The sequence below is a fragment of the Agelaius tricolor genome, unplaced genomic scaffold (genome assembly GCF_023055355.1).
Source record: "Agelaius tricolor isolate 1412-34295 unplaced genomic scaffold, bAgeTri1.0.p SCAF_8, whole genome shotgun sequence".
Lineage (NCBI taxonomy): Eukaryota > Metazoa > Chordata > Aves > Passeriformes > Icteridae > Agelaius > Agelaius tricolor.
In genome coordinates this window covers 20,188,410-20,258,271 of record NW_027269268.1, presented here as the reverse complement: position 1 = coordinate 20,258,271, position 69,862 = coordinate 20,188,410, and the positions used below count along the sequence as shown (strand labels likewise).

General features: G+C 47.0%; 4 protein-coding genes and 1 non-coding gene across 8 annotated transcripts in view; 2 read left to right on the top strand and 3 right to left on the bottom strand.

Moving 5' to 3' along the window:
- The window catches only part of SH3D19 (SH3 domain containing 19), an 82,231-nt gene extending 63,702 nt beyond the window's left edge, over positions 1-18,529 (top strand). For all 3 annotated transcript variants that reach the window (XM_071431869.1, XM_071431870.1, XM_071431871.1), the window contains 12 exons: positions 985-1,097; positions 3,257-3,315; positions 5,352-5,616; positions 6,811-6,879; positions 8,242-8,314; positions 8,630-8,760; positions 11,120-11,178; positions 12,767-12,954; positions 13,222-13,274; positions 13,775-13,961; positions 14,553-14,650; positions 15,915-18,529. In XM_071431869.1, the coding sequence (XP_071287970.1) occupies positions 985-1,097; positions 3,257-3,315; positions 5,352-5,616; positions 6,811-6,879; positions 8,242-8,314; positions 8,630-8,760; positions 11,120-11,178; positions 12,767-12,954; positions 13,222-13,274; positions 13,775-13,961; positions 14,553-14,650; positions 15,915-16,031 (1,412 nt within the window). In that variant the 3' untranslated portion in view covers positions 16,032-18,529. The remainder of the gene's footprint in view (positions 1-984; positions 1,098-3,256; positions 3,316-5,351; positions 5,617-6,810; positions 6,880-8,241; positions 8,315-8,629; positions 8,761-11,119; positions 11,179-12,766; positions 12,955-13,221; positions 13,275-13,774; positions 13,962-14,552; positions 14,651-15,914) is intronic.
- Positions 18,530-20,403: 1,874 nt separating this feature from the next.
- Positions 20,404-24,008, bottom strand: RPS3A (ribosomal protein S3A). The gene is made up of 6 exons (XM_071431872.1): positions 23,849-24,008; positions 23,489-23,592; positions 22,159-22,346; positions 21,826-22,034; positions 21,145-21,254; positions 20,404-20,567 (listed from the first exon to the last, which is right to left on the bottom strand). The coding sequence occupies exons 1-6, from the start codon at positions 23,908-23,910 to the stop codon at positions 20,446-20,448; spliced, it is 795 nt and encodes a 264-aa protein (XP_071287973.1). The 5' UTR covers positions 23,911-24,008; the 3' UTR covers positions 20,404-20,445.
- On the bottom strand, positions 20,836-20,905 carry LOC139592663 (small nucleolar RNA SNORD73). The gene has a single exon (XR_011680083.1). It is a non-coding gene; the product is annotated as a small nucleolar RNA SNORD73 (small nucleolar RNA).
- Positions 24,009-26,515: 2,507 nt separating the features above from the next.
- On the top strand, positions 26,516-26,947 carry LOC139592608 (ribonuclease CL2-like). Its single transcript, XM_071432699.1, has one exon. The coding sequence runs from the start codon at positions 26,516-26,518 to the stop codon at positions 26,945-26,947; it is 432 nt and encodes a 143-aa protein (XP_071288800.1).
- A 5,823-nt stretch (positions 26,948-32,770) lies between these two features.
- PRAG1 (PEAK1 related, kinase-activating pseudokinase 1) lies at positions 32,771-56,009 on the bottom strand. 2 transcript variants are annotated; one of them, XM_071431868.1, is made up of 6 exons: positions 55,878-56,009; positions 52,581-52,973; positions 49,644-51,463; positions 41,379-41,536; positions 37,382-38,115; positions 32,771-34,094 (listed from the first exon to the last, which is right to left on the bottom strand). In XM_071431868.1, exons 2-6 carry the CDS (start codon positions 52,935-52,937, stop codon positions 33,057-33,059), a joined length of 4,107 nt encoding a protein of 1,368 aa, XP_071287969.1. In that variant the 5' UTR covers positions 52,938-52,973; positions 55,878-56,009; the 3' UTR covers positions 32,771-33,056. The 2 variants fall into 2 exon arrangements, with proteins under 2 accessions (XP_071287969.1, XP_071287967.1); XM_071431866.1 differs by lacking the exon at positions 55,878-56,009 and adding an exon at positions 55,470-55,604.
- Positions 56,010-69,862: the final 13,853 nt, after the last annotated feature.

The following is a 69,862-nucleotide window of genomic DNA, read 5'->3' as shown; positions in this document are numbered from 1 at the left end:
CTCCTCCTTTTTTTTTTGTCATTAGTCTATTAATGTCCAGGCTGTCTACACATATTTTAATGTAACTCCAAGTTCAACTGGAAGTCAGAATAGCTTAAGTGTCTGTGTTTTTTTGTATGAAATTAATTTTCTTGTTCGACAAACAGATTGTAAAATAGATTACATGGTTCCAATATATAAAGACAAAATGTTTGGTAAATATGCTGGTAAAACCTGTCCAAGTACTTCCCAAGTTTCAATGGCAGAGACACTGAAAACAAATGTCATATATTTAGAAGGGTTTTCTATTCTTTATTGAGCATGAGGACATCATCACTCTTCCCTAGTAAGATCTGTAGTGTTTCCTCTTCCATGTCTAAACTTGCTTTTCTCCTTAAAGACTACCTGGCAACTTCCATCTCTGTTTTCTGTCATCCTGAATTTTGTAGCAGGCAATAATTTATTTTCTTGCCTTTACCTTTCTCGAGATTCTTCCATCCAAGTCTCCTGATCTTTCAGGGTTGCTTGAAATAACCCTCAGCTGTTTTCCAGCCTGAAGGATATTCCAGGAGCTGACAGCTGAAAAAAAAAAAGTGAGCCAGTTTAGAAATGTGGTGATGGCGTTTCAGGGTATCCAGTAATGAATCTGACATTCCAAGGGGTAGAAACTCTTCTACTCATCTAATATTATATCACCAAATATTGCAGCTGAAACTCTGAAATGACTTGCTGGTGTCCTTAGATTAAAGTGAAGATCCATTTTGCAGCATGGGAAGTACTCCTGAATTCAGCCTCAGAGTTAGGATGTTCCCCTTGCATCCCTTTTCCAAAGCTTCACTGCTCTTTAAGTGGTTCTTCCCTTTGGCTGCTCCAGCTTTGAGGAAGGAAGTTGCATTCACACAAAAAATGTCCCAAACAAAAGTGGATTCCTTTATCTATTGTTGATCCACATGAAGAGGGTATTAATTAGACTTTCATTTGGGATTTTTTGTTTGTTTTTTACAGCTTTAAATGACAACCCACATAGCCCTCCTCCACTTCCTGCTGAAAAGCCTATTGGGAACACATCCAATATCACAGTGGGAAAACTCAGCAGTGGTGACCTAGTGAAAAAAGGGGTAAGTTAGAACTGTTTTCCTGTATTACAGCATTGTCTGCTTTGGTTAAAAGACCTCTTGTGATCCTCAAGCATTGGTAAAGTAAGTTGTTGGAAGGACCAGAAGATGAAAACAACTACTCAAAAATATACGGCTTTTTTCTTTTAATTCTGTTCTCTAATTAATTAGGTAATTTAGACTGCTGTCAGTTTTTGAAAAAGACTCTGGTGATTTTACTAAGCTTTGATCATATCTATCTTCAGTTTTCTGTATTCATCATCTGAAATCATGATTCTGCAAGTGAGTGTCAAAAGCATTGCAAAGTGGCTCAAAGTCCAGTGGGATTTACATAGTGAAATGTTGTCAGTGTTGTGCTTTAGAAATGTATTTTTTACCTTCTTGCACACAATTTCTCTTGGTGTCTGTACTAATTTGCAGGCAGAGAAAATTTTTCTGTAGAAGAATGTAAAAGAATCCAGCTCTTTCTGCTGAGTAGAACTACCTATTTTGGGAAGTAAGGCTCTGCTCCTTGCTCTGGGGCACATACATAGTAATGGTAGGCATTGTAGCTAAATGACATTTGACACAGATTTTCAAAAGGGAGTTAAACTAGAAAATGACAGTAAAATTTACAAATATTGAGTTTTCTGATGACAAGAATGGCAGAGAATCTTGTGAAAGCCACAGGCAGTAAAAGATCAAATCAAATTAAGAGCCCTTACAAGATGGATGCTGCCAACAAATGCCTTTGTAGCTACCTCTGCTATTAAGATAAAGGATATTAAAATATTGTCATTGAAAAGGATGTGCAGAGAGGTTCCACCTTTTCTGAATAATGCTGAAAAAAATAATTTATGAAACAAGACATTAAATGACATTTTATGCAGTGGAACTCCAAAACTTTTACAGTGTCATCCAGATTATTGTGACAGACGTGTAAGCTTCAGCTTCTAAAAAAAGATTGTATTGAATCCACTGGAACATTGAAATTCTATGTTTGGAAAGGTAAGAGCTGTGCTTCTAAAACCAGTATTGTCAGTGGAAGTGATTAAATGGCAACAGCAAAAATTGTTGCCCATAAGCAACAATTGGCAGTTGGCACAGATTTCTTCCTTTTCACACAGAAGAGGAAAATTTTTGATATGAGGATGACATACTCATCTGAAAGTGGCAGGTTGTTTTCTTTCTAATAGGGTCATTTAATCAGAACATGAAATTTGGGAACTCAATCAAGGCTTAGATTTTATCACAAAATATATCTGCGTGTTTTCTAGATGAGAAAAATCACAGAAATTGTTCGAGTTTCAGGCATATTCAAGCAGCTAATTAAGTAAACAAGACTGTTCAGACCTGTCTAGAAGTACTGGTTCAGAAAGGGCTCTTTTGAACCCAGATTCAGCACTCTGGTTTATGATGCTGTTCCAGAAGCAGCTGTGCTTGTTCCCCAGAGCTGGCAGAGCTCTCTGGCACTGGGATGAAAACGAACAGCAGGAGGCAGTAAGGATGGTCACTTGTTAATCCATCGCTGTGGTCCAAGCCCTTCAGACATGGCACATGTCCTCCTCTCTGACTGCTGTATGGGGGTAATCTCTGGCAGGGCAGCATGGGCAGCTGGGAGGAGTGATGCCTTAATCTGCCAAAGCAAGATTCACTGGGATTTGTGTGTTAGATCTCTAGCAAACATATTTTGATGCCTTCTTTAATGGGAGCTAATGTTGTTTGCAAGAGATGCTGTCCTGTGCGAGTTGCATTAATGTCATGTTTTCTGCTTTAAGCCTGTTCAAAGTGTTCCATGTGTCAAAGTTAAATCCAAGTTGATAAAGCAAATCCCTGTGGGCAGCGTAATTGTACAGTTGTATGACTCTCTTGGAATTGGCTCTTAAGTCCTTACTGGCATGTAGTAGGAAAGGAGGGGCTGGGTCATACTTAATGCACAATTGAAGCTGTGTTTCAGGTGGTAAATCAGCTTATTTGCCCTCCATATTTTTCTCCATATTCAACAACACTTTAAAATTGCAGAATCACACCATAATTCTTACTACTTTGCTCACAGACCTTCAGAAATTCTTGTTTTTCATGTCCATATGATATAATTTGATATAAGAATTATATCATTTAAACAGGAATTTTTATTTTCCTTAGGCTTAAAGAAATGTCTTTTTTCTTTTGAATGGTTGTAGGAGTTGGATCACTCAGAACAAGGTGGAGTGCCTCAGCTAGAACCTCTACTACCCCCAAGGTGAGTGTGGTTCTCCAAAAGCCCTTAAAAGTGCTGTTTCTAAATTAATTTGCATAGTTAGTCTCAGTGTAGACACTATTGACTCCAGCCATAGCTCAACAGTCTTGGCTGGGCACACTGCTCACTAATAAATAGGCAGGACCAAGTTGGTAGCTGTTTAATACTTGTTTGTACAGTATGGTATGAGCAGGGAGGTTATAGGAGAGCAGCTGTTTGACTTTTCAGCTAATGTACAGTGGCTGCTGACAGTCATTCCTTTCTGAATCTTTAACCTTTTCACCCACAGCACTTGCACTTGTGGTGGGATTTGGGTGGTGAAGGAATGGAGGTGGCAGATGATGCCACCCTGAAAAGGGCAGATGCTGGACCAGCAGCTTCCCAGAAGCACTGGCTAGTCTATACACTTTGGACCTAAAATGCAGGTGCAGGATCAATGATAACCTGGGGGTTTTTTATTCTTGTGAGCCAAAAAGAAAGAATGTGTGCAAGGGCGAAGGTTGCTGGACCAGCCTTTAATCCATGTCCATCAGTGCCAGAGACACAGTGGATGGAGATCTGGCATTGACTAGCTAGCCCACTGTGGGTATCTCAGTGTTTGCATTCTAAATCTGTGAGTTTAAACACAAGAGTTTGCTCTGTTGTGTTAGGGCAAGAGAATATTTTCTGTTATTGAAATGAGTCTATCAAAAATAATAAGGATTAATTAACAGGAAAGAACATGGATGCAGCACAAGGAAACACCTCATTTACTGGCTTGTTCCTTCCCCACATTCAGTTTAGCATAACATTCCTGTTTCTTATGAGGGTCTCTGGGACTGCAGTAAATATTTTGTCCTTTCACTCTTCTGCTCAAATGGATTTTTAATTTATTTTAAGTAAGCAGTAATTGTTCACTGAATTGCTTGTTAGGGTCTTCTTGTTTAGTTAAGTTGCTTTAAAAATGTGTGAGTTGGTCTGTTTACAGATTTAAAGTAGTTTAACTTGGAATATCCCCTTTTGTCAATATTAAAAATGTTTAGTTTAAGATGAGGCCAAGAAAAGGAAGAGATGGATGATGAAGAGAAGTGGAAAAATTTTTTTGACATTTAAAAATTGTTCCATACTCAAATAGCAACAGAGAACTCTTATCAGGAGCATTAGCAGAGCACTAGTATCTTCTCAAGTGATGGGTGACACTCACAAAATGTGTTAGAATGATACTTCAAAGATCCATCAATGCACACTTTCTGGGGTTGATAATTTTTGCAGACCCATGAGGATTGTACATGAGCAAATAATTACGCTGAATTACATTATATGAAACAAAAAAACAGTTGTAGCAGAAACTTGCAGTAACTGGTTGAAGATATCCCAATAACAATCAAATGATACTGTAATTTTGGAATATTACTGTTAATATTAATTGCTAGTAAATATTACTTCTGTCACTTGCTAGTCTCTGATTTTGGTTTCTAAACTGCTTGTCTGCTAATAGGAGTGTGGGGCCTTTAGCATTGCCAGAGAACTTGAGTGTTTTCACCAGTGTTTTCTTTCTGTGGTAGACATCTGTTGCATAAAAAATGGTAAATTCTGCTGTTGATGGCAGTGTGCAAAGTGGTGTGATATGTCATGAGTTTCATCAGAGTCACTTCAGGTAAGTGACATCCCAAGGAATGAGCTAGTTGATTCCTGAAGACCAGCTTTCACAAAAGGTCTCCAATAGCAGAACTTCATCTTGCAGCAGCTACAAAGAAAGCTCTTTTTGGAGGTGGATTGCTGAAACAAATCCTCCTTATTTAGTGGGCTCCCCAGAAAGCTGGCAGGCTGCTGGTGAGCAGACTTGGAAATAGGTCGTCAAAGGATCTATCTCAGGGCTTGATCATCTGGTCCCAGTCAGGATCTGAAGAGTTCATGTATTCCTGGAAAGCTTCAGACACTACAAACTGTACAGCCCAGGTCATCACAAATCTTGTTTCCTTACTGCACACTCTGTATCTAGGGTGAAGTGGCAGGCTTATTAATATGTATATTTCTCTGATGGTTTGCACAATTTTTAGGCCTGTGGATGGAAAAATTATACCTGCTCGACCTCCCCCACCTAAAAGTGTTCCTGGAAGGCCACCTCCACCAAAATTCTCTGCAGCCAAGACCTCCTCCCAGAAGGATGTTCTTTCGCGATCTAGTTCGGACATCGCTTCTGATAAAAAAAACAACAAGTTCAGGTTGGGACCCAAGAGAGCAAAAAGTGCAGTCTTTAAAAATCCAGATCCAGCATTACCTCCTAGACCTAAACCAGGTCATCCTCTCTACAATAAATACATGGTGAGAGTTGAGATATTCTGTCTGAGTACATTGTTTTTATAAAACAGTGCTGGTTAAAATAGTAGAAAAAAAGGTAGTTAAACCTGCTAAAGTAGGTTACTATTATGTGGCTTTCAAAGTGCATCTATCAGCATAATCTTCCCTAGAAATTGCTAGTAGATAAATAGTAATAAGTCCTGTGAGGCAATATTGGAGAAAGCAATAAATACATGTAAAGTATAGACCTGTGTGGTGTATTTCTGTGTATATATGTAATTATATTATCTTTAATGCATAGCTCTTGGGGCTTGGGGGTTCTTTTTCCAGTCACCAGTTCTGAATTCTCTTTCAGTGAGATTATGCTGAATAATTACATTTTTATATTGGTTCAGCCATACATATCAAAATGCTTAGGGAAATTGGGGAAGCATTGGAACTTATAAAGTAGTTGACCTTGTTTAATCAAGCTTGCAAAGTGTGAGGAATGTAACATTGCAAATCTTATATTTTTCATGCTATTGATGCCATCCCTTTTCATTCTAAAAATGGTTTTGGTATTGCATGTGTTATTAAGGAATTTTAAATACAAATGGATCAACACTGCAAATAAAAACAAAGAAGGTCTTTCCCCAGAAACTTGAAACTGGTCAGTGATAGAGCTGATGGCTGATTGAACTGGTGCTGTTGTCAAAAAAAGCAGCCATGCAGCCATAGCATGAACAGCATCAAAATTCCATCAGCATGAAGTGGAAACTTTCTGTTGCCACCTTTTTAATCTTTCACTTTTGCATTTAGAGTTTTGTGTATGAATTTTTTTCTGTAGGCGATCAGTAGTAATTTCCTGCCCTGAAGTTTTACTGTCAATGGAAAATTTCCTCCCAGGGTGTTTTTCTAGTGCCCTCCATGACAAATGAATATATTTCTGCATCAGAGTCTTTCTGAATATCTTGTAGTGTACAGTGTGATACCAGTTAAGTGTCTAAGACACTTTTAAAGGGGGTGACACCCCCTGAGTTTTTCAGAGTGTCAGTTCATATCATCAGCGGTCTGTTCTGAATGCCTTCCAAAGGAACCTGTCCTCTTCCACTGGACTCCTAATTACCTGTAGTGGGTGGTTTAAATAGTTCCATCATCTGACTATTATCACTTGAAGTGAAAATCTGAGATGCTTAGAAGTGAAAAAAACTTTTCCATTTGCCTCTGTTTCTCTTCAAGCTGCCTGTGCCTCATGGAGTTGCCAAGGAAGATTGTCTTCCCAGGAGCACTGGAGAGCTGTCCTGTAAGGTAAGGTGCTTCTTTCCTGCTGGCTTAAATATTCAATGAACAAGACTCCTGTTGCAGTGAAGTATCAAATGTTTTAGTCTTCAGAGGTTACACTGAGACATGTAATAGTGATTTATTAAATCCTTGTGTTTCTGTAATCAAAACAAAACAACTGCCAAAACAAAACCCAATAATGGTGATTTGCCTCATAGCACAGGGATATTCAGCTTATGGAACAGAGCAAGAGTAATTACTTGGAGTGCCAGAAGGGAGAGGAAACTGGTGAAGTTCCTCCATCTCATAGGAAAATAATCACTCCCTTGGCTGAGTATCTGAGAATTGAGCAAAAGATAAATGAGTACTTTATGAAGTGCTGTACAGGATACATCAGCAAATTGGCTTTGACATACGAACTTCAAACTATGTTCTTCTCTCTGCTTCTACAGATCCTGACTTGGTTTTAGGGCATGACCCTATTAATATTAAATAGCTAATGGAAATTAGAGCAATGAGCAGCCTTTTTGACTATTATCAAAAGCCTATGTAGCTGAAATAGATTTCTATGCAGTATGTTGTTGTTTGTTGTAATTCAGGTCTTATCTTTGTCTATGTTTGGGATTATTGGTGGGGTTTTTTGGGGGTTTTCTGTGGGTTTTTTGGTGGTTTGTTTGTTGGTTGGTTTTTTGGGGTTTTTTGTTTTGTTTTTTGTTTTGTTTTGGTTTGTTTGGGGGTTTTTTTTGTACATAGTGAATTACTTTGAATGTAATTCACACACTGTCATTGCCATCAGTACAGCCTAAAAATTCCTAGTGGGTGGGACAGAGAAGGTGGCTCAGCATTTTGAATATAATTTCTCTTTACGAAGATGCCACAACAAAACTATCAGCTCCTCTCAGTGTTACCTTAGTGTAAGCAAAGGCATAGTGGCTTCCTTCTCCTCTTGGAATGTTTGTTGGCATATTGCTGTTCCTGCTGAGTGTGCTGGGGCAGAGTTGGGTTGGGTGTTCTCTTGAGCAAGGAAGAGTGACTGGTGGCACCAAATATGAAGCACCAGTGCAGAATTTGTCCACAGCCCTTGCAATGAGTTGCTGCTACCAGTGCTGCTGATTTCTGACCCACAGAGATAGCTGAGGCTTCTTCTATACTTGGAAAAGTTGTATGCCTTCCCTTCCTTTCACTGGCTCAAAGGAAGATTTTGGTGAAATGTATTCTTGTTTACACTGGCAAAAGGTATACAGAATTCAGACTAATAGCCATTTCCTTCTGCAATACCAGAACAACTCTATGTCCAAAGTCAGAAAATGAATTCAGGAGTACATAACAGAGAATCTGTTAGTATCTTCCATGATTTATAAACTACTTGGATTTATTTGTTGTTGTCAGGATTCAAACCACCCTCCAAAGGTTTCTGACACAAGTGCACCACATGCTGTAGTCCTGCACGATTTTCCTGCAGGTAAGTAAATGTGAATATTCTGGAAGCATGTTTTACTCTTAAGACTTTCAAATGGATCTTTTCTTAGAAATTAGAGCTTAAAAATCGTGTGGAAGCTCAGTCTGCAAGGTCTGCACATAGAGTTGCTCAAATCAGTGGGTTTAGCTGTGGATGGGTCTGTCTTTCAGTTAAAGCTAATTAATTTATCAGGTAAAATTAAGACTCTTTTAAAACTCATTCTGGTTTTGTCTGTAGTATTTGTGTTAAGAAGGTTTTACTCAGAGAAAATCAGTGAGTGTGACAAGTACTGTTAACTGAAATGATGTTGTCTTACAGAGCATGCTGATGACTTGGACCTTCATTCTGGAGACACTGTTTGTCTTTTGGAGAAAATTGATAGCGAGTGGTACAGAGGAAAATGTGGGAATCGCACAGGGATATTTCCTGCCAACTTTGTTAAAGTGGTTGTATGTAGGCTTTGTATACATTGCTACATAACATCCTGTTGCATTTGTTTGCTGGTTCTATTTTGCTAAGGATCCTGTGTGTTTAACTCCATTATGCATTTAGATAATCTCTTATCCCACTGGCAGCACAGAAGACTCATCAACTTGTTTGTGTGGTATTAGAAAGATGCTTGATTTGGCACAACCAGCTTGTGTTATGGGGAATAATTTGCTGTCAATTTAAAGCCAAGTGAGAAAATCATTTCCCTTACCAGACTCTCTTTGGAAACATGCATAGTTTCTCAGGGTCCTCAAAGCAGATTATTTTTTGACAGCTGCACGTCAGAATCAACACTGGATATTAAGATGGTTGATTTTTGTGCCTCCCTGCAGTTCCCTATCTTCTGTCATTTTCTCATCCCTTGAACTTTGCTGGAATCACCACTTTTTTAGTCATGTAATGAACTAGGTCAGAGTAGCAATTTGAAACCATTTGGGTTTTTTTTTTCTTCCTAGAATACTGTTTTTTCCAACAGGATCAATTTGCCTAAGTGGTTTTCTAAGTGGCTGCACAAATGGTTGTGCTGGCACAGTGCAGGAGATTGTGTTGTTGCAAATGAGCAGCTCAAAGCAATCCTGTTCCTCAATGTGACACTTGACAGTGAGTGGAAGGCAAGAGACAGGTGTTCTTTTGGAGCCCAATGGTAATTCATTTAAAAGGGATACAGTATGGTTCCCTGCAGTCAAATGCTGGGTCAAACCTATTGCAAGCCTGAGTCTGACACTGAAGTCCGTTTTGTGACAGTGGGAAGGGCATTGGGCTGTCCACACCAGCCATGTGGACATGGAGGAATGCCAGAGTGACACCAGGATGCTGGGAAGGTGCATGGCTTGGCACTAAAGACAGGAGGTGTCTGTGGCAGCCCTTCCTGGGCCAGCACAGCTGGCATAGTGAGTCCTGCTGCTGCATGGCCAATACCAAGGATTTGGTGGACATCAGAGAGGGTAGGGTGTCTGTTTAGTTTGTAATGATGGTATTGGAGAAAAATTTTAACATCTGAGAAGTGCTGAAGAATAAAAACTAAATTCATAGTTGTAATGGAACCATGCTCGATTCACTTTCACAAGACAGATTTGTCAGCTAAATTGATTGGCTGCTTCTGCACAGACCAACAGTTCCATTTAAAAGCTCTTGCTTCTACTGATAGCTAATGAAGAAAAGATTTTATGTTAAAGCAGTGGAGTGAGTATTTGAGGTCAAATTCAGCATTGATACAGACAGATACAACTTCATAAAAGCTAGGGAAAATGCATTTCTATTTCAGTTGTAAAAGATGATTATCCTTTGAGGGCAAAAATCTTTTGTTTGAGAATTCGGGTTTTTTTATAAAAGAAAAAAGAGTGCAGTACATGAAGCTAATTTACTTGAGTGAATTCTCAAGAGTGCAGTACGTGAGGCTAATTTACTTGAGTGAATTCTCCTGTTAATTCATGTCAGATTTCATCTTGATACAAGGTCTCCATACAATACACTGCAATGTGTTTTACAATATTGAGCTGGGTAGTAGTTTGGATCTAGACACCTAACAATAATACATAGTTAGGCTTGCAATAGAACCTTCAGAGCACCACAGATATCAGCTCCTTCAGCAAGAGCAATGCAGAGATTATTTGTCATAAAAGGCATTGAGATTTTCTCCAGTGCTTCACACAAGCTATGGAACATAGCTTGATTTAATGGGAGCTGCCTGTATAATAGTGAGCTGTAACCCAAAGGTCCTCACCAGGGCCTCTCAGCTCCTAGTCCTGTACATCTCACAGATCATCCTTCATGTCACACCAAAAATACAGTTGAAATCCTCCTGTGATAAAGGACTTGAATGTTGGGTGTTTGATATACCGGTGTGTTGATTTTAAAGCTGTATTTCTCTAATTCAAGTGAGATTTGTGAGATGTGGTTTCGTTTGGAGAGCAGTTGGCTACCAAAGCACAGAAGGGATAAGTGTAAACAGTAGTTTTGTCTATTGTGCTGTACTGTGCTAGTAAATAATTGAGAGCAATTACCAGTTGAGAATTGGGATCTAAATTCAACAACATGTGGTAGCATCTAGTCACATATTCTGTCAGTCATGCTACAAGTAGAAACAATAAACCAGCTTCATAAAACAAAACATTAAATATTGCTCCTTGTTTGCATAAGATTAAAAAATGAGAAAACAGGCATAAATTTACATTAATGTGATCATATATCAGAGCTTGCCAGGGATCACAGAGTGTCACACATCTAAAAAACAGATTATTTTAACCAGTTTCAAGTTTATTGTGGTTAGTTGCCATGAGCTTGTAATGGAAGATATAATTTATTTTATTGTCTTATTAGATTGATGTTCCAGAAGAAGCCAACAAGAAAAAAATACCCTCTTCATCACGATGTATCAAGTGAGTCAGATGAATCTTATTTGCTTTCTCATGTTGATTTACAAGGAATGAAAAAGAAATATTAACTTTGAAACAGGGGCTCTCTGCACTGAGGTTAATAGGGTTAACAATTTATTCACCAAAATACATTGTAAAAATTAGATTATATGTTTTAAAAATCTGAATGTTTATGATGTTTTATAAAGACTCATATTTAGTTTTAAAAAGCCTAAAACCATCCTTTCACGAAAACTGGTTCCAGAAACCATGAACCAATCTAATTAACTTCAGCAGCACTGTACACCTCTCTTTGCTCCTGACCTTGCTGCTTTCTTCCATTGTCCTCACAAAATGGAACATGCTAGGGCTCCTACTCATGGGAAGGAACAAGATACAAAGGAACAGAACATAGAGGTGCTTTAGGCAGAGGAATCTGTCTGTCCCTAAGGTGTGCGGATGTATGGGTAAAGTTCCCCCCAAATTATCAAATGAATTGCCAGCACTTTCATTTCTGATTTTAAAACAACTTGTACTATTTGTGGGCAAGAAATGATTTTTCATGTTACTCATTTCTCAGTGATGTTTATTGGATTTCGTAATCATTCATTCCAGGAATTAAAGCAAATTCATGCAGAGGCAGGAGCAACTAGTGTCAGTGGGATCATTCAGTTGTTCTTTAGATGAAGTTTGGTTTGTCAGGAACAAAACTTTATTTTAAAAAGTTGCTTCTGAAGCTAAGAAAGAAACAGAAAGTTCTAGCTGTGTCCTGAAAGAAACACCTTTGCAAAGATACTTGGTGGGGGACAGGGGTTGGAATCAAGCTGCTTACTTTGTTTGTGTGCTATGAATATATAGAAAGAATTAAAGCCTCTTACTGCTTTTTTCCAGCATGGCATTTCTGATTAACCAAAAATTTTCTTAGGTTAATTTCATAAATTTAGTTTATTAGGTTCTTAAATAATGAAATCAATTTAAGTCAGGGGGAAAAAGAATTAGGATTTTTTTCAGTGCTGTACCAAAGTATATAAAATTTATCAGATGCATTGAAGTTTCTTTCTTTGATAGATAAGCTTTTTCCCTATAAGATTAAAGGGATGGATTTTACAGAATAAAGTATTTTAAAGTAGATAAAAACTAGCTTCTTCCTATGAAACCTCCATGTATTTGGGACAAATACACAGCACTCACCCCCACCCATGTTTGAGTGCATCTAAATGGGATGCTAGCTCAAAAAATAATCAAACTCTTAACAAAAGTGTATCAGGACACTTGCTTGGATATAGGCAAAGATATGAAATTGGACAGGTGACTGAGAAACAAGGGGGTTTATTGTTGCTTGGAAGGGAAATGGGGTCTTTTGCAAAATACTGTAACAGCCAGCAGTTGGGATGCAGAAATTGCATCTGGCTTCTCCAGACTCTGTACTCATTCTGTTCAGAAAGCAGAGATTAGAACCAGGGCAGGCCCCCAATTTTCCACCTGTCCTATCTTCAGTGCATTTTTAATCATTTTAATTAAAATATCAATCCATATATTGCACACAATGCTGTCTTATTAAGTAGACAGTAATAATAAAGAAGCAAAATAATTTTCTCTTTTGTTTGTGCAGAGGTCCAAGGTGTGTAGCACGATTTGAATACATTGGAGATCAGAAAGATGAGCTCAGTTTTTCAGAAGGTGAAACTATTATCCTGAAAGAATATGTAAATGAAGAGTGGGCCAAAGGAGAGCTCAGAGGCGCGTCTGGAATTTTCCCCTTGAACTTTGTGGAAGTAATTGAAGACCTACCTGGAACAGGTATGAATATGTTTGCAAAAGTCTTCAAGAGCATGGTTTTATACTTAATGCAAATAGGCAGCATATAGGAGAAAATTCCAAAAGGACAGTGATTGCAGAAAAGAGGTAAAAAGAGAGGGAAGACTGATAAAAAACCCGTCAAAATTAACAGTAGGACTTCTTAAGAAGCTGTTCTTAATAATTACTTCAAATAACTAAAATCTCTGTCATTAGTAACATTCTGAATAGACACTGCTTCTGTTCTTAAGTTGTGCTTTACTTACATAGGTACAGAAACAGCACTGAAGAATAAGGTGGAGGTTTTGTCTTCCCTTCCTCAGGTAATAAAACTGTATAGGTGAGGGCCAGACTTTATGTATAGATTTACAGAGACTCTATTATAATGTGGGAGTAACTGCAGAATGTGACACCACTCCCACAACACACAATGCTGCATTGTCACACCTCAGTTCTGACACAAGGCCTAAGCTGATTGAATTCAGAGCTTCTGACAAATTAACATTGGTAAATTTTTATCCTTTGTGCTGAAGGAAATTCTTGTTAGCTCTATTTTAAGTATTGCTGCAGTGATCTAATTTTGAATGTATTAATCCTTTCCCCTGCCACCAGAGATAAAAAGGAATGTGGCTGAGCCTAGATGAAATTCTGTGGTGTTAATTGCTCAAATGGAATTCTGGTCTACATCTGCAGCAGCACTTTTGTATTGGGAGGGTGTCAGGACAGCCATGTGCTGTACAGCTGCTTTCAGCAGCATCCATCAGTTTTTTGGGCTCCATTCACACTTCTAAAATTAATGCAGCTCTTCTGTTAACTTGAACAGAGCAACAGACGCTCACTGGAGTGGTGTGAAGCGCTTCATGATTTTACAGCAGAAACCAAAGATGATCTGTCCTTCAGAAAGGGAGACTACATCCAAATACTGGAACAAGTCGATTTGGAGTGGTATAGAGGAAGATTGAATGGAAAGGAAGGGATTTTCCCAGCAGTTTTTGTTCAGACCTGCTCAGGTACAGTGCTCCTATAGATGGCAATTCATTATTCACTGGGTTGTGCCAGTCATGACAGCTGTGGGAGAACACAACAACATCAACAAGTCACACACCACAGGAGTCTTCAGTATTCTAAAGCTAAACTCAAGTTTTGAACCAACCACTCCAATAATGGCAATATCTCATGTTCTAGTCAGTGACATAGACTCTGGGATGTTTTCCAGTGTGGTTTGGGCACAGGCAAAACAGGGCCACTGAGCCACCTTTAAGGAGTAATTCAGGAGTATTGATGCTGCTTCATCTTAGAGCAAAAAGAGGCAAAGTCAGCATTTATTATGTATCACCATTGGGAAGTTCAAGTTAAGTGAGTTTTAAATTTAGTCTGCTTAGAAGCAGAACTGTGAGCCTGTGTAATACCATAAAATGGACTGGTGGCAGTAGAGTTTTTATTGCAGTAGGACAATGAATTCAGTACAGCAGTAGCAATAACATTTGGACAACCTGTAGCACAATACTGGGGAGGAAATAAGAGAATGACAGGAAACTTCTCCAGAAACAGAGATTTCTTTCACTCCCATGCAAGTAACTTCTTTTGTCCATGTTCTGTAGCCAAGGTAGAGCTGTCACAGCCTGGAGGAGGGAAGAAAGGAAAAGCCAAAGCTCTTTATGATTTTCATGGAGAAAATGAAGATGAGCTTTCCTTCAAAGTAAGTAACTCTCTTCGACCAATTTTCAAGAGGTCTCATGCTCCTAAGGAGTGCTAAAAAATAAGGTTCATCCCCTGTGAATGTGGGCTTTAGACAAGAAGGATGAAGTACATAGATATTAACATACATATTAATATGCATAGATATTAACACAGTTGATAAGTGGTCTCTCTAAAAAATATTTTTTCCCTTATCACTCCTGTTACCTATCAGCAAAAATCTTCATTAAAACACTGGAAGGAGCTCAGTGCAGAATTCCCGACTTCTCTGATTTAGTTACCATGACAAGATAAACAAACCTTATTTTGCAGTACATTCAGTTCCTGATTGGTTGATGGGGAGCCTCTCTCTGGACTAGAAAGAAAACTCTGAGTAGGAGGTAATGGTGAGAGTGCCAATACTACAGCAGCCAGGCCTCTGAGGGAAACCTAGTACAGCAGAATCTTGAACTGGCAACACAATTCAGAGTTGCCATGGGAACAAGGGGAAAAATTAAATACATGCTGGATGCCCAGATCATATTAAGTATGAACAAGAAACAGAGTGCCCTTGATATGCAAAGTCATGATTTAGGTAACCATGTTCTCAAAAGCAAATATCTGAGAAGCAGTAGACTTTCACAGGAGCTGCAACGCAGTATTTTCTCTTCTAAAACCAGCAAAATAGTTTCACCATTAGCAGCCTGCAATGCTGAAAGGATAGATGATCCTTTAAAGCAGAAAAGGGAAATAGAGGTACTGAAAGAAAGGCCAGTACTTCAGATGAAGGGTGTGGCATGGGACACTGAGAACAAGAACCAGGACCAAACACAGGACCTGCAATTTAAATGGCCATACTGAGCTTTTAGATTGCTTTTCCTTTTTTTTTTGGGAAAGTTTCCAAATACTAGAAAATACTGGGATTAAATGAAAAAAAAAAAAAATCTTTCCAGTGTTTTAAGAAAACAAAGCCCAGAAACACACACAAATAAGCACTAAAGCAGGGGCCCCATGAGCCAGCTCTTAACATACCTGGATAGGCAAAGTGAGAAGTTATCCAGCAGTGCTCTTCTGTCCCTCCAAAGGTGGTGATTTCTCAGCATGGACAAGTATTTAGCCTAAGAGAAGCTTCAGCAGATGTAACCAACAGAAGAGACTGGCCACATCTTACCCTCTTCTCTTTGATTGATACTGTTTCTAAAGAGGATCAGCTCTGCATGCATTAACATTGCTCAGTAAAGCTGCACAGTAAGCTGTACTGACTCACAGTGCTCCTTCTCTTACAGGCAGGTGACATGATAACAGAGCTGGAATCTGTAGACGAGGACTGGATGAGTGGAGAGATACTAGGAAAGTCTGGGATATTTCCCAGGAACTTTGTTCAGATTTTAAAAACACCATGAAGTGTTGCCTTCCTACTACTCCCTGCATGTGGGAGAGAATGTTTTCTACCCTAAAGGCACAGCAAAGACATCAACGAGTGTTGATTATCAATGTTTTGCACTACTTTTTCTAGACAGTCATAGTAGTATCTTGAAGTCAGATAAGAAAATTTGAGTCTTTTGTGACAGTGTATGTTATCATGTTTCATGAATGCTCAGAGAGCAAAACAAGCAGGCTTTTTAGCCATTTCCAACTAGGGAAATACTGTGGTGCAACACCATTTTAACTTATATAGCATTCTAGTATGTTTACTCTCTGGTATTATATTTACCATGCACAAAGTCTGCATAACATAAGCTGCTTTGGCCTTCTTTGAACTTCTTAAGATCCAAATTTAAAAATTGTTTTAATATATAATTACAGCACTCAGTATGTAGATGAAGTTTGATATTCAGGTTTCATTACTGCTTGAGTTCCACATTAGCAGTAGAATCCACTTGTTTTATGACTTAGAGGATAAGAAAAATAACTGGTATTTCATAGTAGAAAGGTATCAAATCTAATTCTGGTAAGAGGGGAAATGGAGAAATAAATCCTTGTGTAGTATCCTTCTATTCTCAGCCCAGGCTGCTCATACAGCAAAATCACAAAAGTAAAATTTTTAAGTATTTTGCCTCTTAATGAATTCTGTTTAAATCAGTATGAATCATCTTAGACTTCCTCGCTTTCCCTAAAATACTTTGCAAGTACAGGTTTAGTTTTTTCCTACTGCCCACTGTTCTTTGAGCACCATCATACCCTTCTTTCCCAGCTGAAGTTAGCGACAGACAGTGTCTATGGAGCTCTCTCAGATCCCAGCCATGGAGGAGCTGCACTATTCCAACTATTTGCCCCTCCACTCCCCTCATGGAAGTGGAAAGCCAGTGTTCACCCAGTCTGCATTTTATTTGTCACTCAAGCACTGGAACATACTTCAGTAACACTATTCCTATCCTTAACATGAAGGATATTATAGAGCCTTGGGTTTAGTTTTCAGCAGACATGGGATTAGTTTCCAGTTTGTTGCCACATACCAAATACACTGAGCATCCTTACAAATGGTCTGTGGAGGCCTTAAGGAAAACATGTCTGGCAAGAGGTTACTCCAAACAGCTCTCACCAAGGCACTTGGTACAGAGCAGCAGTGTAGCTGGACTGACCAACTAAGAGGGATGTGATTGAGGTAGTTTCACATTATAGGAACTTCTGGTAGTCAATTCCTTTTTGTAACAGCAAGGAATGGGCATCCAGTCCCAGTGGCAGACTGGAGCTCACCGGGAGCAAGCCTGAGGGCCTCAGCACCATTCACCCAGCAGTCACTGCCAGGCCACAGAACTTGCACAGGACAGACACAGCCCCTCTTTGTGTTCTGCTCTGTTTAAACTACACCAGTACCCCTTCACACAACCGGGGGATGATAATCACACAAAGTTTTAATGAGCTGAGGAGCTGGACTTCTACTTCCAATAGGGACTAACATAAGCAAAATACTGTTATGTGCTGTTCTAGAAGGTTGGAAATGCAACAATGGCTAGAGCTGTTACTCAGCAGCCCCAGCAAGCCTGTCCAGAACTCCTCTGGAATAATCACGTGGCAGTCAACAGCCAAGGACAATCCTTCTCACTCTCCCAAGTTTTCCTGTTAGGAGATTCTAAAGATTCTTGTTTATTCCAAAAAAACAGTTATGTCCTAAAGAAATCCAAGGAATTTCCAGGTCCTTCAAAGACACACCACACCACTGTGGTGGCAGATGAGGCTGAAGTGTATGATGTTTACTTACTGTTTGTCTGGCAGTTTTCTAAGGTTTTGATACAAGTCTCAAAAGTAGAATTGATTTTTTTAATATTTTAATTTCCTTTTTCCCATTTTATAACTGTGTCTTAACCAGTTGTTTTTGTAACTTCACTGAATGTTTAAAGTCAGTGCCTGTTCATTGCCAAGACCACTCTGCTGTATGTAATCTCCTCCTCCCCGTGGGGCAGGGCGGGAGGAGCAGCAAGGCCTTTTACTCAGAGCACCGAGTGCCATCTAAGGGCTGCTCGCGTGGCTGCAGGCAGCTGAAACGGCGTCCGTGTGAACGCTGAAGCAAGGGAGATGCTCGGCTTGTACAGGGCAGGATTCTCCCAAGACAATGCCCAACACCACTGTAAGACTGCATACAGATCACAACAGAAGATTCATTCCTAAGGTGTACAAAAAAGCCGAGACTGAGGTGGAGTGCAAATCTTAACTGCAATGTAGTAGCAAATTCCAGCTGTAACCTTGAAATCCAGCTAGATCTCCAGGCATCAGAATAAAAGCCTCACTTACCAAAATATTTTGTTTGACCCATCCTCTAGAATTATCTTCAGGAAGATATCTTTGTTCTGTGTACAATGAACAGTGTCCTAAATAAACCTTTGTTAAGTCCAGTAAGTTTGTTATGGTACCTCTGTAAATTAAGAATGTATTTAACCAATAAAATTTTTATAATTAAGTCCTGATGGCATTTTAATTGTCTTATGCTGTGGAAAGCAGAGCTTTCCACTTAACAGTTTGAGAGATCTCATTCTGCAAAGTAACACCCCACCCCCAGACAAGTAGTCCAAACCCCTCAGAGAATGTGGATGATTTTAACAGGTTATCCAAGCCTTTGCACTTGGGTATGCCTCACACTCACCACCTACAGAACTATCACATTCTTCTACCTTCTACCACAGGGGATCACACATACTGTGTTTCTCACTGTGAGAACATTGTGAAGATGACACAGGCTGATCCTGCACATAATTTAGGTGTGCTCTGCTGAATGCTGCTTTCATACTCCATGATTTTTCAGCTGGTGTTTGATGAGAGAATACAGAGGATGACTCACAGTATTTTCCTTCCTGCTTTTACCCCACGTGAAATCACATTACAAACCCTACATTACCCAGAATACCTGCATGGCAATGCACTCTTCCTAACAATACATTTAAAAGCATGAAAAATCCCAAGTTCTTATTCTTTCCCCCAGTACTCTTGGACTAACCTTTTGGCAACTGTCCTTAGATATGCAAGTAACAAATAAAAGCTATGGTTTCAAAAACGTGGCTGTCTGGGATTTCTGGAGGCAGGTGACACCTACCTGCCTCAGCAGTACAGATGGAAACAGCAAAGCAGTAAGATTCCTTCCCCCGTTCCAGGGTTCTGAGTGTTGAGCACTCACTGCTCTTCCTTCCAGTACACAAAGTAGAAAAACCAGAACATATTAAAACTGTAACTTGGAACCACAAGACAAAGTCACATCACCTGCAGCGTTCTGAAGTAAGTTCAAAAGCATTCTTATTTTGCCTAGGAAAATGTGAAAATCCCTGGCAGGGAACAGTGCAGCCTTCATGGGTAGCAGAGCCCCTCTCCTTTTCTCCAGTAGCTTTGCTGGAACAGTAACATTTTCACTATTTTCCTTTATTTCTTGTCCTAAGCTCTGTGACAACCAATTGCAAGAGCCACTAATCTCAGTGAATTCCAGCTTTTGCTCTCAGGTTTTAAATCACTAACTTACCAACAATTTAACAGGACTAAGCTTAGGTTTGTTGGCCTAAACACATTGATAGTGCACAAAACTCCTTGTAGCCAGAAAAAACCAGTCTTTCACTTACAAGCCAACATAAGTTGAACAAGAATCAAAAATGCTGTTAGATAATGGAAAACAAAATTACTCAGCAAAACATTTAAGTGCTTTGTTTTCAGAACACACACCATTGCCTCTTTACAGAATCTTTTCCCCTGAAGTTCCACAGGTTTTCCATTACAGTCATCCCTCAGTTCTGACAGGTTAAAATCCAACACTCAAGTTCACTGCTCAAGCACATACTGGATTTCTGTAATGCTCAATTAACACTGCTTCCATCATCATAGTTACAACCTTAACACCTTCAAACACCTTCTGACCACCACAGACCACACCTATCCCAGGAGTGGCTGTATTAAATTACCAAGAAATTTAAACATATGCACATTACTCTGAAGCAAGTAATCTGGATAAAACTGTAAGACTTCCCAATAGTACCAAATTCTGACACAGGTTTCCCAGTGCAATTTCTGCCTTCCCTGTACTCTGTAAAGCACCTCTCACCAATACAACCTCTTCACACATACACAAGGTTTTTTTGGTGAGGACTAAAATTACTGGTTAAAACCAACATAAAGAATCCACAGAAAGGACAACCCACCTTCTTCCACCCATCTCTACAACACAACTGGAGAAGTACATGAGTACTTCTTTTAATTTTTTTTTAAACCAAGGCCATAGGTTTACCTCATTAAAAGCTCATCCACACATCCAGTACCAATATTGTCCAGGAGCAATACAGGCAACCAACCAAGCATTAGTTCTGTATATTAAAACCTTTTATTTTCCACCAATTTTTAGTTTCACACAGACTCTTGCACGGGCGGCTCATATCCATCAGCTCGCTCTACCTTGGTGCCAGCCTCATCCCCAGAGGGCTTTCCAGCACCACCACCTTCACCATGCAGCTCCATCAGCTTGCCCACTAAAAAGAAGCAGTGACAGAAACAGTGAGAGATGGACCTGTTTGAACAGTTCTAAATTACTCCATTACTCAACACACACAAATGAAACCGCCAGAACATTTTCTGTCGCTAGGACTAAGTCCATTGCAGACAGCTCATGCACAGAGATGCTGCTGCAGTGACAGACAGACACATCAAGCAGTGAAATAAGGCTATGTAATGAAACTGCAAATGACATCTTTTCCTAAAAGGATCTGGACTCAAGCACCTACTGCTGCATTACACGGGAATGTCAGAAATTGGGGAAATGGAATCATTCCACATCATCTGGGACCGAAACATTTTGTCATCATTCATTCCCAAAGCAAAGCTTCTAGAGATTCAGCAGCACTTCCAGGTGAGACTGCAAGAAGCTCCAAACTGGATGCTCACTGCTTGGCTTTCTATCCTGGAAACCACACATGGGGACAAGGACACCCCCTCCCTTCTACAACTACTACAGCTCATTGAAGCAGTAATATCTTTATTCAAAAGCAAACACATGTAAATTCCCTCCTTTCCACACCCTCCCCCAAATGTCTGCAGGAACAGACTTACATTCAAACTTGGGCTTCTTGAGCATCTTCACCTTGCGCACATAGACATCGTGCAGAGGGTAAATGGACTGACAGGCCTTCTCGATGTCCTTGCCAATGCTGTCTGGGATCCTGAGGAATCACAGAGCACCACAATGCTAAAAACTCTGCCTGCTTCTGCAGCAGCAACACAGGCTTAAAAAAAATCCTTAATACAAAATATTCTACAAGTCTGTATCATCACTTTGACAATTTTCTTCAAGTACATTTAGAGTCTAAGACACCTCCCTTGCAACATTAGAAGGGACATAGTGCAAGTGTGCTCAATTTGAGAGCAAATCTGCAAACTTCTGGAAGCAATCAACACACTGAGAAACTCTTCTATCAGAAGAGCTCAGAGCATTCACAGTCCCAGTAGATCAGAATTACAACTTTAGTCTGTAGAAATGTGAACCACAAATCTTCTGGAAAGTGATTTTAATTTATGCAAACGTGACAGTGGATTCAGGTCAGACAGGATGCAGAGACTGACAGAAGCCATTTGCAGAAAAGGGTGATTGGCTTTTCCACATGAGGGGCTCCTTGCCTGGTCCCTGACCAACAGCTTGGGATGCACCAGCACTCCCCAGGCACTCAGCAACAACCAACTCCCAAACAAGGATTTAAACTGTAGGGGAGAAAAAAGAACAGGACCAAAGCTTACAGCTTATTGACAACTTCCTTCAGGTCATTGGTCTGCACCTCCCGGGTCATGATCTCCATCATTTTCTTGCGGATCTGCCGGACCTGCTGGTGCTGGGCATAGGAGGTCTTGCGGATTTGGTTATTGCGCTTCTTGGTGAAGCCCACGCAGAAGAGGCGCAGCAGGTACCCATCCGTAGTCTTGACGTCCACGTGGGCTTCAATCATGGTCTGGAAGAGGAAGCACTGAAGGTTTAGCACCCCTGCAGCACAGGCTGCCCAGCCCCACACACCCCACGCTCTTCCCTGCCTCCCTGGGGCACCAGCAGCGATGCAGACCTTGTTTCTCACACACCTGCCATTTTTTCACCATGGAGCACATTTTGTCCCTTGTGAGGTCCATCCCATGGAAGTTGGTCAGACAATTCTTGCCCTGAACGTCCTCAGTGATCAGTTTGAATTTGCGGAAGGCAACCTCATCATTCTGCAGATCAGCCAGGCTCACCTCAAACACGCGGCCCTTCAGCCCGTCAGAGGCAATTTCTGTGAGGTGGAACAGAATAAAGCACCTTAGATTAACATTAGAAGTACATCCTTCAAATCAGGCACTGAATTCCCTCTGGAATCCTGTTCTCTGATGTTTTCTAATGGCGATCACAGAGCCAGCAAGGTTAGTAATTTCTCCCTTTGGGAGGAATCTTTTCAAGGCAATAGTACCAGGTGTGGGATATGAACAGCAGCACACAGCAGATCCCACCACGTGTAATAATTTGATTTGTTTCAAGCATAAAGGGGCTACAGAGTATTTGGAAATTATGAACAGTAATGAGAAAACCAAACATAAAAAGCCACAAGCGCTCAGCAGAGATGAAGCAGCAATGAACAGCCCGGTACAAAAATTTCATAGCTCCTCTTCCAACGAGGAACCATTTTAACAACACTGGCTGGTTTACACTTCGTTTGGCAGTGACCCTCATTTTATTTGTTTCACTTTACAGCTCAAAGTAACAATCAAAATCCTAACTTTGACTGCAGCCAGCAGAGTATCATAAAGCTATTTAGCCATTCTGCAAGGCTAAGCTTCCAAAAACAGGGTTACCTCTATCCAGACACCTCTGCGTTCCTAACAGAGGCCTCGTCTTCCTAAGGTGTGCCAGATGATATAAAACCGAATTTACCCCCCAGTGATACATCAGTGCTCACAATAAGTCAGCAATTCTGGCTCTAATCTTTACCCAAAACCTTTAAATTCAGGTATTTCAGTATCTTCATGTGCTGGTCGTTAAAATCCTATTAGGACTAAAGTCTCCTGTGGCACTGTCCCACATCGTCCCCGGTGACAATCAGAACTAGTGCTTACTTCTCGAACTTTTCCCAACTTTCCAGGTTACCACATGAGGAGCTCATTAGAAACCTCAGGCCCTTCCTTCCATGTCCTGGCATTCTTGTACAAACAAGAGCCCAGTGTACGAACTTCTTGCAGCTAAGCTCATTTATTCAAACAATTCGGTCAACTCGAAAAAAAATCCACTCAAATCACCCAACTATTTTAGCTTCCAAGCTCGTAACAATACAAGCGAAACCCATTTTTCATCAGTCTTTTATCCAAGAAGTTCTTTAACCGCTCGGAGCCAGCACATGGAGCAAGCACAATCCCCTGTACTGCACCAACCCCAAATACTCACTAGTTCCTTGAGTCCTGGTGACAAGCGTCTTCCCGATGTTCCGGATATTGAACATCGCCGGTGCTTTGACATCGTACCAGTCCTTCTTGGAGAAAGGGTCGACCCTTAAATCAAACGAAGAAGGTTTTTTAGCCGATGTTCTCAGGCCGCACCGGGCTGCAGTAAGACCTTCCTCCCCGACTGCCCGCCGCTGCTCCCGCCTCGCCGGGCCCACGCCCGCCCGCCTGACGCCATGACAGCATCGGCCCGGCTCCGGCCGGGCCGCCGCCGCCATCCGCCCCGCATCCCCGCCATCCCGCCGCCGCGGCGCCCCGCCCGGCGCCCCTGGGCACTGCCCGCCCTCGCCCCGGCGGCCCTCACACTTTCTTCTTGGCGCCCTTCTTGCCGCCCTTGGTGAGGCGCTTGTTCTTCCCGACCGCCATGGTCCGGCCCGCGCCGCGGAAAGGGCGGGGCGCGCGCGCTCCCGCGAGATTATACGAGAGCGGCGCTCGCGCGAGACCTGGGAGAACGGGGCCGCCTCCAGCACCGGGGGTGGCCCGCGCGGGACGTACCACGGCGGGACGGAACCAACGGCGCGGGGGGGGCGGGGGGAGCCTCGGCACAGCCTGTGCCCGTGAGCGCCCCCGCCTGGAGCCCTGCGCAACGCCCGGCCCGGCACTCCCGGTCCCCGCGGAGCGCCCGGCCCCGCACTCCCGATCCCTGCTCCCCGAAAGTGGGGCCGCTGTGCGGACGGGCAGAGCCACAGGGACGGGGTTCGCTGCACTGACTGTACCCCGGTGAAAGGCAGGTGCCACCTCCTGCCCAGTCTGGTGTCCTCAAGCTGAATGATCTGTCCCCAGGCTGAATCTCGTCACCTTTTGTAAACGTAACTGATGTCGTCCGGTATTTTCTACGGTGGAAGTTGCTTAATGAAGAACTTTGTATTTCAAGTATCGCATACAGAGTATGCGTCATACAAATAAATATACATCGATAGACGAGAAATATGCTTTAGAGAGGAGGGCTCATGTAAACTTTACTGTATAAAAGATGTTACTTTTTACCCCATGGTGTGTTTGGTCTGTCAAACCTCCACCTTGCACCCCCTGCAGAATAAATAATATCTCCTTTCTAAACTAGACTCTGTTCCTAAAACCGGTAGCTTTCCCAGGCCTTGGGGCACAAGGGGACAACCAGAAGTTGTTGGTCTGGGCTGCCCCAAATGCCCCGGCCGAGGGCTCCTCTCTGCACCGCACAGGGCAGGAGGAGGCTCTGCTCAGCCCTCCGGAATGGGCAGGGATGGCACATGGAGAAGCCATGCCCAGGATAGTGCCAGGCAGCTGGGGCCCCCCTGGACAAGGGGTGACCACAGGCTGTGGCTCACCCATGAGCCTCACAGCAGCCTCTGGCAAGGACATGCCTGAGGCTGTGCCGGGTAGGATGGGATCCAGCACAGGTACCTGCACCATGCCTGCTGCCAAGCATCCAGGCTTGTTCCTCCTTCTGTGGGCACCATCCCTTTTCCACCCACACCAGGACAGTGGAAAGCAGAGTGTGTCTGAGGGGTCATGGTGAGAATCCCCATCCTGCTTCCACGCCCAGGAGCAGGGTATTGACAGTCAGCAGGGGGCTGTGCTGACCTTTCATGTCTGCGAGGTTTTGGCCAGGTGCCTGAACTGTTCCCACTGTAGGGACTGTGTACCTTTGAGGAGGATTTCTTCAGAGGCTGTAGAAATGCCACCAGAGCCCAGGGCAGGACCCTCTGCACCTTCACTGTGGCCAGTCTTGGAAGTGTTACAGCTCTTTTGGGACAGGTGCTGCCCAGGACCTCATTCTCTTTTTGCCACTTCCCATCAGAGACTTTCTGATCTCTTGGGAGAGGAGGATGAAGACCACTTGTGACAGGTGACAGCCTCTCGTGGGCACTACATGCCTCTCCCCCTGGAGGGGACACGCTTTCCTTGGGGCTCCATTACGATGGTCAAGGGAAAGGAATGTTTGGTGGGCTCAGGCTGGCTCCTGGCTCCTTGCTTGTCTCTGCGTCAGTGGAGCATCTGGGACATGGGAGGTAGGAGTGAGGAAAATGCATCCTGGCACTTCCCAGGAGTATGAATTTGGCAGCAAGGGGACACAGGGAAAAAGACCACATAGGTCCCTTAGCACTGCAGAAGAGCCATAGATGTTCCACATCTTTCAAGAGTTGTAGGAACATCTGCCAGCTGTCCTAGAGATGATGTTCCCCCAGATGGTGACATCCTGCCTGCCACCAGGAAACCACAGATCTTGCCCTGCCACCAAAAGGACCCAGGTAGCCTGCCTTTCATGGGACAGGTGGCCAAGGCCAGAGTGGGCAGGGGCCACCCAAGGGGATGCACACAGACAGTCACGTGGCTCGTTAATGACTGCCTAATGACCTTGGGGGCCATGAGGGTGAGCAGGGCCTCCTGGACACCTGGCTCTCCCCAGACCTTGCTCTTTACCCTGCCCCTCCTCCTGGATCCTTGCCCATTGGGCACAGCTGGGGTCAGTATAAAAGAGGTGCAGAGGAGTGGGAGGGATACCGGAGATTCTGAGGCCATAAGGGAAACTGAGGCGCGCATACAGGTGCGGGTGAAGGGTGCATCGGGGACCAGAATGTCTGTGGGAGGGGTCTGGGAGGAACCCGAGCATCCAGTGGGGAAGGGAGGCTGTGTATGGCATCCGGGTGTGGGGGCACGGGGTGGATCTGTAGGGGAGCCAGGGGTCTGAGGAGCAGCTAGGGGGTGTTCCATGGGGGACTTCTGGGCTTGGCTTGGAGGCCATGGAGGCTTCTGGGGAGTGCATAATTTTATGGGACCTAAAATGCATTTTAGGGGACCTGTGCATCCAGGTGAATCCACAGATAGCCCAGCTGTCCAGACATGGGCCCCCAGGTATCCAGAGGGGATTTGTATGGGGCCCAGGGATCTGGGAGGGGGAATCTGTAGAATAACCAAGCGCCCAGGGTGGGATTTCCAGTCGGGGGCCCAGCGGTGCAGATGGCCCTAACCCCCCGTTCCGCAGGTGTCCATGGCGGGCTGGGTGCTGTGCATGACGCTGGTGCTGGCAGCGCTGGCAGGGGCGGCGGGCGAGACGCGCTACGAGAAGTTCCTGCGGCAGCACGTGGACAGCCCGCGGACGGCCACGCTGGCGGCGCATCGCTACTGCGAGACCATGCTGGCGCGGCGCCAGGTGACGGCCCCGGGCAGGCCCTGCAAGCCCTCCAACACCTTTGTGCACGCCCCGACCGCCGAGCTGGTGGCCGCCTGCTCCCAGGTGCCTGACCAGACGGGGTTCCAGAGCACGCCGAGGGCGCTGAGCCTGACCATGTGCCGCCTGCGCGGCGGGGACACGCGGCCGCCATGCGCCTACCGCGCCCGCCAGGCCCAGCAGCACGTGCGCGTGGCCTGCCGCGACGGGCTGCCTGTGCACCTGGCCGGCACCTACACGGCCCCGCAGTGAGGCCCAGCATGGGGGTCTCGTGGGCCCTCCGTCCCATCAGAGGCTCTGTTAGTGCTGCCCTGCAGTGAGGCCCGGCACGGCGCTCCCAGGGGCCCTCATGGATCCTCCCTCCTGTCAGGGGCTCTGTTTGTGCTGCCAATAAAGGAGGTGTCACAGGCCTGGGCTCCAGCATCAGCTTGTGGTGGGACCCTGTGATCGTACCCCCCCCGAACCGCTTGTGTGACACGAACCCTGTCCAAGCTGTCTTTGGCCCCCATGTGCCTTATAAATCCCTGGGTTTTCCCAGCCTCCTGGGTGTCCCATAGCCCCCTGGGGTGTCTCTACCCTCTCCTGTGCCCTCTCCCCTTTCTTGGGTGTCCCGCAACTCCCACAGGTGCCCCAAAACCACCACCACCCTCCCAGCCCAAGGCCCATCAATCTCCTGGATGTGCACCTAGTCCTCTCCCCAGTGTCGTGACCCTTTGGGTGTCACATTGCTTTCCTGGATAGCCCATAACTCTCAGAGAGTTTCCCAACCTCCCACGTGCCTTACGACCCCCCTGGGTACCCCAAATTTCCCCATGTCTGCCCCATAAACTGTCCCATAAGACGCCCCATCTCCCACACGCCTCTGACCCCACCTGTGACCTCTCTGGGGCTGAGGCTGCTCCCCCTGGGGGTTCCCACAGGACCAAGCCCCAGCTGGTGCCACAGAGCCCTGAGCCACCATCCCACACACACTGAACACAACACACACACACACAATGCACACGAAACCTGCACTGGGCACACAGTGTGCAGCCACACTCGCAACACAAAGCATACAACACTCACAGCCCTGCTCCTAGCACAGCACACTGCATTAGCACACACAGGACACACATACAGAAGTTGTGTCCCTGAGTCAGTGGGATTTCACAATTTCAGTTGGTGTTCATCACCTCTTGTCCTTCATTCTCCCTGTCAGTACTTAAAAGCTCCCCCTGTTTGAGCCTTCTCTTCTCCAGGCTGAACAGTCCCTGCTCTCTCCCTGCTTCTGCTCTGATCAGACATGCTCCAGTCCCTTCATCATCATCAATTCGTTGCTGTACTCTCTCCACTATGTCCCTGGCTCTCATGTACTCAGTCCACCACTGGATCCAGGACTCCAGGTGTGTCCCAGTGGTGCTGAGCAGAGGAGCAGGATCACCTCCCTGCACATGCTGGCATCACTCTGCCTAATGCAGCCCAGTAGGCTGGGGGACCCCTTTGCTCTGGTCCTGTTGCTGTGGGAGCCCTGAGAAGTCCCATGGCACTGCTGACATCCAGGAGGTGTGCTGCTACAAAAAGTCAGCCCAAATACATCCAGAAGGTGTTGCTGTGGAGGAAAAGGAGTGCAGGAAGTGGTGGTCTTCCCAATCCTTTTCCTCTCTCCCCAAGATACCTCTTGCTTATGTGCCTCAAGAAACTCAGGGGCTCCTTTCCTGAAATTCAGGTGAAAGGCATTTTGAGGGCCATCCATGGACTGGTGAGCTCCACCAGTGAGGGGAGCCCTTCTCTGTGCACTGGGAAGGAATTTCAAAGGTATTTAGAGTATTTCTGGACCAGCAACTTAGAGCAGACTCATTTCTCCACCTTGCTCACTCCTAGCCATGGGAGGAGCTGACTGGCTCAGGAGGGAATACCCAGGGTCTCTGCAAGAACAAGGGTTTGATCTCTGCTTCTTGCTACCTTGGTTCTTCAGGATTCGGAGGAGGATTCCACCTCTCCACTTGTTCTCTGGTAGCTGAGATCATCCTGGCAGTGATAGAGAAAAATATCATCACTGAGATTTACCCCCCCAAGCTTTGCACTACAGGCTCTGAAGTGCATGGGAGAGGTGGCACCCATCCTGGGGACACAGCTCTGAGCTGCAGTCCCAAATCAGCAATGCCATTTCTGGGATGCCCAGCATGCTGCAGCTACCTGAGTCTGCTGGAAAGTCTGGATGATTCCTGGCATCTCCCATTTGATGGCAGGGCAGCTCCACCACTTCAGCACATCCCATCCCATCACTGCACTGTTGGTTCACTCCTCTGCTGTGTTTTCTCCTAAGACGCAGCTGTGTTTCTTCAGCATATGTTTGTGTATGTTCTTTGTGAAGGCTAAAGGGAAAAAATAGCCACAAAGGAATCAGGATATCCAGAGGGTGTTGTGGCCTTTGCCACAAGCAGCAGTGGGCCATTTACAGGCAGTGGTCAGCAAATTTGTAGTAGCAGCAAGCAGCAAAAAAACAGGGAGCGACTGGTGCCTGAAAATAAAGGAAGGAATTTTACAATATTATGTTTTAATAAATCAGTGCATTCATTTCCTAATTAGTTCCTCATTTAGGTACTTTCATGTCCTGCCTAACACAGTCAAACATAAAGTTGTGAGGTTTGTGGTTGATTCTGCTTTGTAACACAGAAACTGATCATCTCTGCTTTGTGGGTGGGAGTTCAGCAACTTTCCTAAGGTCACAGACCAGTCTGAGAGAGGAAGTCAGTTCAGACCTCCTCAGCCCTATTTAACAGCTCCCTTCCCATTTATATACTTTTTTTTTTCTGAAGACGAAAAATGTGACCAAAAATGTTTCAAGAACAGCACTATATGCCTAAAACTTGTCTCTGAGTCATATCTGCTTGACTTTCATGCCCAGACTTTGCTTTGACAGTGGTCAGCCTGCTCTGCTCACTCACTCTATTGTCAAACAATTAATTCCTTCACCAGAAACTGGCTGTTGTTTGTTTAGCACAGGGAAATGAAACAAATAATGCTGAATCACTCACTTCATTATGGCTCACAAGCTTCCACTGCCCAGCCTTTGATGATATAAGATGAGAGGCATGAGCAGTGTGTCAATATTTCCAGTGCTACTGTGGAAATTTGTTCCTGCTCCTTGAAAAGCAAGGGCATTTTTTTCAGAACCATAGCAGAGAATTGCTTAAGCAGGCACTGCAAAGACCTTCAGAAGTATTTACTCAGCAAAGTCATGTATCAGCTCCATGGGTTGGGCAGAATGAGTCCTGTGAACCCAGGCTGTTGCTGCATGCCATGCATGCCAAAATTGACATGGAAAAAGCTTCTTTCCAGTGTATCTATTGCTTCCTCTTAAAATACACCCTGCACAAATACAGAAAAATACAAGACAGTTCCTGAGAGGCGCATTCACCTTTCTTGTGTGCTTGGACCACTGGGAAAGGGGCTGCCAGGCTGCCTGGGGGCAGCACAAGACTAGAAAATAGCCCTTTCCCCCTCCAGCAGTACCTCTGAGATCCTGGGTCCGTGCTGCTCCTCCAGTCGCTGCTCCTCAGCACTGTCCCTCTGGCACACGCACCTCCAGCTGAGCTCCCAGTCAGACACATCCTGCAATCCTCCTTCCCCCTGACTGGGGGACACACTTGGCACCCAGGGTGCAGGGTCATCTGTGTCCCCTGCCACACAGGGAATGATCCATCCCCTCCACCATCCTGGCAGAGGTTCCTGGGCATGGGGACAAGAATGCCTGCTAGGAAAAGGGGAGCTGCTGCTCATGGCATGGTGGGGACAGCAAAGACAAGGAGTGCATAAGCCAGCAAAGTCCTCAAACTCAGCTGTGGCACTCAGCTGAGACTTAGGTGTCACTTTCCCCACAACAGCTACACATCAGAAATCCTAATGCACTTCTCCAGTTCAAGCATTGGTGCTAAGACCTAAAACCTAGGCTGGAGAAGAAGCATGAGCTACAAAGGGAAAGTACCAGGAAAACCAGGAGCTAAGAATTTCTGTTCATATGCGACCAAGAGGCCATCCACCCAATCTAAAAAAAATATAGCTGAAAAATACTGTTGTTGACCTCTTGGCCTCTGGTCTGCTGGGAATGCTGCTGCAAGGTGCCAAGACAAACACCAGAACCAGACTCAAGTGCTCAAACTCAAGGTAAAGAGTTTTGATCAAGTTAACATCCCACACCATGCAGGCCCTGTGCCAATACTGTAACACTGCTTGTCACTAAATTGAAACTCGGCATGCAAAATGGATCCAGTCTCATGTTTTGTGGGCTGGTTGAATGTGTGGCTACCACTTGAGCCCACTGAGTACACAGCTAAAGGTTTGCAAGCCACTTGCCTTACAAATTATCTCCCCCTTGCCAGCACAACATGGATCTGTCATGGCCAGTCCCTGTCTCTTTCAGTGCTTTCCTGCAGAGCTGCCACCAACCTCTTCCCCACATTCATGCTTAGAAACTGAGTCATCTCTTCATCTTATCTCAGAAAAACATGCTGGGCTCCTTCAGACAGGTTCTCCAGCTCTTTCATCACTCTGCTGGCCCATGTGAGACCACATGCAGCAAGTCAGAGCCAGACCTTTCAGAACCAGCCAGTGTGTTGTGCCCAGGATGATCCATGGGATGGACAGTGGTTCCCAAGCCAGAAAGCTCCTGCTACCTGTACCAGAGGGAAGTGGACCCAAAAGTCAGATGCAAGAAAGCCAGTGTATAAAAAATTCCCAGCAGTCACAGTTGGAGCCATCCCACATTCTTCCAGCAGGCAGGGACGTGCACAGCCTCCTCCCTAAGGGGATCAGGGGAAATTAATTGCAAATGGGTGCCCAGCCAAGGAACTATCCCCTCCCATCAGCAGCAACCACAGCCAAACAGATTTAAAAAAAGAAAGATCCAGGTGAGAAGCCTGGAAAGGATTCACAGAAAGTACACAAAGTGTCAAGAAAACCTGGGGAATTAAAATTCCCCAGAAGACCAGGCTGTGTCTGAAGGTGAATCAAGGCTGGAGGAAGATGCTCATAAATGCCTCCCTCTTAGAGCTGGGAAGCTTAGCTAGTGACATCCTGTCTCAGTTAAGCTGATGCTGGGCTCTCTCCAAATGTCCCAAATTTACCGCTTCTCCAAGGGCTGCAGAACTGATGTCAGGAGCAGGGCACTCATCTCTGCCTCATGTTGGGGTGGAAAAGTAAAAGAAGCTTGCAACTGGTGAAAAATCTTTTTTTTTCCTCAGCAACACTGCCTCTCTCCCAAACTGAGTGCCTGCTCTATGTCTGGATGGAGGGAAAGGGGCTGAAGGGAGCCAAGCCAGTTTCTCCACCTTTCATTGTGCTGCTCCTGCCTCCATCTGTTGGAGAAACATGCTTGCAGTGCACCTAGCCCTATGCATTTCTAATTCAAACACCAGCAGCAATAAGACCCTGCCGGCCTGCAGTGGCCCAGCCTTTCACATGCCAGCTCATCTCACGATAAAGGAGTTAAATAAATGTTAGACAGAAGGGACAGGTGAATTACCAGGCAAAGGGAGGGAGCTGAAGGGATGTGGAAAGCAAAGCAACCTGGCCCTGGCTTTCCCCCCAAGGCCTTGGAGGTGAATTGGGGATTTTCCATTTCATTAGCTTTACAAGGGGTAATTCCCAGCATCATTCTCATGAACAGACCCCACCCTGAGCTCCCTCTCACCCCTTCCCATCCAACAGTGGTGCTCCACTACAGCTGCACCACTACGCAGGAAAGCCAGGCTGTATTAGTATCTAATTTAGTAACAGGCAGCTGATCCTGAACTGCCCACAGAGAAAAAAAGACCTGATACACAGAAACAAGCAGTAATTTTTGTTTTGAAAGGGAAAAGCAAAATGGATGCCAAAACTCCCAAAAGATGTGAATTTGAAAACTCCAGGCTCTCCCTTGCAAAGGAGCATTATGTGAACTACCCTTGCTCCTGAAGAGAATCAGCCACCCGCTCATCCCTGCTACCCACTCTAGAGTGTGGTGTTGTTCCCAGGCAAAAAGGCTCTGATGCTTTGGGAGAGGTGGGGATCACAGGACTGTCCCATAGGCCCAGAAATCAACTCAGTACAGTGAACTCATTAGAAACATGCACACATGCAGGCAGGAGTTTATTAGTCCACATTTACCATACCAAAAAACCAAAAATCCCCCAAAATAGGGGCAGGTTCCCAGTTCTGCCTGCTCACAAACTAACAGTGCTGGGGATACTAAACATGCCGTGTGCACTCTGACTGCAGTGCAGGCCAGGAGCTGAACATGCATTCGCAGCTGAGCTTCAAACCTCTCCCGTATGAAAGGGCTGTCTACCTTTAGCCACAAGGCAGTCAGGAGCCCTCAGCTGCCTCCAAGACACAGCCAAGGTCAGAGCAGCTGCAGCAGTTTTAATGTGTGCAAGAGGGAGGCTGGCTCAGCAGATGCTAAGTACTGGCAGCACAGCCAGTCCTCCAGTTCAACGCTCCGCTCCGTGTCCACGGCCCTCTCTGCAAACTTCATCATGAGCAGGGCACGTTTCATGTCCACCCAGTTCTGCAGCACCTGGCGCAGAGCTTCCTCGTGGCTCAGGGGCTGCTCCATGAGGTCTTTTCGGGGCCCCCAAAGCAGACACTGCAGCATCCGCTTGGCCTCGGTGATACGCACGCGCTTGATGGGATCTGCTTCCAGTAGTAGGTGGGCCAGCTGCTGGAGTCCCCGGGAGTAGATGGACAGGCTGGGCAGAGCAGGGAGGTCCTCAGGGCTGTACTCCTGCTCTCTGAGGTGCACCTTCTCCTCAAAGGGGTTGGGCTGGTGCAGCAGTTCATAGATGAGAATACCAGTCTGAAACTCATCAAACTTCTTGTACTGAGAAGCCGACACAATCTCCGGGGCCAGCCGGGCCTGGCTCTTCTTCAGCTTGGAGTCTCCAGTTCCAGTCTTCTGTTTAGCTTTCAAAAAATTGCTGATGATGAGGCGGGGCAAGTGTTTGTCATCTTTGGCTTTCACACAGCTCATGGGGGGCTTGCAGGGCACAAGCAGGAGGTTCTCCAGGCACAGGTCACGATGGATGATGCCATGCTCTTTGAGATGCTCCAAGCCGTTGCAGAGCTGGAGGAGCAGGAAGCAAACGCGGCGTTCGTACAGCTCCGGCTTGGCTTGGTGCAGCATCACCGAGTCCCTCACGAAGTCGGCGGTGGTCTGGCTCGGCACCTCGCGGGTGATGACCACCACGCAGTCGTGCTCGCTGGCACTGCGGGAGGGATGGAAGCCATCTCCAGCCATGCTTTTCCCCACATCTGAGGCCAGCAGCATGCTGGAGGGGACGGAGGCCACAAAATGCCCACAGTCCTGCTGGATGTTGAAGTGAACTGGCACTGCAGGGCTGCAGTAGGAAGCAGCTACCTTGGACTCCTGGGTTTTACAAATCTGTGAAAAGAGACCAAAAGAAAAGTCTCATCAGCCAGTGACAGAGACAGGGCAGAGACCAGAAGCTGAGAGGTGGGATGCTAAGCTGTGATTTGCAGATGCTCCAGAAGACAACAGGAGAAGCAAGATGTGCATTGAATCCTTAAGCACTTTAAATTATCTCCTAATTTGAGGATTGTTTTTGTCCTGCAACAGCCCAACCTTAGCCACCAGCTGTGTGGGTTGCATTTCTGGGCACGCTTCCTTTGCCAGGAACTGGAGGAAAGGAGGACAGTAGTCCTACCATGAATAACTTCTGAAGATTTTGTTTCACTGCCAACAGAAGCAACATATCTTTTACATCACAGATATCATTGAGATAAACTCCTCCAACCCAAGAGACATTCCTGAAGGGAGAAAAGCAAAGCTTGTGGCAGAAGACATGCTGTCTCCATCTCTGGAGATAGTTAACACTCCTGGATGAGGCCCCATTCAATGTGAGGTGACTGTGAACAATAGTGCTGTTCGTGGTGAGGGGGGGACAGAAGCCTCCAGCACTTTCTTCCCACCTAATCCTTCTCTGGTCCCAAGCCCTGGAGCCACTTTCACATCCTCCTCAACCATTCCACTTCTGTGTATCAGCAACTGCTCTCAAGCCCCTGATCAACGGCTGAGGGAAAACAGCAATAAGCTGTACTCCTCAGCACAAACAAAAAAACCCACCAAAGAGAAAATGGGAGCTTACAACAGGCCTAGAAAGAAGTCAAAGTGCAGCAAACTCTAGGGAGAAAAATGCATTTTATAATCTGGATTCTCTTTAACCCACATGACTTCTATCATCATTTTCTTCCCTATTTTAGCTTTATACTGCATTAGAGACTCAAAGCCAGGCTTATTATAAGAGTATCCATTAGCTTATGGGGCCTTCTGGCATTTCTATTGTACTTTTTTCCCCTTTATTTAGTGATGTGTTTATATGTCATCCACAGGAGTAAGCAACAGGCTGAAACTCAGCATAAAAGGTTTGAAAGCCTGGAGCGTGCCAGTGCCAGTCACAGCATGTGTGCAAAACCCAACGAGAAATCAATTTTGCCTCCGAGTTAAAGTATTCACAAGAATAGAGCTGAAGAAAAGGGCTGCTTTTGTATTCCTCTAGCAAGGGTTTGAATCCAGGCATTTACAGATAATTCACTCAGATGAGACCAAACTGTAGAGATGGGGCATTTCAAATCCCTGTTGTCCTCTCTTTTCTAAACAAAAATACCCTGCCCTGGCTTATTTGTGGAAAGACGAGCTATGGAGAGACAGGCAGAATGCAGATGAATGCACTGGGACCCAGGGTGACGCAGGAGGTCCCCAAATGCAGAGCAGGCCTTCCAGCCCTCTGGCTAACAAACCTGCTTGTTCCTCCTCCCAAAGGAAAGTCATGTAAGGCATAGGAAAAGGGGGGGAATTCCTGGCAAGAGAGAAGTCTCTGGAAGAATAACTACAGCCAGACGAATACAGGGAAATCTTCCCCATCCAGCCATTCTTCTTGATTTTGGCTGCACCAGAGGCATCCTCCCTGCTGAAAGCTCCAAGTAGGAGCCTGGACTGGCTTAGTCACACACCTCTAGTGGAGAAAGAAGCCAAGGCATGGAGCAGATCTTGGCTTAATTCCTCTAAAGCCATTTCCAAACTGTTTTATACATAGTCATGTCTGTCTGTGCACAGCTCAGACTCTGGCTTTTTTCTCAATAGGCTCCTTGGCTCAAGTCTGATCCTCTGCCCATTTTGAGCTCTCCAAGTCTAATATTAACTACAGGTCTATGATCTCTTTCATGTCAAAAAATCTATACCAGGAGCCAGGAGGGGCTCAGCCAATTGAATTGTTTCACAATTATTCGTTCCCTACTCTGGCTGCCAAAGGGATGGTGGCACACAGGAATCGTATCTATGCACATGGATAAACACACACACAACATCACTATGCTGGCACAGAGCATGGCCTTGTTGCAGTGGCGTTGACTTTGTTAAACTGCTCTGCAGTGTACCTAGGGCACAGAGTAAGCCCACTTCACACACAGGGACACAAGTGCAGTCCTGTCAGGAGGCTGAAATGTGCTGTCTCTGCCTTGGCAGGAATTCATGCACTGCAGCCACAGAGCTGAGTTACTGAACCCCACCTAGCACAGTAGGCAAAAGCAAAGCTGTGGGTGTGCCACAGGGAACTGCAGATTGAAAAGGAGCACAACAGTTCTTAGGCTTCAGGAAGAAAGTTGTGATAGATTTAGGTGTAACACACAAGAAAAGCTGTGGCTCTGAGTGCTGGACTAAGGGTATTGGTGCAAGATCTCATCTAATTCGATTCTGGTTACTTACAGCCCCCGGGTTGGGTTGGCTGTACTTCCTTTAGGATATGAACTGGCTTTTAAGCTACCACTTAACTAGAACATCCCTTAGGGATGTATTAAAACATTCTAAAACAACCCTTAGAGTTCACAATGGTGGGAAGTATTCAGCAGAGATTTTTTTTTCCTTCCTTAATGCATCTCTGACAGTGCTTTTTTGGGAATTACTTTAGGCTTTGAAAACAACCTGAGGAATAAGCAGCAGCGAGATGTCCCCACTGTTAAGTCAGAAGGGAAATTAAAATCTCTGTATTCAAGTAGTAACATTGATGAAGAACCCAAAATCCACAGGATGTCCATGGAACTGGTTGGATAAGCTTACTTATCCAGGTTTCAAAGAGCTGAACTATTGCACCTCAAGTTTCCATTTCAAAACATGTATTCCATGGAGTTACAGGAAAATATTTCAGACCTGACCTTACACAGCATGTCTGGGTCAGCCTCGCATTGTTTAATTGGGATCTGCAATATCTTATTGTCTGTAGTTTCAAGATCATATAAGCACTCAGTATCTGGGTCAGAGCTTCCACTTAAAAGGCAGGCAGAGGCAAAAACGCTGTCTTTTGAGCAGCCTTTCATCAGTTTGTGTCATCAGAGGCGAATGCCTCTGAGTTTACAGCAGAGTATTTGCACAAAGATGTTTCCAGAGAGAGAAAATGGTTGGGTTTCAGATCCCTTCAGCAATAAGCTAAATCTGACTGGCATTTGTTACAATGAAAACTCCTTCTCCAAATTAACCTTTGCAAGCAGTAAAGGGAAAGGGGCAATTTTGGAAGGGGTTTTGCTTGCCTAACTTCACCTGTGAGAAATACAAGCAGAGAAAATAAGTCACTGTATGAGACGCCATGTGCTGCTAGTGCACACATCTCCACCTAGAAGATGGAGATAGGCCTGTACACCTCCTGGCTGTGGACTTACCTTCACAGCATAGGTCGTAGAAGGGTCCTTGGAGCAAGTGGCACAGTAATAAATGGCGTCCCCCGAGTCACAGCAGGGCTTGTTGCACGTCAGCTTGAAGAGGGACCAGTTGTTCTCGCTGAAGTGCAGCTCGTTCTTCTGCTCCCGCATGAAGCAGTCCTCGCACTTGGCGACCAGGCGGCGCAGGGACTCAGCGTACAGCGCCCCCAGCTTGCTGTACACCCCCTCCTTGCTGTCCATGTTGCTCAGGAGGTTGTGGAGGCTGGAGGCCGAGGACACCTGGCTGGACACGCTGAGCTGTGAGGAGGAGAGGGACTGGAGGGTTCTGCTGGGCCTGCAAGCCCCTGTGCTCTTGGCGGTGCTGGAGCCCCAGTAGCTGTTTCCTTTGGAGCTCTTCTCCAGGGACTCGGAGGAGGAGAAGGCACCAGGGCAGCCCCACAGGCGGGCTGGGTGGATGAAGGGAGGCTCCTCTCGGAGGCACATATTGCTCTCAGAATGGCTGACATTCAGCCTGGGGTTGGCAGCACCAGTTGCTTTGCCCGAAGATGCCTGTCCCCCAAAAAAGCCATCGGGAGAAGACACAGTTCTGATCACTGTCTTCTTCTGGGGCAGAGGGGGTGGGCAGCTGGGGGCAGAGGAGGGACCATCCTCAGTGGAGACAGAAAGGAAAGGGACAGAGGGAAACACTTGGCTCTCAGCTGGAGGAGGCGAGTGGTTCGGCTCAGATGAGTGTCCTAGGAGATAGCAACACACAAGAAGATGCCGTGAGTGGGCCTTGCAGGCTGAGAGCACAGGTTCTTCTCCATATCCCTGCCACCCCCAGGGCCCTGGCTGGGAAGAAAAGCAGCAAGCCAAGTTACATCTGAATCCAGTCCACAGTCTTCAGCTATTCACAACTGCAAAGTTTCACTGGAGGGGTTAGGGATTTAATCCAGTTTAATAGAGCAGGTTTGCAAAGCAGGCTGCAACCAGCCATCCAGAGAAATGCACTTCCCCACCCTTGAAACCACTCCCCTATGAACTGCATATACAGTAGTAAAAAGGTAGTAGAGGGTAAATATTTAAGCCGTGATGTCATCCATTGGGAGGTAAGAATGAAGCACTTGATACAAGGACAATTTTTTAACACAGCCTCTCTCACCTGGGAGCTGCCACCCAGTGCTTCAGCAGCAGGGCATGACAAGGAGAGAGTGACTCATGGCACACAGCTCCAGCCCTCTGGCTGTACTGGAGCACTCCAAGCACATCGAACCTTTCTCTCTGCTTCACACTGGCGAAGGGTTGCTGAGCAAGCCTGGGATTTTAGCAATTTCCATTTTGCTGAAAAAAATCTGGCCTTCCCCCCATGGCCTGTTTCCCAGCTTATTTTTTGCTCAGAGGGCAGGCTGGCCCCACTACCCCAAGCAGCTCCACATGCCAAGTGCACATGGATTGGGTTGGGATGGCTGGCTCATTTGGGGCAGCCATAGCAGCTGCTTTCCTACCTGAGCCAGAATGGAGATGCGTAATACATTTACATGCCATGAAAGAAGTGGGACATTTAAAAAAAGGACAGAAAGGTGATCTGACATTGAAATAAAGAGCAATAATTTCAGGTCATAGAGAAAGAACACATGAGGAGTAGAGGGGAAATTAAAAGAAGAGAGACAATAATTCAAGGGAATTTATCTATGCCACTTGAATGAGAAACGGGACTCTGCTAACAACTCATATGCAAGTGTAAACCTTGAAAGGTGGGGTTTTGCTCCAAGCCAATAGCAAATAGTTTAGCAGACAGCAGGATCTATTGCTTTCTTTAAATCCATCTTCCAAAGCTGCAGAGTGGTAGCAGCCAATCCTTCCTCCTCACAAAGCTGTTGCTGAGGGTTCAGCTGCCAGCAGGCACTTCCTCACAGCAGCTTTCTGCCTGCTCCAGAGGAATGCCCTGGGGCACTTTCCGTGTCAGCCCGCAGAAGGCACTTGTCTCCTCATAGCCCAAGTGACTCACCAGCAATCACGAACAAGCTCCAAGTGCAGGAGCTCAGGTCCCTGAGCTCCCAGCCTGTCCTGGCGCGTCACTTGCAGGTTTGCACCAGCTGTGCTAGAGCAGCAATCCCTGTTAGCTGCTCCACCACCTGAGACCACATGAGGTGAGGGCAGATCCCCTGGTTCTCAGCTACCAGTGGATGCTGGCACCACCTGGCCCTATCCCTCCTCACCAGACTGTGGTAGCACTGGTCAATTCCCATTTGTCTCCTCCAGTGCCAAGGCCCTCTGTGTGCACCTCCCGTAATCTATCCAATCACACCAACATCACTGAGAGATACCTCAGGAATGAGCAGCACTGATTTCAGCTTCTGCAGGTTTGTCTCCCATGCAAAGCTGTTTCAACAGCCCATTTCTGTGCTCAGAAACAGCTCTGTAGAAAACATGAATCAGCACACGTCTCTTTTGCCCTAGTGCCTGGGTGCTAAGCTATCTGACTCCTGTTGGACCCTTGCCCCAGGTGTGTGCCTGCATTGTACACCCAGTTGCCCAGCAAGTGACTGGTCTCCAGTTTCAGCTAAGAAATACCTGCCTTAACAATTGAGATTCATGTCCCAAGCTTTAGTGAAAACCCACATCATACTCTAATGGGTCCACAGGAAAGATTCTATTAAAACCCTGTCAAAAGCCACAGGCAGGGATCATTCAGCATGACACCTCATGCCACTTCCATCCACAGGGCTTTAACAGAGGATAGAGCCAAGAGAAATTCTTCAGTGTGCAGTCCATGAGTACCTCACCAGAGGCATCTCTGCCAGGATGTGCAGCTGAATCCCTGTTTCAAGAGACAAGATTTACTTGAGAGAGTCTTAGGAAACAAACGTCAGCACTGGAATCTTTGGCAACCGGTGCACATGCCTAGCCACAAATGCCAAACTGCTCTTAAGTTTTTTTTATATGCTGCTGGGCTCTGCCCCAAGCAGAGGGTAATGAATTAACCTCTTTCACAACTCTCCTAACAGTGCTCTGCACCTTCAGCATGGAGGCCTTCTGCGTGTCAAGGGCTTAAAAGCTCCCCTCCACTTCATATTTTAACATCTGACATAGCCAATTAATTTGAGCTCACCTCACTCAGTGACTGACTGCACAGCTTCTTGCTTGCATCAGCAAGACAAGCTGCATTTGAGTGTTCATTTAAAAACTCATCTTCCCCATGATGAGTTTAAACAGTTGCTTCTGTTAGTGAAGGCAGAGAAATCCTCTTGTTCCTATCATTTTTGACAGCAAAATGCTTCTGTGCCTAGCAAGTAAAGATCCAACACATGTGAGTTTTTCTTACCCCTGTACAATTTCCTGGCAAGGTCTCACTCTCAGACTCCCAAGTTAGTGGTGGAAAAACGGAGTTTCCAGAGCTCTGGCTCTTAATTTTATTGCTGCACATTGTTGCTCTTGGAAAGACAGAACTTCCACTACATGAAGGCTGCTCTTGCTAAGGAAATACTTTCTGAGCTGCTGAACACGTTAGTGCATGTCTAAGTTACACACTGATGAAAAAAAGTGACTTCATAGTAAGTATTTTTTAATCTCAGTTAAACGAGTGCAGGCAGATTTTTCCCCTTAAGAAATAACTGGGAACACAATGAGAGGGAGAGATCATGTCTAGCACAAAACTCCTTCTGGTACTCCTCAAATCTACGTAGGACTTTCTATAGCAGGGCTTCTTGTGACAGTGTGAAATGCATGAAGCACAATCAGGATTGTTTCTATATGGAGATTTTATCTAGACAAGAGGAGATCTACAGGGTGAATGATATTGGCACGTGCTGAATGAAAAAGTCTGTGATGTTGGTCTGACTCTGCCACATTCATCTAGAGTGCATTAAGAGGCAGAAGGGTAGGAGAAGTGGGAAGATGAAGGGTCACTGGGGGAGCTGGGGGCTGGACCCTCATGACCCCTGCCCCGAGGATGCTGTCCCATGGGCAGTGGGTCCCAGGTACAATGCCACCTCTCCCACAGGCAGTGGTCACTTACTGCCATCGCTGCCGGTCTGCGTGTCCGAGTCGAGGCTGTCGCTGGAGCCGGCCGTGAAGCTGACGTGGGCACTCCTGAAGGGTGGGCTGAGGCTCTCTGCAGAGCTGTTGCTGACTCTCTCCAACTCAGTGTTACTTGGGTTCATTTTCAGAGCGTGCCTAGAGAGAGTGAAAGAGAAGTCAGGAGACAGATGGCAAAAGGATATCCTGCCTGCACTTTTGCATGGAGATTCAAGCTGAGAGCAGCCTTAGTTTGGTCTCTGCCTATCCACACACTGCACAGTGTATTATCACACCAAACTACCTCATTCCTGTGCACTTTTCTTCTTTCTCCAGTACCTGGGGAATTGCATCCCACAGACTCTGAGCAGGTTATAGGCTTGCAGTCCCCAAGCCAAACTAGCTGTACTTGATCAGAGAGGGAAAGCCAGTGAGCCAAGAGCATTCAGCTGAAGTCTGCACCTCCTTCACCTAGAACATGTGAGGTCCTGGACCACATCCTATTTTGGCCACTGCCGCTCAGAAGTGGGGACCCACCAGTGTTTGCCTTCAACAAAGTTCTCAAGGGAAGGAAGTAGCATCACTGCTCCCATTTTACAGAAGGCAAGTTGAGGCTGGGTGTGTGAACCCCATTCCTGCATGACAGAGGCAGGAGGTAGCAGAAGAGTCCATCCTCTCCAACCATGCATCACAGTTAACAGCCAACACCTTATAAAAGAAGAACCATTTCTGCAGAAAACATGAGTTTGCCAAACTCAGAACCTACCAAACAGTTTTTAATGTAAGACCTGCAGTTTTCCATGCAGCTTCCACCTAAAAAATAAATAAACTAACCATAAACTGGGCTTATAACCTGCTAGGTCATGGTTTCAGTGACCAGTTTAGGCAAGCAGGATTTTTTGCTAAGATAAACAATTTCCCCTGCATTTTCTTCATGTTTCTGCCTTGGAAAACAACAGAAACTGTTGAAATCAGGCAGCACAGAAGAACATAAACACTCTTAGCATCAGTACAGTTCCCACTCTGTCAGCCAGAACACAAAGGTTATCAGCCCACATTTTTTAAGCAAAACTGCCAATCTGCTGATAAAATTCAACACATTGATTAAGAATGTAAAAAGGTTAGGAGCAGACTTGTACAGAAGTAAAAGGACTTCCACCAGCTATCTTGCTGGAAGGTATCCGGTGTTTCCTAATCAGACGGCTGAATGGCTGCTGAGAAAGACAAACAAAGACATGCACGACCGTTTTCTTGTGGCACCCTGGTCACATGCATGGGACCCCTCCTCATCCAAAACTCCCAAGCACAGCAGACACAGACTTTTATTTGAAGATTGAGAAATGTTTCATTCCCAATCCAGACAAAGCACTTACTCTTGTGTCCACACCACCACATGGAGAGCAGAGTGTATGAGAAGCCCGGAAGAAACTTCTGCCAGACTTCCTCATTTGCCTGAGCAGCCTTGGTCTAAAAATACTCAAGGGCTGATGAAAATAAGGCTGTAAAAACCAGTTCAGGTATGCTTCAGGAGAGACATTGATCTTCCACCAGTGATGAATTTATCACAGCAAGTCTCTTGGGGACAATTTACAAAACTTCACAATGAACCACACAGGTCACAGTTTAAAAAAATGAGAGAGGGAGAAAGAGAGAAAGAGAGACAGACAGAGAGTTTAAGGGGTTTAGGTCTGTTATGGCTAATGCTGTTGAAAGCAACGAACTGCACTTAAATTTTTTTTTTTTTTTTACTATAAAGATGCAGCTTTATCCTATAACTTTCTCCGATGTTTAACATTAAGTAATTTGGATGGAAAAAACACAAGGGTGCACACCCATGTCAGTACACTGTCTGACCCAGCAAGAATCAAAGAGGCATTTGAATCCATCAGAAAAAAGATTTAGCAAAATATCTGGTCTTGATTCACATAGATGAGATGCTTTCTAACACATTCCTTCCCCCAGCCCCCCCGAAACCTTGGTGCATTTCTGTTTCTTTCCCATCACTAAACACAAACTCACGGAGCTGCCTTACCATTCCCGCACTCAGGGAGAGAGGAGACTTTGCTCGGCGCGGTCCAAGGTCCGCCGTGCCCAGCCACACCTATTCCTCCTCCAAGCAACCTGGGCGCAGCGCCGGCCAGAGCCGTGCTGGCTGCTGCCCTGGCTGTGCTGTGCTCAGCGTGGCTGAAGGCAGATGCAGAGAGAGCCCCGTTTCCTCCCCGCACCGCCGTGACTGATGCAAAGCGCAGTTCCTGAATAGGCGCACCGAAATAGAAATTGTTTGCCGCTTAAACGACATCCTGCTCTTGTTTCAGATGTTACAGCCTGGCCAGCTAATACCTCTGGAATTACCTCTGCCCCACATCTCCCTCTTTTCCTATGAGCAGCTTGTGCAGGGTGCAGCCTGCACAATCAAATACCGCCCACTCCACCGAAGAATTACTACCAAAAACTTGCTAGGGTCAAACTCTCCCATTTCAGTAAAATTCCACCCCAAGAGCTGAACAGCTCATTGCTGCAACAGCCTGTGGGAGCCTGATTTACTGCTACCCTAAACATCCCCTGCTTTGCTAGTATTCCTTCCACCTCACCTGAGCGCAAGGGCACAGGTGGCTATTTTCTGTCTTGCCCTTTTCACTAAAGGATATTGGAAATCATCAAAGGGTGTTGGAAATAAAGAGCACAACCCATCTTAAACCCAAAGAAAACACTGGGTTTGTGCCCTGCACCACTGACTTGTAAACATCTGTGGGCTACACTCCTCTTCAGAAAAATGTAACAGTAGTTAATTTACATCAATTTAAAAATGCCTGCTCAGCACCTAAAACATAACCAGCAACTTCAAGAGCAGCACCAGAGCTGTCATTGTGTGCCTGTGCATAAAGAACAGGTCACCAGAGTCAGCTCTCCCAATCTAATAACCTAAACCCACAGGATTTCACAGATTTTCAGCTCTCCAACTATTCTGGTAGCTTAAAATACACTTCAATTACTCAACATCCTCTATGCAATAGCCTGGCATATTCAGGCAACCCTTCCAATTCCCTATTTCCAAGCTTTCCCATCATGAACAATTTCATCCAGCTGACTTTCCACATGATTCTCACAGTCCTGCCTAAAACAATTCAAGATTGAAAAGAGTGGTCTTGTAAAAAAAGCACACCAAAACAAAACAACAAACCCATAGTCTGGAGTTCCCTTAACACTGAAAAGGGACCCGGCTCGTTTCCCTTGTCTCAGGTTGCACCTCTGGCCAGGGTTTGCTTCATCTTTCCTGTATCTCAGTTTGACCAGTAGCCATGTGTATAAATTCACATTTCTCCACAGATCAGGGTCCCACCTAATGCTGCTGCATCACCAACTGCATGCTTTGCACTTCTCAGAGAGACAGTGGAGATGGGCCCCAAAGCATGGCTCCCCTAACTGCAGAAGACCCACATGCCTTGGGATATTGCCCCAGGAATCCCTGGACTTTGGACATACCTTCCTCTTGAATTTCCTGACTGAGATTTGACACGGAGATCTGGTTACTTCCCACAAGTGCAACGGGCAGGTTTTGAGAGCAGGAGGCCCCTCAGACAGAAAAGCTGCCAGGCTCCCGCAGGCTCCCGCTGGCTCCCTTCCCACAGCCATCCCACGGGCAGCCTGTTGGCAGCACAGGAGGATGTGCAAGGCACCTCTGCCCTGCACAGAGCCACTGTCACTCTGCAGTGCCATCACAGGGGTCTCCCAGCCTTGCTGTGCCAGCAGGAGGAGGACACTCCTCCTCAGCACAGATGACAGGAGTGAACAGATAACAGAGAAGCTGAGCTTTATAAATCATGTGACAGAGCAACGAGGAGAGGAGAACAGAGAACACACAGAGATCACCACACAGCAAACTGCACTCCAGGAGGTGTTTGGTGATAATGTCAACAAGACACCCCCTCCCAGTATAAAATAATGGAACTAATGCACAGAAGAGAGAAAAGCCAGACTTGCATTACAGCATCAAACACAACATATGGCTAGGCATAATTATTACACAAGAGGAAGCACCATTGTACCATATGCTTGTCTATCATGAAACGTGAATAATTATATCTTCCTCCTCTTGCCACTTGCTGTTTCTTCCAGCATCTTCCCCTGGTTGCAGAGGGAAATTAAAACCCAGCATACAGGAGCTTACAACATTTGAAGCTTAGATTTGTAGTTATCCTTCTGCTATCAGCTGGCAAATGTTGAGAAACCAAAACTGAGGTAAGGAAAAGAAAGGATTTTGAAGAACTCCTAGCTTTGTTCAGAGCGATACGCTGCTCCTCCCTGTACTAGAGGGTTTTTATGTAGCCAAGATTAAGTTGAAACAAGGGTTTGGAGTCTGGAGATGCACAGGAAAATTCAGATAGGATACAGAATTAAGATGGTAGGTGAGTCAAAAATTCAATCGCTGCATACTCTAATGTGGTAAAGAAGGTAAAGAATCTAATTTCCATTTTCAACCCTGTGCTTTAAGTGGTAAGACAGGAAACACACAGAAAAGTGAATGACTTTAATTTTAAAAGAAACAAACTCCTAAAAGATAAGCTGATAGATGACAACGTTTTAAGCCAGTGTGTTTTGTCACTGGGGTACACCCTGACACTGAGCTCCAAGGAGAAATGGGTGCCTCAGGAACAGTAAGAAAAGAGGAATATCCTGCCTCAGATACAGCTGCTGCTCCGTCACAGACTGATTCCTGGCAAGAAAATACAGCACAACCCCACCAGCCAGCACCACCTCCCCAGCAAGGAACAAACCTGGCTCTTTTCCTGGCGATCCCATTCCCAACACCTGGCTCCTCTCCTGTGATCCAATTCCCAGCATTGCAGCTTTTCTGTAACACTCCTGCGCTCTGCTCCCTCCGGCAGCAAGCGGTGGCAGCAGCACCGGAACAGGCAATCCTGGCACTCCTCAGGCTCTTTCTCCCTGGCTGTGTTCAGCAGTGACAGGTGTGGGGAAGTGCTGTGCTGCACCTTTGCTACCCCATGCCAGCGCACTCAGCAAATTTCAGAAGCTTTCTTTTGCCTTTTGAAGGTGGCACTAATTGTGATGAAAGCGGCTCAAGATGCAAAACAGCATCACTGTTTTCTTTCTTTAAGAGGCACACGAAATAAATTAGCCGTCAAGGTTCTGGAGGCTAGAAGAAACCACGAGGATTATTTAAGCCTGATCCTCTGCATAAGAGAGACATAAATTTCAGCAAAGATTCATTCCTTGTGCCAAGAAACCGAAGGCCATACTAGTGCATTTTACACCAAAGAGCCTTTAAATCATCACTGCACGTACATATCCTGAGGATCCTATTTTCCCTGGTGAGCTCCTTCCCTAGTCAACTACCTTCCCAGCTTTTGGAAGAAGATCAGCCACCATCTTCCCTTTTCAGCCTTTTCCCCCTTGTAATTATACTTATTTATCATTCTGTTTCTTATCTTTCTTATTTCTTATCTGTTATTCTAGACCAAGCAAACATCAAATATCTATTATCTTTCAAACAAGCAGAAAAAGAGGATTGTACGAAGAAACAGTTGCAAGAGATCCAGAATAGCTTTATATAGGACCAAAAGCAGGCACATATTAATTATTTTCCTTTTCTTGTGACAACTTTTAAACCCCCCTGAAATTGCTCCTTCTGCCATCCTAAGAGACAACTTACTTCCAAACCAGAGCTTCCTCAGTCTCTGGAAGGAATGAACCCTGTAAAAAAATTTTCCCTTTTAATTGTTAAAGCCAAGATGAACAAAACAAGATCTACAGACTCACTTTTTCTTTCTCTGCTTTATAACTATTCAAACACACATGCAAGTTTTCCTTAAAATAAGCCATTGATTTTCATTGGGAAAGTCAAACAGGCAAACTTAATTTTTCAGCATGAAATCAAATGCCTTGCTGCAGCTTGAGATCTAGAAGGAAAAAGGACAGTTGCATGGCTTTCCTGCAGCTGAGATGAACCCTGATCTGCTAAGCCCCCAGTCCAAAGCCTGTGCCACAACCAGGTCTACACTGGCTTCACCTCCATCCCCCAAAGGAGTTTTTGCAGCTGAGCCACCAGGGAATGTCCTGGGCTGAGGTGCTCTCTCTGTGTGGGGAGTACATAAGCCTAACAGAAGAATCAGTGGCTCTTCCATCAGGGACAATGTTCATAGGCTGCCCGGCACTGGGAGAGCCTGGATGTGCCTCAGAATCATCTTTGTGATTCTGGCTCTTCAGTCTGCAGCCCAGGCTGAACAGAGGGGATGTTCCTCTAGCACCAGGCCATGGCCTGAAGCTGCAACAACACCCAGGGTGACACAATGCCACCATGGTGATTTTAGCAGCTGTGCATGCAGCTATCCCTCCCACCACCCTGGCTCCTGCATTGACACGCTCACAGCAGCCCCTGCTTTGCTTGAGACTAAAACCAAGCACCCTCAAAGCAAAGAAACAAAGCAGGGCTTGCAAAACCTGAGTCTGATCAGATCATTCCTTACTGCTCCTCAGCTGGCTGGGCTCCCTGGGCTCCAGCTTCCATAGCTGGAGGCAGGACTAAGCTCTTTTGAGTAAGGTGCCCCAGGGCTCAGCTACAGGCATCAAGGCCCTGGGGAGACAAATACCTGTAGCACAACCTGCCCTGCAGCCACAGGGGGTAACCAACACCTACCTCAACCACCTGGCGAGTTTGCAGCTCTGCCAGAGATCCCAGTCATGGATGCCACGTGTTCCCTCACCTCAGTTTCCCTGCCTGCTTTCACACAGGCTTTCTAGCACACAGATGCTTTCATCAGGATGACTCAAAAGCAATTGTTAGAACTGGCACAGCCCAATTGCATCAGGAGCATGAAATAGCCCCTCAAAGGGGCAGAAAATGCTCCACACTCCTCTAGTGTCATAACACCACACAGAGGACAAGAGCAAATACATCTGTGTGCTCATTTGCTTGTGGATCTTTTGTTTCCTCTGACTCCAGCAGGCATGTGGCATCACAGCAGGAAGCCCAGCATTAAGGAGAACTAAAGCCACTTGTTCATCTCTTCCCTTCCCTTGAGAAACCTCATTTGTTCACCTCTTGGCCAATTTAAAACACTAGTTCCCTGGGTTAGCCAATCCCAAAACACGTGGAAAATTCACAGTCTCAACCTGTAGGTCAGTGATGCCTACACATAAGCTTGACCATGGACCCCAAGGCCAAGTTCTCCTCCAAACACCCATCCCTTCTTCTCTTGACTTTTAAATCAAGGAGCTGGAGTCAAATCGATTTGAATCTGTTTGAACTGCAATGCACAGTTTCAGGTAGCAAAACTGCCACACACAATAAAGCAAATATGGGACACCTGCAACAGGAGAAAGTCCTTCCCTGGTATATTCAGACAACATAATTAATGGAGAGAAAAACACATTTTCTTCCCCCATTTGACCTTTGTTTTGTTTATTTTTTCCCTTTTTTCCCCTTTTTTTTTTTTTTTGGTTATTTTTTTGTTTGGTGATGCACACAGCTGCAGATACTAAATGCACACTAAGTATTGTAAGCCCGAGGTTTTTTTTAATTGCTTAGTAGGGCTATTTCCTTCCCAGATGAACAGCTCTCCCTCCCTCCCTCCCTCACTTTTGTTTGGGGCCTGCAGTAGCCCTGCCTGCAAACCTGACTTGCAGGAAAGCGGAGAGGAGAAGGTTGCCTGAAGCCAGGTGGCTCCCACACATAACAAGCCCACATCGGGCAAGCTCCAATTACCTGCTTGCAGGCAAGGAGCCCTCCCTGGGAAACTGCAGCTTTGAGAGTTCACCTTGAAAGCAGAAAGTCATTAGAGCCAAACTGAAAATGTTGATTTTGGAGGTCCTTGTTATTAGCATCAAGAAAAGTTGCCCAGTCCCACCTACAAGAGAAGATTGCAACCAGGTTTTCTATGCTATTCAACATACAAGGAACTGCCAAGATAGAATGAAGCTGACCTGGGAAACACCAGCCATCCCAAGCACAGACCTTTTTCTCACTTGAATATTGGGACTTAAGGCCATATCTTGCAGCCCTGGAGGGCTTTTACAAGTGCACATGACATTCAGACCAAGACTTGCAAAGATCAGACAGCTTTTCAGAGTAAAAAGACAAATAGCTTTTCAGCTGTGCAGTCACTCCCCATGCTCCTGAAAGCCCACCTTTGGACAGAAAAGGAGGAAAAAGGAATGGGAAGCACCTCCCAGTCAATGAACTCCTGCAGCAACGCTCCCAATTGCAAAGGGTTAACAGACCACCATGCACACACTCACGGGGCTGTACCTAGACTGCTTTTTCGGCGGCGGTGGCGGCGGTGCAAACTCCACACCATTGCTCTTGTCTTTAGGGAAATCAAAGGAGAAAGAAGAAGATTTGATCATTCCAGTCTGGCTCTCCAGTATCGGGCAGTCATCCACAAAGTCGGCACCAGCTCTTCCACTCTCAGCTCCTCCTGTCCATGGGTGGTTTGAGACCTCCTGCTCCTCCTCCTGCTCCTCCTCCTCCTCTATTCGGCCCTGCTTGGTCCACGTTGGGTTATAGTATTTCTGCCTCCTGTCATAGGATGAGCCTGCCAGGCCTCTACTGGACTCCTCTACAGAGACCCCATTCCCATGAGTGCAGGGGGAAGGGGTCACCCCAAAGGCACCTGTATCAGTACAGCTCCTTGGCAGCAGCTGAGCACCAGCTCCATCATGGCTGTTGTCATCACCAAACCTTCCCACGTGGGAGCTGACTGGGGGCACACGGCTCCCCTCACTGCCTGGCTGGCTGTTTTTGGACATCTTTGGGGGGATGGCTGGACTCTCAGTAAGTGAGGTCTTGACAGGAGCTGCCAGATGAAATCTTGTGCTGTTTTCACATCCAGATGCTTGAAAAATCTGTCCAGACTCAATAGCAGGTGATGAAGTCCCAAAATCAGGGTGGGAAGTGGGGCTGATACATGGCCACTGCACTCCTACCGCTGAGTCAGGGCTGCTGAGGAATATTGTCTTGTGATCATCCTCAGTGTGTGCTGTCATTATAGTTATCTTTGCTGCCACCTGGCCAGTGGAGTCCTGGTGCTCCTTCTCACCTCCCAAAGCCCAGCCACCATCCCTCCACAACCCATCAGCTTTCTCCTTGGCAGTGCCGTGGGCCAGCTTCTCTGCTTTTGCCTGGCTGCCAACAGCCTTCAGCTGTGCCTTCCTCCTCTTGGTGCTCTCAGCATAGATGGGATCACCATGGGCTGGCTCGGTGAGGCGAGGGCGCTGTGGCTCCACCAGAGCCTGCTGAGGGATGCTTGAGCCCTCAGTGACAGAAGGCTCCCCAGGGAGAGGTAACTCCTCATCCTCCTGGGACAAAGCAAGGGCAGCCGCCTTGCAGCTCCCCGTAGCCTCAGGGAGGGTGGCAGGCTCAGTGTGGAGAGCCAGGTTTTTCCTGTCTGAACACAGGGCATAGGGAAGAGGATCACTCTGGTCTTTTGTGATGCAGAAGGCCACGTTCACAGCTCTATGCTCCTCTTCCCTGAACTTGACTGCCCGGCCACTTGGCCTTGGAATCTCGGGAGCATCCCGCTGCCTCCACCCGCTGGGAGTGTGACTCTCCTTCTCACACTGTGCAGCCTTTTCCTCTGTGCAACAGGGCTCCCATGGGACAGGGTGCTCTTTGTGACAGTTTGTGATTGAACAGTACTCGCCCCCTTCGCTTTCCAAGACAGAGGAGATGTGACCACAGTCATGCCCTGAAGGGAGTGCCGCTCCTTCTCTGGCTTGGGAAGAAGTGTTTCTGCTGGAATTAGTGGTGCTTCTGTCCCCCAAGGCAGATGGATTAGGGCAGGGGACCTGATGAGGCAGGGCAAACTTGTCTTTAGCTCTGTCCTCCTGCTTGCCCACCTCACCCACAAGTACCAGGCTGTGGATGGAGACGTTTCTCTCCACTCGACTCTCCAGGCCACGCAGACCCACCATGGAGTAGCTGGGAGGACAGCAAGACAAGCAGTCGCTGGGCTGGTTGTGAAGGAAAGGTTTTCTCACACCACCATTGCCAAAATTGTCAAGGCAGATGCGCTGTGCATCTCCTGATTTCAGCAGGAGTTGCTTGCCGGAAATCACACCCCAACTGGCCTGCGTGGGTCAAAGAGACAAATTCCTTGTCAGAACATGCATATGCAAAAGGAAAGACAAATAAAATGTAAAAACTGCAAAAACAAAAGCCCAGCTCTGCAGAACAGCACTCTGGAATTCACCATCAATTTTGCTGTGCTCACCTCACCACTAATTTCCACAAAGCTTTCCAGGTAAAACTACACTTGTCGTATTTTGTGGACGATTTGTAATCCTTGCATTACCAACAATGGCAATGCACTGGAATAAGACATTCTCCTTTCTCTTCCTATGGGTTTGCTGCCAGAAACATGTCCAACCTGTCATCCTGTCTGTGAATCACTGTGCAATTAAAGATTCAGAGGGCGAAGGAATATTTGCACCTCTCTCTGCTTATTTTCATTTCACACTGCTCTAGAGTGTGTGACTCAAGAACACAGACACAGACTATCATGGGTTATCCTGGGATAGCAGCCTAGCCATGCTCAGAAGTAGGGATTGGGGGGGCACAGATCAAACACCACCAACAATGGCAGGTCCCACTCGTGTGCCCTTCACCCCTTAGGGGAAAAGAAAGGGACAGCAGTGAGAGGCTAAGAGAGCTGGTGAGCCCTGACTGTGCTCTGGGGCATGGGGAAATAGGAGCACACCTATGCCACAGGCAGTGGGGCAGCAGCCTGTGCGTCACTCTGCTGAGGCACTGCTGGTATCAACTGGTCAGGGTGAGGAGCTGCACCCACAGGGCATTACTGCTCTGGCAAAGATTGGTAGGAAGGAGTAGGAAGGCAGGGCACTTTCTTCCTCACCCACAAAGACCACGGATCCAGTCAGCACTGACTGCAACCAGACAAGACATCTTTTCAGTAAAACTACCCACAAAAACAACCCGCATCCTCATTTTAAAACCGGAAGTTCCTAAACAAACAATGTATTTTTAAGCTCCTCTGCACATGGCTTGTGAGCAACAGCTCGTTCAGCTTCACCCAAAGATACACTGAGAAACCAATATATGCCTTAAAATCCTGAGTCAAGACCAGAAGGAAAAACAAAGGGAAGGAAGCGTTTGTAACAGATATTCCTAGCACTCTGAGGATAGGTAAGTAACGGGAAGTCATGCTTTGACTGGATTAATCATTACCTGTGACAGATCTGCATTCATATTCACATCCGCCCACGCGTCAGAAACATCCGAGTTTATCATTGTTGGCTTCACAGCAATTGTTGGCTTTGAGAAGGGGGAAGTAGTTATACCTTCGTCTTCCAACACGAGGCTCTCGGGCTTGGTCCTAGCTCCATCCGGGAGCACGCCACAAGCTCCCACGTCTGGGGGTGTTTGCAGCCGATGGGAACTCTTCGGGTTGAAGCAGTTTTTGCAGGAGCCAGGCTTCCAAACGTGTTCCACAAAGTCACTGCACGCAGACATCTTCAAATCCTCGTGGGTCAGACTGAGAGCCCACTGCGTCTTCTGCACTGCCCTCCACTGTTCATTTTGCATTTGCTCCCGAGCCACTCGAAAGGATCACCTAGTCATCTGGAAAAGCACAACACTGTCTGATTAGCTTGATTATGCCCTCAGACTGGAAGATTTTTAATAGGATGGGTGATAATTACACTTACTCTGCATTCATCACAAAGGCATATTGTTTACAAGGCTTTTTTCACAGCTTAGCTAAAGCCCACACAATCACTTGAAAAGTCTCAACTTCTAAGCATAGCTCCGTAATAGAGAAGACATCAAGCGAGCAGCATTCCTATGTGATTTAATTCCCTGCTTAATCAGCATGTAAAACCAGCCTCATGCAAGGTTTAGATCAAGGGTAAAGAAAAGGGGTCTTGGAAATAGCTGTTCACAGCCCCACAAGCAGAGCCAGTCAGGAAAAATTTCTTCTCCAAAGTGGCATCCTCTGGAAAATAAAAAGGCCTGGAGACACAAGGACCAGAATCAGAGACTGTGTAACCAAGGGGACCAGCAACAACCTTCCTTCACCCAGAAGCACCACTGTGATTACTGCCGTGGTACACAAAGGCTCCTCTCCCACCCAGTGAAAGGCAATCAGCAGGGCTGGGGCTGGCACTGATTTGAGCAAGTGTCTGGCAGAATGCTCTTATCTCGTTTGCCAAGAGCCACAAATAACAGTGTCAGCTCGCTGAAACGATTCATTGTCTGCAAGGGGAGAAACGTTTTGCTCTTGGATTACTTACAGACAAGGATTCCTTCCCATCTTCCTTCCCCAGGAGGGAAATGCCCCAGGAACAAGACATTCCTGCTGCATTCCTGTGTCCCTGTCCCTGCCACCCCCCTCCCGGCCAGGTCTGATTGCACTCTAGCCAGTAGAACTAAACCTGGAACTAAGAACTTTGGAGATACTTCCAAGGAGGACTCCCGCAAAGCCCAGCGGATTGGGAAAGAAGATCAAACAGAGAATGCAGCCGGCTGCTGAGGGTGTCAGGACACACAATTTCTCCACGTGGCTACAGAGCCTTCCTCATCTAACCAAGTTTAGGTCATCATCCCCTGGCCAACTGATCCCCAGGCAAACTGAGGTCCCTTTCCTGAGGGTCTCCAAGTGAACAGGCACTTTTAAACTCCAATCCTGGAGGCACATGAACGAAATTTACCAGTCTGATCCTTAAGCACTTCCTCCACATAGGCATAGTGGAACAACACCAGAGCTATGGACACTTTTGCAATTGCATGCACCCCTAAACCAGCTTGCACTGCAGTAAAGATTCTTGCCTCTGGGCACAGAGATGCCCTGTCCAGCCCCTCTAACAGCCACCCACACTACATGGCATAAAGAAAGACAACTAATAAGAGCCTGGGTGGGACAAAGTGAAGGGGAAAAGAGCCACTGACCCACAAGCATCTCCGAATTCAAGTGGCACCTATGGGAAGGGTGTCTTTGATCGGCTAAACCATTAGCACCTGCAGACTTCTGTCTGGCAGGCAAATAAATTAGGATCTGCTTCTTGAAAAAGCAGGGAAAAAAGGGAATATCAGTGGGATTCACCAATCAGATTGCCGTGTGTCTCTTTTTAGGGAAGACACTGTTTAAGACAGGCTTTTTCATGGACTTCATTGAGTCTGAATTAACCAAAGGGCAGCGAATCACTCTCAGGCATATTCCATCACCTTCAATGAGGTTAATGGTATTTGCAGGGAAAACAGCTTTAAAAATATATTATCCTTTGTTTCCTTTTAGATCTAGCACGCAATGTCCAGCATCACCCGAAGTTGAACAAGTGTCCTGATGAGAGCCAGCAAATTAAAAAGAAAAATCAGAGGGAGGGAAGCAGGCACCGAAGCCAGAAAAAACTCTTCACTTCTGGTTTAATATTCGGCGCTGCCAAATGCCTGTTAAAGACCAGGGTTTCCCTGTCTCCAGCCGTCATTTCTCGCTGCCCAGATCCCGGGGCGGGCCCGTGTCCGCACGCCGGCTGGGCACCAGGGATCCACCCGCACCAACCCACGCGGCGCCGCGCGGGGAAACAGGCCGGGATCGGCGAGAGATAAGGGACCGAAAGCCAGGACCTGGGTCTGTCCCCGGGCAAGCCGAAAGCCAGGACCAGGGTCTGAGGCATTCCCGAAGCCCCCGCGCGTCCCGGGGCACCGGCGAGGACCCGATGTACCGGCTACCTGTTCCCTAGGATAGAGGTTCCGGGCTGCGGCGCAAGGATGCTCCGGCGCAAAGAAAAGCCCCAAGCCCCCAGCCCAAGGAGCTCTGGCTGCCAGACGGACCCTCCGGGAGCCGGGCGCCAACCAGGACCGGGAAAAGTTTACCGGGCAGAGCCCGCCGGGGCTCCCGGGGTGGGCGGCGATGCCGGTCGGGACCGGAGCGCGCCCCGAGCCGGCTACAGACCCCCACCCCGGCCCTCCGCTCGCATGCTCGGTGGGCAGCGGCACAGCCCCACCGCCGCGGGCAGCCCCGCCCCGGCCCCGAGTGGCGGCGCCGGGGTCCCTCCCAGCCCGGCTTTGTCCCGGGAGGCGGAGGCCCGGTGCCCGCCCCGGCAGCAGCTCCCCGCTCACCAGGCTCCCGCGGCGGCGGCCGGCTCCGCTCCGCTCGGCTCCGCGCCGCGCCCGCCACGGCCGCCGCCGCCACCGGAGAGTGGCGAGCGGGGCCCCGCGTGGGCCGGGGGGCAGCGGCCGCCCCGCCCCGTCCCGCCCCGGTCCCGCCCCTCGGGCACGGCGTGGGCACGGCCCGGGCGGGAGCGGCGCCCCCCGCGCCTCCCCGCTCCGCACAAAGCGCTCTGCCCGCGCCCCGGCAGGCGTACGCGGCTCGCAGCCGCATCCCCGCTGCACCCCCGCCCCGGCAGCGCTCCCGCAGACCGGCTCTGCCTCAGGGACATCCCGGCGGGCATCCGCCCCCGGGCCATGCAGACACCCACACACCCAGCAGCCCCGCGCCGATCCCATAGGGTCCTACCACGAACCCACCTCGCACCCCCGACACCAGCCTTGAAGACGGTAGTGATCCAGCTGGAGGGCACTGGGAGCCTGAGAGTTCAGAGGGTTCACTCATCTTCACCTATCAGCTTTCCAGACAACGACATGGTGAAGTTCGTCTCGAAGGGATGCCGTGGAAGGGAGAGAAGTTTGCCGTAACTGAAATCAGGATTTGACCTCACTGTGCAAAAACTGCAGACAGCATCTCAGGAAAATATCGAACCTCTGCTGGTGTGGGAGGCTGGGCTTCATTAAAAGGGAACAGGATGAGATTTTGTTCACTGTAGTGTCTGAGCTATGCTTTAGGGCAGGCTGGAAAAGGAGTAGTCTTCACTTACCCTGGTACTTGTTCTGTGGTGTGTAGTTTTGAGCATCTAAATTCTTCAAAACTAGGGAAAACCAAAACAGTTCTCCCCCTGCCCTAGTCAGGGCCTTAGTTCAGTTCCTTGCTTAAGTCACCGCTCCTTAGTGCAACAAAGCATTCCTAGTCTCATACATAATAGTGGATTAAAAAGGCAAATAGGCTTGCATAATGGAGAATCCCAGCCCCAAATAACAAAACAGAAACTGGAGATATGCACAGCACTTATAGAAAAAAAAAATCTTTCTCAGGAACCAAACATCCCAGTAAATTCTTCCCCTTCAGGGAATTTTGGCAGTAGCACAGTTTGCAAACATCCTGGCTGGCTGGTCTTTTGCAGTTGTGGCTGTCTGCTCATGTTCTCTCTCTCCTTTTTTGATCAGTTATTAAAACAGTCCAGAGACCCCAGAACTCCTCCACTTAATTTGCTGTATTGCCATGAAGACATCTGCTTAACAATCTCCCGCTTCTTCTTTCAAGCAAACCACTCACAGTCAATTTGCTGCATCTTTTTGTGTGTGGGATCCCAGTGCCAGCACACCTAGTTGTTTGAGTAAATTATCTCTCAGAAATGCCTCACCATGACAGAAACCTCTCCTAGCACAGATCAGCTCATCTGTGGGAGGGGGAAATGAGCTGGGAAAACAAATGGCCCAAATTTCTGACATTTTCTCTATTTTAGAAAGTTTGGAGGAAAGAACCCAGCTCTAACTAGCACAGATGAGGTTGTGGCTGCATGGCTGGGTAATCCTGGAGGGTGGTAAACTTCTTCAAATTCAAGTATCTGAATTTCATACCTGAAACTTTAAAATAGGCCTCCACTCTTTTCAAAAGAGCACTATAATTTTCACAACCAGCCTTCTTAGTGAAGAGTCTAGGACAGCTTTAAGAAGAAAAACCAGATTTAAAATTCATGCTATGTTCACACTGGAACAGCACTGAAGTGAGTGAATTCTCCTGAGATGTTTACCCCAAGTAGGAAATCTTTTCCCATGCCAGAAGCCTTGGGATTATAGGATAATTAAAGGTTCTTTTTTCTAATGAAGTCAGCCTGTTAATGCCCAGAGATTCCAGTAGAAAATTGAACAACCTCTAGTTTTTATAAAACAATTATTCCGTAAGGTCTGAGACCAAGTGTGATGGATTTTACGTGTCTGTAAGGCCACGTGGTTTCCTCAGTACAGTATTCATCATTGTCCAGTTTTGGTATTTTCTCAATGTCCAAGAGAACTGGCAGAAAAGAAGCCCTTTCAAGTGGAAAGCAGTACACAATGCCTGCTAAGACATGACTACATATCCTAGCCAGCCATATGTCTCCCAATGTATTGTTTTCCAGAACACTGTCACACAACGAGGCACATGGCTCAGAGCAGCCCTGACAGCACAAAGGGAAACTTTAGGATGACTGGAGCTTCAAGTGCCATCCCTCACTGGCAGAAGGGAGACAGGCCATCACTGAGTCTTGCTTTCAAAGAGTCATCTGTAAGAGTAACCCCTTGGGAGCAGGCAGGCAAAGAGCACAAACCCACAATGAGTGTCTCTGTGGGGAGACAAAAGAAGCAAAGCCCTCTGGAGATGGATTCAGTATCACTCATGACCAGCAAAGTTGCCCAGTTACCAAGATTGCTGGTGCCAGTAGTGTTTTTTACTCCAAGAGACTTAAAAATACCCAGCAACTGGAAAATGGTGATACCTTTTATCAGTTATGGTCTCCGCTGTGTGGTTGAACAAATCTGAGTTTCCACTTGTGGTGCACAGATCTCTTCCTGGCCATGGTCCCTGATGTGCTGGGGTGTCTGCCCATCCCTGCCAGGACTCCAGCCTTGCCCATGGTGTCACAGCTGGTAGATCTTGTGTGTGTGGAAGAGGTGGCACTGTCTGTGCTGCCACCAGTTTGCCTGTTCATATGCAGCAAGAAAAAGGCACCTGTGATGGAGGCAGGGACAACCAGTGCCAGCACCTACTGCCTGTGGGGCGAAAGGGCCAAGGGGCACCCTCCAGCAGGCTCTGGGGATGTTAGTGCCCGGTGCCAGTCAGAAGTTGCCTGAGTCCATGTGCACATCTCTGGAAGCTGCCTCTCCATGCACCACAGACCCTTTGCCTACTCCAGAGGTTGGTGACTGTTTCTGTGCCCTTTTTCTCCCCCAGTCCAGGAAGAGCAGATTAAAAGCACCAGCCATAAAGAATGAAGGATGTGGTCTCTTAGCCGCCCTCCATGGGAGTTACCCTCACTGCTAACATCTGGAGGCCAAAAGCATGAACTCTGTTGGACCTGTCTAGCTTGTAGGGCTGGAGGGAAGGCCTAAATTGCTAACCCAACCCCGTGTGCAGGCAGCAGCTCCCCATCCCACCCTGGCTTCCGTGACAATCTGCAGATCAGAATGCCAGCCAGCGACAGGCACTGCTATTCCTTAGCTCGGGGCACTGTGTCAAAGGGGGAGCTTGGTTCTCCATACCCAAGAGCTACAGTGGCTGTTAAGAAATCATGGGATAATAGCCCTTTTGATGGATGCCCGGCTTGTGCTGTTGGGATGCAGCGGTTGTGGTGGAGCTGGGAAGGGGGAGGGAGCAGAGAGGCATATGACAGTGCTGGTAACAAGTGGGCTTTGTATGCTGTGGCCAGGGACTCCCACAGCTGCTCCAGTCCCCGCTCTCTCTTGAGGTAGTTTGGGTGGGAGAAGAAGCTAGAAAAGTTCAAGCAAATGAGGATGACATAGATAAGATTTTAATGACTCAGTCCCTGCTTCTCTTTAAGAGATGAAACTGTAGCAGAGCACCTCCTCCTTCCATTCAAGCAAGGTCTCTAGAGGCTTCTCTGGGCTGGTGGTCTGTCTGTTGCAGTTCCTCCTGGACAGGGAATGCCCTCAAGTGGGTCTGTTCAGCTTGTTTCCTTTCCCTGTGTAGCTGGTGAATACTTGGAGCCCATGCTGGCCAGGGGCTTCATCTGCTTCTTGCCATAACTCAAAGGGTCTTGGTGATGCTGATGTAGAGTCTGGTGGTAATCTGGAGCACACTCTTGGAAAAGGGCTGGGCAGGTCATTGCCTCCAACTTATCCTGTCCCAGCAATCCTTGCAAGAAAAGGAACAAACCTGGGGGTGGGCACCATGACAGAGAGCGGACCATGGGAGCACACAGCATCCGTTTACTCTGGTCCTACATCACCTGTCATCACTTGATGACAATGTCTTCTTTCTTATGATGCATATTCTCTGTGGATTGGGAGATAGTGATTATGGCAGCTGGCTACAGATTGCCAAGCAAAAAATCTCCCTCCTCCCCCAGCCGCCCCCCACCACCCCCCCCCCCCCCAAAAAAAAGGCAGAAAAACCCCACTCCGAAACTCCAAAACTACACACACTTTGTCACAGTAATCCCTATCCCAATGGGAGACAAACACAAACTCCCAGTCGGCGTGTGTGGTTGCTCTTAGTAAGCTTTGGACAGCTGGGGGATTTGGGGATGGGATTAGCTAATACAATTCAGGCTCAATTAGCAAAGGAAACATGGAGATTCCAGCTCCCATCGGGACAGATCTGGGCAGGATCCCTCCAGAGGGTTAATCACAGAGCAGCTCGTGCTTCATTCACAAATAACCAAGCTGCCTGCGTGTGCCATCCCACTTACGGCTGAGCTGCCGTTGGAGTGGGAATGCTTGCCATTGCCAAACACCCCCTTAGCCCTTGGACCCGGCTAAAACCCGCTTTCCTGCCCATGGGCTGGGAGAGGGAAGGACTAACCGCAGCGGGGAGGGAGAGCAGGCATGCACGCAGGTGCAGAGAGCTGGCAGCCAAACAAAGGGAGATCGCAGGAGCAGATAGGGGCGCTTGCAGGATACAGTCACGGCTTTCTGCGAGCAAGACCAAAGACAAGAGGAGGGGGGCAAAGGAGACGTTTCTCGTTGATGAGAAGATGCCGAGATGCACCAGCAATCGGATGCCAGCGCTGTGTTTAAAACTGGGACCCCTGGGCAGGGCTTTTGTTGTCGGAAATGCTCTTTACTTGGGCTGCTGGGAGAAGCAGCAGGCTCACTAGGCTGCTGGGGCAGTTATCAGGACAGACTTCCAAGCACCCCTAAGCACCTTGGGATGAGGCAGGGCCCACACCTCTAAACAGCTTAGTGAGCAGCAGCTTGCAGACTTCCCCTGGCATGAGTCCCCTTGAAAAGCTGAACCAAATCCTCATGGATGCCTGCTGAGCATCCCCAGCCTCAGCTGGTTCCTCATTTCCAAAAGCTGCCCTCAAATCTGTCATCCTCGGGGTGTTTTAAAGACACATGGCTCCTCAAGAGCTGAGACATGGACTCCCTCACCAGACAGGCCTCTGCTTGCAGAGCTGGTGAACCGGTTCCCAGGGTGCGAGTTGCATGGGCACGCTCTCCCAGGCATGGATGGGTTTTGCACAGCCCTGCTGGAGACTGGCTGCTAAACACTGGCTTTCTGTGGAAAGCACATGGACTTGGAAAGGATGGGGGGAGGCCCCAAAGCACTTGGTGCTCTGGGAAAGGTTGCTCCTGAAGACTGGGCTGATGACTGGCAAAGGGCAAGATGTTAAATGATTTTTCAGATCAGTTTTCAGTCAATTCTTGACTCTGAAGACAGGAGTCAGGAATCAGACCAAAGAAGGGTGATGAGGGACAGGGCTTGAGCCAGGCAAAGCAACTGACCCGGGGGATGGAGTGAAACAGGCTTGTTTTCCCAGCCTTCCTTGGAGAGAGTAGCAAATGTTTCACAGACTAAGGCAATAGTCCTTGACCAGTGCCAGGCAAACACAAAAAAATGTCTAACAGCTCCCCAGGTGTCAACTTGGGAAATAAACCCATCGGCCTCTTCTCAGTTCAGTATCTGGGACTCTCACAGAAGAAGCAGCAGGCCCTGGCACTGTGGAGCAGCTTTGTGGGAGACAGCAAACACCACCTGCCCTCATGTCAGAGTACTCCAGGGTCTGACACTCCCATCACAGCCAGAAAACATAGCTAGGTCTGGAATAGCCATTGGCATGAGCAGACACACAGGCACAAGGCACTGCAGGAGTGCACACCGCTGATTTCTGCCTCTCTCCAATGAGACTGGCTTTTTTCCTTACTCCTCAGCAGTGTTTGGTGTTTGCAGGCACTGGGAAACATTTGCTCCTTGCACTCTTTCCAATGGAGCGTGGGAAAAGCTCTCACCCTAAGCAAAAAAAAAAACCATGGGAATTTGCTTTCAAGTCTATTCTTCTCACTCTCTTTCTCTCCAAGTGAAAAGCCCTGAGCTGGCTTTTTTTCTTTGCAAGGCAAGTTTTCTGGCCAAGGCAAACTGGTGTTTGTCTCTCATGCTGTCAGCAGAGTGACAGGCGTCAGTATGATGAGGGGCAGTGGCAAATCAAGCAGGACAGAGGGAGTGGCAGCAGGCTGTGTGCATCTTCTTTCTGCTCCCCTGCCTCTATTTTTAGATAAGGCAGACAGCACATTTCAGCTTCAGCAGAAAGAAATAGTACTTATTTTGAGGGGCATTTTATTCCCAGGGGATATATAGAGCCCTTGGTTTGATGCTTGGCTCACTGAGACAGGCAAAGAAGAATGGAAATTTAGCTTTGAAAAAAATAAAACAGAGGCTTCCCCCTCTGCTTCCTAGATCTGGAGTGAATAGGTAGTGAGCAGAAATAGAAAAGCATCCTCCCCTGTCAGGAGCTGGACCAAGGTTTCGTCCATCCTTGATCCATCTGCCATGTGATGGATCTGCCCTGTCAAGGCAGACCCTGTGCCAGCACCTGACCCACAGAGGCAGCAAGTGCTGTCAGCCCTGTGTGCCCACATCTCCAGAGGGCTGGCATGGAAACACACACTAGCCCAGCTGCTCACTCCTTGCAGTACCCCAGCCTCCAGAGCGCTGGAAGGAGGCACTTCCCACCCCACCAGCAAATGTCTGACTCCTCTCCTGGCCTCTCCACCTGCCCAGGAGGCCTGGCTATGTGAGTCTGCAGGAGGGCAAGCGCCTTTGGGCAGCCTATTTGCAACGAGGCTGGGATGGTGCAGGGAGTCAGGGAATTTTCAGGCGAGAGGAAGAGGCAAAGACATGCACTTCCTTGCCTTGGGGACTGGAACACACCTTCTCCAGAAAACAAGGCTGAAGGACCCAGCAGACATCTGCAGAACTCGGGAGACCATGTCAAACCTGAAGAAAACTAAGCCTGATTGCATCCCGGGGCAGGCCATCACTGCAGGAAATATGCTCCCTGTGCCCAGGGATGCTGCTGGGAGGGGAATAAAGGCACCCTGACCCCTTGCCTCCCCACGCAGCCCTCTCTCCACTATTACAGGGCAACCCTGGGGAACACCAAAAGGACATCTGTAAACCCTGATACGACCCAAGAGACCCACTCTATACCTGTGTAAAAGAGTGAGGAATACCCTTTATACCCTGAGGTTCTAGGCAGACCTCTTAGTCTTTCAAACTCTATCCTGAAAGTAACCTGATGCCCCCAGCTATTTTTCTTGTGTGAAACTCCCTCCGCAAGAGGTGCCTTAGGTGAGCAGCTGCAGAGACAGCCAGATCCCAGAGGAGGTGTTTGCTTTCTCCATCTTCCACACTCACACACCCTCTTTTTAATTGTTTGCACATCAAGAAACGACTTGCCGACTTGCCGTATTGCAGCCTCCCAAAGGGAGGCAGGCAGGCATTGAACTCGTAACCTGAAACTGCCTCTCAGGGAGACAGCCAGCACCCACCTCCCTCTGTTCCCACGTCCTCTCCCCTGCTCATCCCCGCCTGAGCAGCAGCCATGTCCTCCCCTCGCTCTGTTCAGCTCTTCAGCAGCTACACCCTTCACTGATAATGAGCACAGAGAAAGAAAGCACAGAGCTGCCATTCAGGGCCTTTCTCAGACACCAAAACATCTCTGTGCATTAATAATCCCTTTCAAAAGCCCCTTCCTTGCACACATCCCACCCTCCCCCTCTAGCCCCCGATGCTTTTCAGGAGCGACTGTGATTCATGTGAGGTGCGAAACAGCACGGTAAAATTTTAATACAGCCTGAACATGATGTGAGAGCGTTCAAATGCCTTTTAAGCAGCCTGCCTGTTTCCAGCAACTGCTTTGAAGGCAAGATTGCTTCAGCGCTGTGTGAAGAGCTTCAAAGAGAATATTTGGGACTGATTTTGACATGACTCAGAGAAGGCAGGAAGCCTTCTAACACAGTTCCCTCAAAGGATGAGCACCAGCAGAAGAACGTGCAGGCTCTCACCATCCCTCCCTGCAGGGGGTTGGCCCAGCTGGACCATGTGGGAAGGCCTGGGAGGACCAGAGCTGTGTGTACCTATAGGACACCCACCGGGTACTGTGACCATGTCCCCATCTCCACAGACTGCCCCAGGAGACATTTCCCTGACCACTGGTTTTCTTGCATGCTAATAGCCCTGGGGCCAATGGTCTGCCCCCAGCTGTGACTCCAAGGATTGGAAAGCAGGGGAGATTTCTCCATGCCCCTGGGTAAGCGTGATGATAGGAAAAGTATGAAAATAAGGCAAAACAGTTGGATGAGTCCAAACAGAGAGAGATGCTGATAATACCCAAGGACGTCTCTACAGCCAGGAAACAAAAGGAAAACAAAAACGGTGTGCCAGAAGGTGGGAATAGGAGGTGAGTGAACACGAGGCAACAGCAGAGGAGGGTAATTCCCAGAAGAGGCTTTGGAAACTTCCATGAGCAAGCAAACATTTCTCAGCTTCCCTGCTGTTCAGTGTTCCTTGGGTTCCTGGGCTTCTCCAGACCTGCAAACAGCAAAGTACTGCTGTCCTGTAAGGAAATGCTCTGGCCCTGGAGACTGTCATACTCAGCCTGGAGACACCAGGGCCAAAGCAAGAGGCTGAGCTCCCCATCTCCAGGTGTCCTGCCAGCTGGTGTCCAGCTGGCAGCTCCTGGTGATCTTGAATTGTCCCTGCCTCCACACCACAAGCAGAACATCAACCAAAACCACTTTGTCCAGGGTAGGGGGGGATCTGTGTTGGCACTGAAGAACTCCCACAGCTCCTTGCCAGACCATCCATTCCCATTTACATGACAAACGAGCCCCACTAGTACATGTCACCCAGGGTTGCATCTGTGCTGACACATCCTGAGTGTTTGTGGTTACTGAGAGAGGAGCAGCTGGAGCACTTGGCCCGGCTGCCAGGGAACAAGTGCAGAGAATATCCCACCCTAGGCTGCACCTAGCCTGGGAAATCCCCAAAGGGGACTTTTTTAGAGGAAAATCAGTGGATTTCAGAGCTAAACTTCATTTGGCAGAGATTTGTCAGACATGTCTCCTAGGACATTTTCAAAATGGAGCTCTCCAAGTCAACTGGGAAGTGACTAAGGCATGTGTATCAATCGTATCAACCTTTGACCAGAGTTTGCTCTGAGAGGGAACAGAAGCACCATCTCACCTGCAGCAGGTGAGATTAATGCAGTCATCAACCACTTAGCCTTCAGCAAGACTGGACCAACCCTAGAAACACATCAACAAAGTGCCTGGGCCGAGGATGAATCTTCTTATGCCCAGTTTGTGCTCTTATGGCTGCAGGAAGGTGCAAGACAGAGATCTGTCTGTTTTCTGGAAGTCTGCTGCTCCTAAAAGTTTGCAGTCAGTCGTACTTCACAGGAAAATGGAGACAATGGAATGCAAACTGTTTTCGGTGCAGTTTAAGCAAACAGCGAAACTCAATTAGCTCAATTAGCTAATGGACACACTGAGTGTCGGCTGACACACCCAGGAGCATGGGCACGGCTGCAAGGAAACGTCAGCGCGTCTGTGTGCTCAAAGCCACCGTCTGAACCAGGAGCGACAGGGAGAGAAAGCAGTCAGCAGCCCTAGGAGGGAGTGGCACATGGTGTGGCTCAACAAAGGGTGGTGTGACAGGAGGGGATCGCAAAATCACCCACCAGGCTTCAGCAAGGAGCTGTGGCACCACTGTGGAGAAATCCCCCACAGCCTCTCCAGGAACTCTCTAACACACCTGTACACTCATGTGTGCAGGATGGGGAATCTGAGATGTGTGTGCTGCTGCAGGGCTGCAGTTCTGTGGGAGGATAAATCCCATGACTAGAGTGTGGCAGCAGAGGGATACAGGCTTTTAGGAAGGACAGAATGGGCAGATGAGGACAGGGAGCCTGGGAGGAATATGGGAACATTGTTTGAATATCTGTGTCCAAATTCAATTCCAGTTGGACTTTAGCCTTTCTAACTCCAGATGGTGAGGTGGGTTGAAAACAGGGTGAATGGCCTAACCCAGAAGGTGTCACCTGAGGGTAGGAAGTCTTGTTGGATGCTATTCAGTGTCAAGACTGGGTCCGATCCTGTCCAATATCCTCATTGATGATACGGATGATGGGGCAGACTGTGTCCCCTGCAAGTTTACTGGTGACAGGAAACTGGGAGGATTGGCTGCCGTTCAGAGGGACAGGCTGGGGAAATGGATTGACAGCAAATGAGCTTCAATGACTTCATGAAGTTCAACGAAGAGAAGTGGAAAGTAAATGCATCTGGAAAGAAACAATGCCAGGCATCAGTACACCCCGTGGACCACCCATTTGGACGGCAGCTTGTCAGAAAGGGCCTCAGGGACCTGGTGGACACCAAGTTGACCATGAGCCAGCAGTGCACCCTCACAGCAAAGGCTAACAGTGGCCTGGACTGCACTGGGAGGAATGCTGCCAGCAGGTGGAGGGAGGTAATCCTTGCCTCTGCTCAGCACTGGTGAGGCCACTCTGGGTGTATTGTTTCTGATCTGGGCTCCACATTACAAGAGAGACATGGCATGAAGATGATGAAGGGACTGGAACATTTTCCCTGTCAGGAAAGATTGTGAGAAATTGAGTTGTTCAGACTGGAGAAGGGGAGACTCAGTTGGGATCTTATTCATCTATGTAAATACCCGAAGGGAGGGGACAAAGAAGGTGAAACCAGGCTCCTTTCCGTGGTGCCTGGTGACAGGACTGGAGACAGTGGGCACAACTGAGGAGGTTCTGTCTGAACACAAGGAAATACTTTTTTATTGTGAGAATGACTAATCACCAGCACTGATTGCCCAGAGAAGTTGCACAGACTCCATCTAAATTCTCATACAAGATGGAGGCTGACAATCTGGAAGGCAGCTTTGTTATAAGGATGATTGAGCACTGGCACAGTTGTCCAGAGAGAGGCTGTGGAATTTCCATCCTTGAAGGTATTCCAAAGCTGACTGGACATTGCCCTGGACAGCCTACTCTAGGTGCCTGTGCTTGACAAAGGCAATTGGACTAGGTGACCTCCAGATGTACCTCCCACCTCCACCCATTCTGTGATGGAGTGAAGCAATAACCCCTCACAGGAGGACACACTTATGCCACAGGACTAAGCCAGCTGACAGCCACAAAGGGGAGGGACAATACCCACATGAGGTGACAGAGTGAACTGGTTGAAATGTTGCCCACCTGCAAAAAAGCCACTTGAGACCTGAGGTCTGTAATGCCTTACAGGCTTCCTGGCACAGAGGGTGTGATTGCTAAGGATACAGTCCAAGGGAACATAGAGATACAAGAAGGTACAGCAATACTGAACAGATCTTCCCCCTGAAACACAGACAGGATTCCTAAGTGGTTATGCTACAAACCAAGATGAAATCTTCCTATTTCTTGGAACAGAACCATTTGATAGTACTGTTGTGCCTCATCTAGGGCCCAGAATAACATTCCTACCCAAGAATACCCAAGGTGCATAAAGCCCATAGAATTATAGAATTGTTTAGGTTGAAAAAGACCTTTAAGATCATCAAGTCCCAGGGGCTGTGTTTACTGAGATAAAATCTGAGTTCTCAAGAGTAGCATCAGACAAACCCAGCCCCCCTTGGTATTTTATCACTGGACAATGATTTATGGAGCAGTCTAGGAGCCAATCCAGCCAAGGTAGAAGAAAAAGCAGCATCAGAACTGGATCCTGTTTGGCTTTGCAGCTGTATCTGACATCAAGTTGAACATCTCTCTGAAAGGTCAGCCCTGCTAAGACAAGCCTGCTGGCACATTATTGCACTAGAGGCACCAGCCATCAAGTGGAATTCTCTGTCTGGTGTTATAGCAAAAAAACTCAGAACCAAAAGGAACCTCTACCATTGAAAAAAAAAATTCTAAAGACAAGCATCAGGGATGAGTACCAGTCTCTTCCTGAGTGGAAAGGAAATCCTTGGTCTCCCTGTGAGATGTGCAGCTGCTGACCTTGTCTTCTAGCTATGTGGGCCTGTGTCCCTCACTGAGATGGCAAAAATGTGACCGGGAGTGGCTGCATATATTGTGGGTAAAAAATTTTCAGAGCAGCTGAGAGTTGGAATTTGTGCTATGAGTAAGATGAGCTCCTACAGAATGAGTTAGCAGATGTTTTAGGTGATTCATTGTCTTCTGATAACTGCCCAGTTCCGGAGGCATTGCTGGTATGTGAAAACAAGGTAGGTCTGGGTGAATCAGAGGGCTGAGGGAAGAATACTGGTGGTAGTTAGCAAACACATGCACAAGTTTATTCAGGGACCAAGCTGTAAACTGCCATATTTTCCAAGGTCTGCAGTGAACTTGGAAAAAAATGGGTCTTCTTTGCTGTCTGACTTGGGGTGTGCCTTGGGAGCAAGCCCATTACTCCATCCTCCAAAGGCAGGCACTAAAAGCTAGAAGAGCCACGCTGAGCCATACTTGCATGATACCTTCTGCCCACCCTCAGAAAACATGCCCAGTGAGTCCTCTGTGCCAGGTAGCACTGGTGCTGCCTGGATAATCCTGGGTGTCTCCAAAAGATGGGACTACCTTTTCTTTTGTCTCTTGCTGACCTCCAGGACACATCTCCAGATTTTTTGGCCATTATTTCTCCACCAAGCACCTAAACTACAATAATTTGTTTGCATTCACAATTGCCATATTTCACATCTTGAGTACCCACAGGCTACTTTGGAGAGGACAGATGAAGGGTCTGTAGGATGAAGAAGAACTTAGTGCAAGCTTATACCTACATTGCCACTGGCTTCGCCCTTTAAACCAAAGAGTCTGCATTTGTCACAGAAATAAAAGGAGCAGAAAACACAGAGGACACTTTTCGATGCAGCTCAATGGCCTTGCATATGCCCCAGAGCAAACTTTGTAATTATACCTTATCCTAATTACTGCTGCAGTAGCAAAGACAATAGAGCAATGGAACAGGCACCAACTCCCAGGGCATCCAGGCAGTCCGGGCCATGGGAAAAGTTGGAAGTATTCCCAGCCCTACTACTAAATCCCAAATTGTGGTGCTCAGGAAGCTCAGCAACAAGGTTGCAAGTTCAGACATTTCAGTAAGGCTATTCCAAATGCAGTGACAGGCCTGAGGGAGGAATGCAAGGTCAGCTCTCCTGCATGTGCTGCGTTGCCATCGTACCTATGAGTAACATGGGGCTGCCTTGCAGAAAGAGAGGGCTGCGGTGTCCAAGTGCAGTGCAGATGTGCTCCTGATGTGAGAGAATAACCCAGCTTTGGTATGGATTGAATATTTTCTTTTGCAGACCCATGGCAGCACCGTCTGGAAGAGCCCTCCCCAGTTTCTGGTCCAGCGTGCCTCTAGGAGCAAGACTGTTCCCAATGCTGGAGCAATCCAGGTGGTTTTGTCTAACCAACACTACCAAACCCCCAAAGGTGACAGGCCAGCTCTGCTCTGAAGAGTTGTCCCAGGGCTGCCTCTCCTCTTAGGGGAGATTTTTTTTTCCTAAAATCCCAGTGCCACAGTAGTAATTACTTGCAACCAGCTTTTTATAAAAGGGGAGGGAGAGGGGGAAGACAGAGCAGAGGAAAGATCTCAGAATTAGCAAAGCTCATACATTTGCAGGTGGCCTTAGACTGAACCAGTTAGCTCTGTGTTGGCTTCCAGTGAGGAGACAGCTTATGTGATGGACATGAGAAACAACACTGGGAAAGTGAAGAGGAAGGACCAAGAGGTGGGTGAGAACGTCACTCTTATTCATTTGAGGAAAGCACATGGAAGAAACTGATGGCTCTTCTGCCTTTTGTGCATTTAGCTTCCACATAAAAGCTGAATCTAGAGGTGACTATCTCACTGAAGAGATCCATTACCCTCCACAAACCACCAAGATAAAATGATGACTGCAGTCTCTCTCTTAGGCACCTACAGCCAAACTCCTGCCCCAGCATTCAGCCTTAATGATGAAGAGAAAGGAGTTGGGAAATGAGGCAAGATTGTGAAAGAAGAGGTTCCTGAATTTTCAGCCAGTTGAAATGTGTATGAGCTACAGCAACACTCATTATCAGAGGAGGAGCTGTCTCCAGTTCCCAAGCCATGCTCTCCAAGACCTTCTGGAGTGGAAACAAGGAAATGGCACAGAATGAGCACAGCATCCTGTTTAAAAGGCTTGAAGTCAAGTTATAGATCCATAATTCAGTGTCTAGAAAATTGAGCTACACAAAGGATTAGTTCAGAGGCACCAAGGGGCTAGTATGAGGACTGAGAAGGGAATAATGCAATTTCTTAAGAACTATTTTATACCAAACCATTTAAATTTTCTCTCTCAAAGATCTGGCAGATAAAGGGTAAGCAGCAGATGTGAAAATTTTGACCTCCATAAAGGACTTTGTGTTATCCCATTCAGACTTCTT

Coding starts and splice junctions, on each gene's coding strand:
- RPS3A (XM_071431872.1), bottom strand. CDS start 23,910: ATGGCGGTCGGGAAGAACAAGCGCCTCACCAAGGGCGGCAAGAAGGGC. Junction 23,593..23,848: donor AAGGGCGCCAAGAAGAAAGT/GTGAGGGCCGCC, acceptor GTTTGATTTAAG/GGTCGACCCTTTCTCCAAGA. Junction 21,255..21,825: donor AAGGAAGTTGTCAATAAGCT/GTAAGCTTTGGT, acceptor GTGATTCCTCAG/GATCCCAGACAGCATTGGCA.
- LOC139592608 (XM_071432699.1), top strand. CDS start 26,516: ATGGCGGGCTGGGTGCTGTGCATGACGCTGGTGCTGGCAGCGCTGGCA.
- PRAG1 (XM_071431868.1), bottom strand. CDS start 52,937: ATGCAAAATGAACAGTGGAGGGCAGTGCAGAAGACGCAGTGGGCTCTC. Junction 51,464..52,580: donor TGAATGCAGATCTGTCACAG/GTAATGATTAAT, acceptor TGACCCACGCAG/GCCAGTTGGGGTGTGATTTC. Junction 34,095..37,381: donor CTACGACCTATGCTGTGAAG/GTAAGTCCACAG, acceptor CTCTTTTCACAG/ATTTGTAAAACCCAGGAGTC.